Genomic DNA, 61287 nt, shown 5'->3' on the forward strand with positions numbered 1-61287 from the left:
GCTCTTAGGTCTCCATTCAGAACTGTTCAAATGATAAAAGTAATATAGAATTCTATGCTTGAGAAAGAACTTTTAGACGTGGTTACTAGGATTCTACTTTTGAAGTTTCTAATGCTTTTCATATGCTACTTAGTTTGTTATTTTGCATTTTTAACTGCAAATTTCCAAAACTGTCTGTCATATTATATATTTGTTTAATCATTTTTTTTCCAGAATTCATTATAAACTTGTTTGGTGATTTTGCAGTGGTAGCTGTTCTTTTGGTTTCTTCAACTAAGTGCTAGGTTGGTATTAGAATCTTAGAACTGCACAATTATTGGAAATTCAGGGCTGTTAAATGTACTGTGATAATCTCTTGAGACTATATCTCCAATTTTCATTGCTTAATTTAAGCAACCACTTCAAGGCATTTGTCACTGGGGATACATAAGTGCTTTCTGGATTAAAGTGAGCTTGTCTATAGATAGTTATAGTAATTTAGAGATTTGAAACCAAAACTAAAACTTCTCATTCCGTCTTCCATTGATTATGTGATGGGAGAAACCATCATAGATTTAACTATTAAGATTTTAGTGATTTGTGATTGTGGTTGTTGAACTAGAACTTATAGTAATTAAAAGTTATAGTAGTTTTTACTAAACTTGTATTTCCTTCTATTCATGATATAATTATTTTATATGAGATTATTATTGGTATTTTGTACATTTTAATTTAATAGGGTGGTGTCGATGAGGTTGAAGATCCTAGAAGTGCAGCAGTCATGGAATTAAGAGAAGAGACAGGAGTTAGTTCAGCAGAAGTTATTGCAGAGGTATGAAATTTGGACTTTCTTCCTTAAATTACCATTTTTTGGGATGCTTATAGACTTTGCTTAAGGAAAGTGTGTGACTACAGTAGAAATTGCTTAATAAAGCTATTGATGCTTTCTAGTGGAGATTTGAATTGAATATCCTATATGCTTAGGTTTTAAGAAACTGATCAGCTTTGATGGAGAACAATTAAAATAAGGAAGACATAACTAGTCCTGAACCAATCTTCATTGTCTGGAAAGTATCCGATTTGTTAACCTCCTTTTATTTTTCTTTTTTTGAAACTCCTCTGTATGGTATTACAACTGCTTTGATGACTGATCTCCTTCGATTTAGAACCTTCAATACCTTACACACACCCCCCACCCATCCAACACACACATCACAAAAGGGGAAAACTGAAATATTCTCCTCTTGCATACTCAACCAAGCATGTGGAAGGATATGGTTGCTTTTGGCTGAAACACAGAGAAAATTGTTTTTTTTTTTTTAATTAAAACTTAAAAAGGAAAGTGAGATATATTTCTGTTTAGCATCTTTAATTCTTGACACTATCTTGGCAAGGTATACTCAATTATCTATCCCATGGGTGTTTGTGCACCCTAGCTAACTTGGACGGCAAAAGATGACTCATGTAGCCAATTCCAATTAGTGAAGAACCTTCAATACCTTACACACACCCCCCACCCATCCAACACACACATCACAAAAGGGGAAAACTGAAATATTCTCCTCTTGCATACTCAACCAAGCATGTGGAAGGATATGGTTGCTTTTGGCTGAAACACAGAGAAAATTGTTTTTTTTTTTTTAATTAAAACTTAAAAAGGAAAGTGAGATATATTTCTGTTTAGCATCTTTAATTCTTGACACTATCTTGGCAAGGTATACTCAATTATCTATCCCATGGGTGTTTGTGCACCCTAGCTAACTTGGACGGCAAAAGATGACTCATGTAGCCAATTCCAATTAGTGGGGCTTAAGGTTTAGTTGTGTATTTCTGTGCTTGGGGAGTGTGAGATTGATCTAACATCTTTGAAAGAGCAATATAAAGATCAAAATTCTTCAAAAATATGGTCTAAGGGCCTAAGGAGCACACTCTTCTAGCCTACATTAGATATTATTGAGTTGTTTTTTGGGTGTTTCTTTCCATTAGAAAGTTGCTAGTTTAGTATAAATTAGTGTTATTTTTATTATTATTATTTTTTTAAAGTCTTGGGTGTTTTTTTATTTTCAGGTTTCAGGGTATGGGCAGAACTTTTCGTTGGTTGGGTCTTAGGGTTTAGGGTTACAAACCTACAAAAGCCTATTAGTCCAATACTAACCCAACTTACACAAAACAAGTGCTTAAAAATCAAAAAGATTCATATGTGTGGGGGAAAAAAGGATGCAAATCTAATTATATATTTTATTGTCACATCTTACTACTTAGTTTGTAACATACTATACTACCTAACCATTTTTCTTCCAAACATCAAAGTTTTGAAATTTCTGAAGATCATTAGCAGCCTTGATTTGACTAGCTAGTGATAATGGTCTTTTTGTGCATGAAGTTAATATTTTTTTGGTTTCAAAAAGTGCGTTTTAGCTTCTAAAAGCATGAACAAATGGGCACTTAATTATGAGTAACACTAAAGTACAAATTTACAATACGTACGTGTATTATATTATGAAATAAATTCAAATACATGATTGAATCAAATAGTATGACATAACAAATGTTGTCATCTTAAAAAATAATTAAATTCAACATAATCAAACAAATGGGCACTTAATTATGAGTAACACTAAAGTACAAATTTACAATACGTACGTGTATTATATTATGAAATAAATTCAAATACATGATTGAATCAAATAGTATGACATAACAAATGTTGTCATCTTAAAAAATAATTAAATTCAACATAATCATAAATTTAATTAAGAAACCTCACATTAAACAATACAATAGAAACGTTGTTATTTTTTTTAATTATTAAATTATACACACATATATTTAAATTTAATTAGATAGCCTACTTTTACATTGGACTTTTACTTTAATTAGTTGCCTAAAATAAAAACGTGAGCTTTTTCTAAATTTTAAATAAGGTAATGTTAAGAAAAAGCTTGCCTTATTTACTAAGGAACCAAAAAAAAAAAGGCTTATTTAAAATTTTCCAATTAATACCAACGGTTGGAAGGGCAACCTTATTTCCATTATAAATAGACACCACCACTCTTACTATGTAAATGGCCAATCAAAGATTAATTTTGTTACATATATGACAAGTTTCATGGAATTGTGCATCTTGCTTTAGTGTTTCATGGATAAGCTGTACACAATTTTGCCTATTAATGGGTCTTGGTCTTGTAGAAGTAAGAGATAGAGTTTTGTAGGGAGTGTTTTAGGAAGTGGCGCTATCAATACTCAATACCTAGTGGGATTAATGGCAAATAATAGCAATGACTATTTGAATAAGATGTGTAACTTAGTTGAAAATTGGATAAACACATATTTCTTTATGTTGCTAAATTTTTCTCTATTTTTTTTTTAGTCATCAAATTTAAGCTAAGACATTATTACTTTGAAATTGTTACATAAAATTGTAATCTCTCTATATTTTTTGTTTTTTACTTTAATCTTTGGTATACAGATTTCGAGGCTTTGAATTTGAAGCTCAATATATCTTTTAGATCATTGCTTAATAGCTGTAAAGCAGTGTCAAGGTATACAAAAGGATGGATTTGCTAAATAACTCATCTGATTCCCAGCACCAGTGAGTTCCTATATACTTTCCCCTCTAGATGTGAATCTACAATTTTGAGAAATCTTGGATAAAATCGTGAAAGCAGATGTTTAGGATTGTGACCATAGTTTAAGCCTATTACTAATAAAGGTTCAATAAAATTTAACAACTTGTGCAGGGACGCAGACTTCGACCTAAGTGACGACCTTCTACTCGCAGCATATCTAGGCGGGTGTGCATGCCTAGCTTACGTGGAGACATATATGACTAAAGTACCATTGCATACGAATATACAAACAGGCTTACAATGCGTACAGTATATATTAACTGGAAATGAGAAGAAATGTCGAAGAAATTTTAGAATGTCAAGCTATGTGTTTGGACAATTGTGTAATACACTGCGCCAGTATGAATATAACGGTACCAGAAGAGTTTGCGTGGAAGAGTCTCTAGCAATGACATTAATGGTACTTGGTCATGCTCATGGTAACAGAATGGTGTAAGAAAGATTTCAGCACTCGAGTGAGACAGTGCATCAACATGTGGGCACAGTAGTTAAATTGTTAGCCACCGTTATGGCACCGGACATTAGAAAGCCTGCTGATCGTACATTTCAGGACGTGCCAGAACATATTCAGCATTCAGATCGATATTGGCCACATTTCAAGGTACTTTGTGAATTTGGTATCTTGACTTGATTTTATTCAAATTATATTTATGGTTATACCACGTATTTCATTTCACATGGTATTTTTGTGACAATGATTAGGGTTGCATTGGTGCGATTGATGGGGTCCACGTCCTCGTGGTCGTACTAGAAGATGAGCAACTCCCGTACTATGGCAGGAAGGGGATCACCACTACAAATTGCATGTGCGCATGTGACTTTGACATGAAATTCACATTCGCATGTGTTGGATGGGAAGGGTCAGTGCATGACACGAGGATTTTTTTTAGCTGCCTCAATAATGAGAGTTACAACTTCCCAAAAGCTCCAGCTGGTTTGTAAATATGTAGTCTAATTATAGTATTAAAGTATCTATTAATGTAGTGAAAATGCTAATGTAATAAATGTGTTCATTTGCAGGAAAGTATTATTTGGTTGATTTAGGATACCCTATAAGGAAAGGGTTCCTTGCACCATATAAGGGGGAGAGGTACCACATTGGAGAATTTCGACCTTCTGAAGTGCTGCATCGTCCAGAGGAGAGATTTAATTATCTCCATTCATCACTCTGTTCAGTCATAGAACGAACTTTTGGAGTTTGGAAGAACAAATGGAAAATTTTGAGAAATATGCCATGCTTTAAGTTAGGCACTCAAAACTTGATCATTGTTGCTACAATGGCTCTTCACAATTTCGTTAGAGCACATGAGATAAACAATGATGCTCAATGTTTCAGATCTACAGAGGGCACATCTGGACGTATGAGAGAGGTCATTACGATGCCGTGGCTGAAACTTTCTTTGGAGAAACTGGGATTACAAATTTGGTTTTTTTTTTTTTTTTTTAAAAGCATTCCATTTCATCTCATACTCATGCATTGTGTTTTATTGATTTTAATGCTTTGAGGAGCTATTTTTTCAAAAAAATTGGTTTGAGTTTTTCAAAACTGGAATTTTTCTCAAAATACTGTGATCCGTTGCCTGTTTCGATCAATCCATTCTGTTTTTCGAACTATCGAAAATTTTAAAATTCCTTTTAAAAAAAATTTCGGAGTGATTCGATCGATCGAAAGTAATTTTCGATCAATCGAAAGTCGTGAATCAGCTTTTTAAAACAGTGTTCTTTGACTGATTCACTTACCTTTTCAAAAGTTTTTTTCAAACTTTCTTTTCTCTCTCCGACTTGGCAAGGATCTACAGCGAATTTTTGTTGTTTTCCTCCAATTTTTTTGTAATAATTCTCTTTCCTCAAGCCGATAAGTCTCTTTTGCCCCTCATTTTTGAGTTTACTTGCATATTTCATACATTTTTCATGCATTCTTTCTCTAATTTTCAGACCTTTCTAATTTTGGGATTTTTGATGTTTCAAGCCCAATTTTGTGCAATTGATCACTTGGTTTTTATGGGAACATGTTATAAACATGATTTTGATAGTTTAATTTGATCAATTTTGGGTTTTGTGAGAAATTGAAATTTCTAGGGTTTATGTTAGTTCCAAATTGGGGATTTTGTTCAATTAGGTTGAAGTTGATGAAATTGGCTTGTTGATTGGATGTAATTAGGCATTATAATCTCTATGTTGTGTTTTGTAATGCTTAATTCATCAATGTGCTTCAAAAATTTTCAAGTGGTTTTCAAATTTTTGGGGTTTTTTTGTTAGAAATTCTATGCTCAAGCCAATTTTGTGCAATTGAACTTAAAATTGAACTTTGTTTACTGCATTAGTACATGCATCATGACATTTTTAACTGTTCATGTATCATATAGTTTTTTTTGCTCTATATTGTTTTTTGTGCTAACTTGCAGTCTGCCTTTGGTTTTTATTGTTTCTCTTTTTGGTTTTCTCTTATGTCTCTGTCCTTTCCTTAGCATCATGCCTAGGAAAACTAGGGCTCGTAGGTCTGTCCCTACACCTACTCCTTTCCCTCCATCTTTTGACCGAGAGAAATTTCCTAGTGAGAAAAACGAGGAAATCTTTGAGAAGCTGAACCTTAGGCGTAAGATATGGTCTGAGCGGTCTGTCATTCTAGATGAGTTGGATCCTAACATTAGGGCAAACATAGAGCGTAAGGGCTGGTTACCCTTGGTGGATATTTTTAATCCTCCTCCACCTGCTACCTTGATTCGAGAGTTCTACTCGAACATCTCGATCCGCGTCTATGATTCCAACACTTTGGTAAAGAGTTGGATACGAGGCGTAGAGTACACCATTACTCCTACAATAGTGGCTGATGCTCTAGGGGTACCCTTGGTCTAGTACCCTATCTACCTTTATGATGAGTCTCCAGTTTTGAGTGATGTCATGTCTTACATCACTGGGTCATCTGTCCAGTGGGGTTCTAATCTTAGGATCACCACTGTTGAGCTTTTTGAGCTACACTATCTTTTCTTTAGGATAGCGTGTCACTATTTTTGGCCCATTTCTCATCTACACACCATTCCTTTCGAGAGGTGTGTATTTTTGTACGCTTTAGTTACTGATCCTCCTATCAGTTTTCCCCACTTGTTCCTTCGTTCTTTGAACGAAGTGTATAGGAGTTCATCTTCTGCTCATGCCCTTGTTCATCCTATTTTTATCTGTAGGATTCTTCTTTATCTTAATCATAGTGATTTCCCTTCCTCGGAGTCTGTGCATGTCATTGGTCCTATAAGTGTGTCTTTTCTTAGACAAAGGGCTGCTCACCTTCGAGCTGGCTCTAAACACCTTAGGTCTACACCTTCTGGGTCCGTACCTCCTCCCTCTTCTTCTACAGGTCCTACTAGTGAGGATGTTCCTGATCCTGATGCTGCTCTTCCTCCACCCCCATCGGATGACTTTGATATCCGTCGTACGTTGGAGACTGTCATGACCGTTTAGGCGGCTCATGGTCAACTTTTGGTGGACCTTTTTGACAAGATTCGTGCGTTGCAAGCTGATCTGGCGCATCTTCGTTCACCCTCTCCACCTCTTTTTGATGATGGATTGTGATTGCCCTTTGGCATTCCGTCACAAAAAGGGAGAGTAGAGTTTGTAGAGGAGTTTTGTAGTTAGGGAGATTTTTTATTTTGTGGAGTTGTTAGATTGTATTTAGGCGCTTCACCTTGTATATCATTTTTTTTTTTGGGATATTCATATTAGGGGGAGTAACATTAATTGATATACATGATTTCTTATTTGATTCTTGTTTCATTAGATTCACTATTTATTGATTTATATTCTATGAGTTATTCATTTGATATATGTCTTTATTATGTGTTGTGTGAATCATACAAGAATGTTATACCTATTTATATATTATTTTCTGTCACACATGCGTTTATGCATTTGTTGAGTATTTCAGGAATATACAGGTTGATTCAATTGAGCTGCTGTCTACACTTGCAACTGATGGATAGTAGTTAGGATTGAATTTTGGTTTTATGAGCATTATTTTTGTAAAGGGCTTTTTAATTGTAAACTTTGAGCTTATTGTTTGTGTTTTGTCACGGATTGCTAAAGGGGGAGTTTGTTAGGTTCTAAAGATTTAGGATTTTATGTATTTAGAACTCTAATTTGTATTATTGGTAAACCATGATCAAAACAGGTTGTTTAGTCTTGTCTAGACTTGCTCAAAGTTGGGTCTTTCATGTAAAGTTGGAATCGAGAGGCTGCAGATGCATTTGTGCATTTCGGCCTGGCTCGATCGATCGAAGGAAAGGCTCGATCGATCGAATCTCGGGCAGAATGCTTTTCTGCAGAATTTTCCAGCTCAGCCCTAACTCATTAAACGTTTTGGGTTTTCTGTTTTTACCCTAGGTATATAAAGAAAAACCCTAGCCACGTTTTTTGAGTTGCTCCAGTTGTATTGTTGCTCATACTTTTCTGTTTTGTGTAAATCTCTTGTGAGATCTAGAGGAGCTTTCCTTTACACAAAGTTTAGGGTTTTCAAGGTAGAGATTACTTTAACATCTTGATGATCAACTCGGTTGCTACCATTGAAGCTTAAAGAATATCAAGCGTGGGTGCTTGTAGCTGATTGGAGAATTCAAGAAAGAAGGAGTCCATGGATTCAGAGCTTGCACGTGGTCGTGTCAGTAAGTTCTACTGGTGGGTAGCATTAGGAAGTCAAGCAGGGAGCTTGTAAGTCCTTTTGTATGAACTTCGATTCTTTCATAGTGGATTCAGGTTTACCTTGAGGATAGCTAGGTCAAATCCTCCTCAGGTTTTTACCGTGTGGTTTCCTGGGTGATCATATCATTGTGTCTTTTATATTTCCGCTGCTTTATACTTTTAATATGATTGTATGTTTGTGATAACCTAGAATTGTTTAAATTGACTAAGTTAATCACTTGGCTAATTAACTAGGTTAATCTGATTGTTTTAAGGGGTCTAAAACCGTCCAAAATCTACAAATATTGAATCATGTTTCTTACAATTAATTACGAGAACACTTACTTGCATTGATCCCAAATATCTATTCCCTCACAAATCATAAGTGAGAACAATCTCGTCCACAAATCTGGAAAGAAATACTTCAACTTTTTCCCAACTTTCTCACCAGGTCTTTGTAACAATATAAACAAACTTCAATGTATAGTATTTATAAAGTGATAAACATGCATTAAAAAATGACAAAAAATATTATTATTAAAAATAGTCTAAATTATAGATCATTCCTTTATGATCATTCCATTTCATTCCCTTATAAACTCTCAAATTAAGCTTTATTACAACCCTTCCACACGCACCCAAATCAACTTGGACATCTCTTGGAAATTTGATAAGCATTCTATCTACTTTTGTCATAAGCAAACCAAAAAAAAAAATATTTGAAGAACTTCTCTCACTCTTACTCTCAGTGCCACATGTAATATTAATATATCATATGACTTCTACAAAAGAAATTGCTGAAAGAAAGTGAAAGGACAATCATATAATTTGCACTTGGTTAATAATAATAAAAAATTGGAAGAACTTCTCTCACTGTCACTGCCATCCGTAATATTAACCTACATATGACTTCTATAAAAGAAATTTGATAAAAGAAAGTTAAAGGGTAATCAACTAATATTCATTTAATAAAATAAAAAAAGATAGATAGGTTTATAAGAGTACATACACATTTCCCATCATCATTAATGTGTATAATGAAATTCCGAGATAAAACAATCTGGCTTGATGCAGTATTTGGGTAAAATCTGTACTTGAACACGTTCTTATATTCTTGATCTTTCTCAACTTTTGTTGCTATGTAATTAACTTCCCTCTTTTGGTCACTTTTGTACTCATACACCACCATATATTCTTGATCTTTCTCAAGTCTTTACGCTTTCTTAACTTCTTCATCTCTATATTGACGATCATATTTAGCTTTCCAATTTGACGATTTTTTCTCATAATTTAGCAACTGAAGTAATAATACTGGGAATTGCAATCTCTCTTGAGACGTCAACAATATTGGATGATTTCTCAAATGAATGAATTTGTACCTTTAAAAAGTAAAAGGTAAAAATTATCAGAAAAGAAATTGACTTAGACATTGAAAACATAATTTTATGCACATACGAAAAACTATTTGTTTCTACAAAAAATATTTCCCTTCAAAAAAGGTTTTCAACTAAAATTTTATTGATTTGATTTCAAGTGCAAGAAGAATTTTAGTTGATTTTGTTTGGTTGAACAATTTTACAACATGAAGATAAAAGATCACTATCTAAAAAAAAATGTATTACCATTTTCTAAGATTTTATTGGTGTTTTCAATTAATCCTAAAAATGTTTTTGTTGACTATGATTTTCAGTGTATTAAATATTGAAAAATAAGAAAACTATTTTTCAAGAAAATACTTTATATAAAGCCAAACAGGTTTGAATGTAAAGAGTACTTACATTGGCATTGTTTTCATACGAGAGTAGAAATCAATCAACTCCTTATTGTTAGGATCATTTCCCAATAAGCCTTCTAACAGATTTTGTAATTGGTCCCTTGGCTTACTCACTCCAAGTTCATTTGAGATTCTCATCAATTTGGCACGTCCATTTATAATGGCAATGTCCTGAATCTTTAGTTCTCCAGTATATGCTTGATTCACCAATTGATTAACAGCAGCAATAATGTCCCTTCAAATATGAAATTAAAAAAAAAAAAAAAAAAAAAAAAAAAAAAGCACAGATAATGGTTCAATTATGTTTGGTTGTAAATTTGTTTAATTCTTGCTCTCTTTACTATTAGAATATTAAATTCATAGTTTCTTAACCGTTTAAATTTTTAGGATTAATAGTAATTTATCATTTACTACATAAGGAGAAGACAAACATGTAGAACAAAATATTAGAATTGCCAATTTGGGATATTACTTCTTTTTCTTTGGTAGGATACATTGACATGTTTTTTGGTTAATGAGTGTAGTTTGGTATGTTTAAAAAGTAATAACTTTAATTGGTTACCTTCATTTTCTAGGCCATTAAGCTCAAGAACTCTGTAAACTCCATAGTTCCGTTTCCATCAGCGTCAACTTCGCTTATCATGTCCTGAAGCTCCTCCTCCGTTGGATTTTGATCCAATGACCGGATAACAGTTGCCAATTCCTCAACAGTAATGCAACCTACACAATCAAGTATTTGAGCACCATATAAATATGCTATTCCACTCATACATCTTCTTGAAAACATGTCTTATAGGTCTTTTTTATTGCTAAACAGAGAGATAACATGTTTTATAGATGTTGAAGCATAAGTGCATATCATAAATAAGGTAGAGCCACTAAACATAAGCATATATAAGAGGGAAATGCTCACCATCTCCATCTTTGTCAAACAGACAAAATGAATGGCACATCTTGCTTTTTGAGGCCAGCACCAACTGCTAAACCAGATGGACCAGCCCCAACTATAATAACCCACCAGGAAACAACAACAACAATCATATTAATGAAAACATTAGAATCTTTGCATTAAAGAAAAGATGAAACAGAGAGGCTGAATTATACCTTGTCCATAACCCAAAAGAAATAATCCCTTGATTTCCTACAAATCATATTCGGACAACAGATCTAGATCCCATAATTTCCATTTTCACAGAGGTAGTCTCATGAACCCAGCTTTCAAGCGCAAAACTAAAACCAAAAAAATTGATAGAGAAGGCTTCCCTTCTCTTCTCCTACGTTTGTTACAAATTTACAGCAAATAATTTAAAAAAAAAAAAATGAAGATCCAAAACCCAAACCCTCTTCTTGCAAAACAAATTAATATACATCAACGGCAAAAGCTTCAACTTTCAACCATAAATCGCTTGCATCCAAACATATACCATCAGAAATTAAAACAGAATCTATAAAATCATCGAAAATAAAGAGACAGAAAATCAAAATTAAGAATAAACACATACCGAAAAAATAAAAACTCATCTAACAGTAACATCTATATGAATCAGAACCCAGATTAGGCCAATCTGACCCACAAATTTCGTCTGGATGTTACCAAAAGAAAAAAAAAATTTCAGCTAACAAAGTATAAATTTCCACTGGATTAGCTTGATCTTGATACCTGAGAATTCTTTGGGATTGTGGGGAAGAAGGAATGGGGCAGGTGGGTGTAGGCTGTGAGTTGTGTGATCCCTGTTCTGAAGGAAGAGCACACGCCGGCGTCGGACTAGGCTTTTCTTCCTCGTGAATTTCTCACCGGCGCTCTTCGCCGGCGTCAGACCGACGTAGGTGTGGAACTCTGGTGGGCGTGGAACTCTCTTGGCACAGGCGCTAGCAAGGGTTCGGGTGAGGAGTGAATGGAGAAAGACAGGAAAAAAGAGATATTTTTGGTATTTATATGCTACAGTATATTCACCTCCGCTACAGTACCCGCGTTTAGTTACTTTAATCCGCGTTTTTCTAATTATTTGCTACAGTGTTTTGAGCAACAAGTTTTCAGTTTCAGCAAAAATAAGTGCTATCCAAACGGACCCAATAATTAAATATTCGAAGAGTTCTAATCATACTTATTTATTTATAAATAATAATGAGACGTGCTTCCATAATAACAGGAATAAGATATTTTCCAAACCAAATTCACAGGCTGTCCTTCTAAAAAAAAAAAAAAAAAAAATTCACAGGCTGTGATGTGTTCTTTATCAAATTAGGGGAAAAAATAAAAACAAAAACTTACATGGGACTCGACTTTCATAGAACAATTATCCATTCTTTTCACAGTTCCTTGGTGTTATTTCTGTGTTCCTCAGCTTCTCCATTCCGTTCTAGTTGAACATTCGATCACTCCTCGCTATCCTCTACTAATTGATCCCAATTACGCTTTCCATAATTACATTACATACTTTGTCTTCTTCAAAAATCAAAGAAAAAACAACAAGAAGCTATGAGTCTCTCAGCGACTTAACTATCATACAACCTTGCCAAAATTGAGAGCTTGAGTTTCTCTGTCCAACATTTTCACAAACACCATATATGGCTAAAGGGATTGCTAATTTTATCAGCTTCTGCTCAATCCCAGGAGTTAGAAATTCTACCACGCTTGCACCTGAGAAACCAAGCTTCATTCTTTCTCAATGCTCATTTCATGAGCTAGTGGGTGGGTGTGTTGGCTACGTGAATTACAAGTCTATCAGTGCCTTAAAAGTTACTAGGAGGGGCTTCCATACCAAACAGAGGAAATATTCAATGCCTGTTTCAAAATTCTCTCAGCATAAAGCTGTTAACTTTCAGGTAGGGAATCTAGTGAGTTTGGATTTCCAGCGTTTTTGCAGAGAAGGAAAAGTGGAAGCAGCCCTTGATGCTATGAATGAAATGGAGAAGAATGGAGTTTTTGTGGACTCACTAGACCTTATTGAATTGCTGCAAATTTGTGAGGATATGAAGTTGTTGGAAACTGGAAAAAGGGTCTATGAGTACACAATGAGGTCTCCATCAAAACCCCATATTGCTGCTTTTAATAAATTTGTAGAGATGTACTGTAAATTAGGTGATACAAGCTGTGCGAAAAGGGTGTTTGAGGAAATGCCGAAAAGAAACTTGGATTCTTGGAATAAGATGCTAGTGGGTCTGGCAGAAAATGGGGAAGGAGCAGAAGCTCTTAGGATATTTTCAATGATGAAGAAAGATGGAGTGAGGCCTGATGAATTTACTTTTGTTGGTGTTATTATGGCATGTCGATGCGTAGGGGCAGTGGAGGATGGGCAAGAACACTTTGTATCAATGAGCAGGGACTATGGAATTACTCCATCAATGGAGCATTATGTGGCTATTGTTGATCTTCTAGGAAAGTCAAAGAAGATAACTGAGGCAAAGGAGTTAATTGCAAATATGCCAATTGAACCAAGTTCCCGTGTTTGGGAGACACTGGAGAAGTACTCTAAAGCTGGACCTTCTGGTTTGAAACTTAGTAATAAAAAGAAAGTAATGGACATGCTGGTTTCAAATCAAAAGAAAGCAAGTCCAGAGAAGAGCAAGGCATTTAAAAAACTGAGGTCTTTAAGTAAGGAGGTGAAGGAAGCAGGCTATGTGCCTGAGTCTAGACATGTATTAGATGATCTTGACCATGAAGCAAAAGAGAAGACATTGTTATATCACAGTGAAAGGCTAGCCGTTGCTTTTGGGCTTATCAATACACCTCCTGGGACCACACTGAGGATCATGAAAAACCTCAGGATTTGTGTTGATTGTCACAATTTCATTAAGATCCTATCAAGTATTGAGAAGCGAGAGATTATCGTTAGAGACATTAAAAGGTTTCATCATTTCAAGGATGGAAAATGTTCCTGTAGGGATTATTGGTAATTAAGAACTGGGTTTTTTTAGAATCAATAGATTTCCTTAGGCTTGGTTGCTGTAGAGTTTGTTGACTTCCTTCTTAATGCGTGAAGTTTGGTTCTATATGTCATTTGATGACATAGTTGGCCTTCAGAAATAAAATCATGTTGTTCAACAGTTCAAGGGCATTCTCTGCAGAAATGCACTCCAAAGTAATATAGGGTTTTTTCTGAAATGATGAAGTTGCACACATTGTATGTTTAGATGGTATTGGCAATTTTCATACTTTTAAAACAAGTATACATTTATTGTGATGTGTACATGTGAATAGAAACACACATAATTTATGACAATCCAGTATGTGTTTTACAAGTGAATCTTGCATTATACTGCTTGAAAAATCTAGAAACCAGGTGTTGGGGAATAACCACAAGTGCACAACCACGAGAACATGAACGCATACACACCAAATTTCACTATTAAATTAATATTTTAAAAATTCTACATTGAATTATACATTTCCATTCTTCTTAACATGTACATCAATTTTTCTGTTAATAAGATATCTATCATTTGATCCATAGATTTGTGTTTTATGTATAAAACATAAAAATTTTGGAATTTAAATATTTGGTAAAGTAAATAGCTATTGATCTCTTAGCATTAGCATTAGAAAATTCCAATGCTACTCTATTTTAGAATTCTAAAAGGTCACTTTATCATTATACCATACCATTTTACAATACCTTTACATTTCAAATTTCTATTTTTCTCTTTTGCTCATTAAAATAATATAACTACATAATAAAATAGTATATCTCAAAATTATATATTCTCTCCCATCTCTCTCCTCTCTCTCATTTTCAGCTTTCTTCCAACTAAAATATTATTATTTTAGTGCAATTCTAAACATAGAATTGCACTGTAGCAAGTATTGCAAAAAAAATTTACAATACTGTTGTTTAGCATTCCCCAATGCAGATGGTTTTAGGGCTTAAAATTTCAAATTTTTCTTAGATTTAGTATAAGCATTCCCCAATACTAATGTTCTTATCATCTTGAAAATTTTGTAAAAATAGGAGGTATAAGAAGAAAATAAAATCCAAAAATGGATGCATATATTCAATAAAAAAAATCATTGAGCGGTGTAACTTTTGAAATATTTCATACAGTGCAACTTTAATAAAAGCACACTTGTAATTGTTAACGGTAAGTCCACTAACACCATGTCTTTTACATTTCCCACCCCCCATGTTTTTGGGTGGACGCGTATGAGTCATGTGAAGGGGCGTGAAAAAGTTAGCGCATGTAGCACCACTCAATTGTTTATTCTACTTTAATTGGGTTAAACGAATAAAACCTTTCTTTGTGTTTACCAATTTTGCAGATATTCTTCAAAAGCTCTAGTGTTTGAGTTTTGAACGTTAGAAAATATTTGCATCAAGGGTACATGCTTCATCATACAAACAAAATCAACAACCTTGTTAAATCTAGACAAGGTTGGCATGTACTTTTTTTTTTTTTTTTTTTAACTTCGATAGTTGGGAGATAAGAGATTTGAAACCTAAATATTTCCACTAAAAACGCTAGATGATGTTAGTTAAACTATAAAACTCTTAATAAAACTGGCGTATACTTAAAAAGAAAAACAGCCAGTAGTGTTGTTTCTATTTCATTAACTCATTCTCCCTTTTACAACACCCCACTGACCCCACCCCTCCCCCCCTTCAAAAAGACCAAACAACCAATTCAATAAAAACACTATCAGAGCATTATTGCATTTCAAGATACCAAAAACACTATCAAATATCAAAGCACAGACAGAGCTTATTTCCCAAAACCCAAAATGGCAGGCAAACATATAGTCTACTATATTAAAAGAAAAACTTACATTTTGAGGCAACCCCAAGTCGAAATTTTTGATTCCTCAATCCAATCTGACTTGTAGAAACCTTAAGAATAGTAAATAATAATGAAATGGAATAAATTCGAGAGTAGAGAGTGTGAGAGAGAGTAAATTTGAAATGAAAAGTTGGGGAGTTTGAGATTAAAGAAACAGTAGGTACTTACAAATTGATGAGAGACCGAACGATGAGTTGGTAACCCCATCTTTGGGGAGGGAAGCCCATGACAAACCGATTGCAGTTCCATTTTTTTTTTTTTCTTGGGTGGGGTTTAGGGTTTTAGCAGAGTGTGACCAGTTTTATCTGATTTTTTTTCAAGTTAAATGGCTTAACCCTTTTGTAAATAACAAATATGACTTGGAGCATGAAATATGAAGGGTTTATTTATGTATTTATTTATTTTTTAAAAGAGAAATAGTTTTTTTTTTAATCTTATTATATTAAATTTTAAAATTGAATGAAAAAATAGGAGAGAGAAAATGAGCTATTTATACAAGGAGGAAAATAATTCTTTGCTCTAAATCCTTTTTATAGGAAAATTTGGTGGTTTGCGTAAAAAAAAATAGGGTAAATTACATATTTGGTCCCTATTCTATACACCATATTTCAATTTGGTCCTCAACCTTTCAATTGTGTCAATTTGGTCCTTATCCTTTCAGTGTTATGTCAATTTAATCCTTACTATTATTTTTAGGATGAAAATTAATGACATAACAAATGGCCAAAATAAAATTTTTGTGTATTGTCGCATCAACGAAGTCTAATTTTTTTATTTTGGCCATTAGACGAGTCATTAATTTTCATCCTAAAAATAATATTAAGGACTAAATTGACACAACATTGAAAAGATAGGGACCAAATTGACACAATTCAAAGGTTAGGGACCAAATTGAAATATGGTGTATAGGATAGGGACTAAATACGTAGTTTACCCAAAAAAAATCATAAGGTAAATTTAATGTCAAATTAATTTTCCTCAAAAAATAATGTCAAATGATTTAAAATAAATCAATTATCATTTTTTTTTTTTGGGTAATAGAAGAAGATAAGAGCGTTCCATTTTTTAGCTTACGTTCCAATCCAAGGCAACCCTCCTCACCCTCCATTTTTTTACGTCCAACCTTTTAAAACTTCCTATTAAAAAACACAATAATTTATAGTAGAAATGACAGAATTTCTCTAGAGTTTGTTTTAATCAAAATAATAATATTAGGTAACATTTAATATTATTCTATTTAAAAATATAAATAAATAAATAAAATTCTTTTTTTATAAGCTCTGTTTCTGATTTTGAAAAAAAAAAAAAAAAAGAGACAAAGTTTGATAAATTAATTAGATAGTGACAATAAATCAAGTAATTATCTTCATTGTTCTCACAAAACTTGCTTCAGGCCTACTTATATAATGGATAGATTATTCGTTATCCAAATGGTACCAAGTGTTACACTATACAAAAACTTAAGTACTTAAAAATATAACTCAACATTTTGGTGAGACAAAAATTGGTATCGAACCCGACAAGAACCTCACATAGGAGGTGACTATACCATGGCTAAGCTGATGGACATACAAATCACATACTTTTAGCAAAAAGCTAGTTAACTTATTTCCAAACGAATATGTGGTTCAACCTAATGGTTTATGTTCACGGCTTACGGAGTCTATAGACCTGTCAAATTAATTCACATTCATCAACAAAATCATGATTTTGATTTTAAAAAAAGAAAAAGAAAAAAAAAAGANGTGTTTTTTCTATTTCATTAACTCATTCCCCCTTTTACAACCCCCCACTGACCCCACCCCCCCCCCCCTTCAAAAAAAAAAAAAAAAAAACCCCGAATCAACCCTAGTTACCCTACAATACATAGCCAACAGTTTAGATTCTACAACATGACTAACGAAGTAAGGATACAAAGTGTGAGATTGTACAGAACTAACATGAGCACAAAAAAATATATATAATAATAAAATAAAATAAAAAGAAGAAGTAAAAAGAAATACAGCATCCCATGCAAACATCAGTACTTCTCTGCTACGGGCCTAGAAGGAAAAAGCCTTAAAAGAAATGTCATCAACGACCACAGGCAGACCACACCAAGAACTTGGAAAGTCACTATCATGGCAAACAGGGCACCACTTCTTTCCAGCAATTCTGGAGAAGCAGGAAGGTCCTTCAATGTGAACATTAACCTCTCAATGAAATGAGAAGCTTTTGTCAGTTGATAAAGTCTATAGACCTGCCAAATCAATTCAAATTCATCAAAACCCTGATTTGGGCTACATAAAGAAGCATTTGAATCAACAGAAGTCATATACCTCGAAAATAATAGGAACTAAGGGCCAAGAAGAAGATCCTCGCTTCTCAAGACTCTTCTCAAATGCAAATTGAGCAACACAGCCGATTAGAAAAGGAAACACTGCAACCACGGCTGGCAGCCAATCATCGGCCAGGTTACATACGCAGCAAAGAGAGGGGCAATGACTTTGAAGCCCATTGTGAAGAAAGCGCATGTTAAATATCCTCTGAGACCTGTGATAAGACCCCACCTCTTTGGGCTAAATTGCAGATATGGCCTTTGAACACGGTCAGTGACAAGCAGGAATATTGCAAGACCAACGTAAAACAGGACCTCAAAAAATAAAGAAGTCACAATTTCTGCATAAAAATTGACATGGAAATGATTAGTGGGGAAAAAAAAGACTACATTTTAATCTACATTAACACAATGTTGAAAAAATGGAAGCACATCAGTTTTGAGCATGAAAAAGAAGCTCATTTTCACCAAAAGATCAAACTAAGGTTCAAAACAAAGAAACAAAGGAAGACTTTTGATTGACAGAATTGACAAACAATGGAATTTGTTCTTGAAAAAGTGTTCTATGCACACACAGATCCCAAAAAACTATTTCACAAGGCAGCTACTCATGCTTATTGCAGATAAACTGTATAACTACAGATCAACTAGGAAGAAAGTGAAATCAATAACATGACTTGTGAGAGCTGCAGGGTCTTCTAAATTCTACAAGTGAGATTGAAAAACATAATAAATTGGATTCCTCACTTTCATGGCATAACATTAGTAACTAATACCAAAATTTGTTTTCAAAATTTAAATCCTAGACTCATGATATACAAAATTCTGTAGCAATGGACTCTGCAACATCAGCAGCACTCAAAGCCTGCTTAGGTTCTAAGATTAAGCACCATCTTTAAGAAGATGAAGATGCTTTAGGCAAAAAGGAACAAACAAAATCTTCCATATTTTTTTTCTTTCAATTATTGTTTATTGGGAGGTAAATTTAAAAGAGGAAACAGGGGAGTAGGGAATTGATATGTTCTTTACACCAAACCCAGCACCCAAATATCACCAACTCCTAGTGCATTACATTCAATTATCGCTTAACCAGGCAAAAGGGAAAGCTGTCTTGCTAGAGGCACCTGTTCACAGCCTGACAATTTCATTTATCTGATTATTCATTTTCAAAACCCAGTCCCTAACATGCTTAAAACCAATTCTCACCACTGCATAACTAAAAGTTTTACAAGAAATTCATAAATACATAAAAGAGACTCACTACTAAAAAAAGGAGCCTTTGTACTCGAAAAAAAAAAAAAAAAAGAGACAAAGTTTGATAAATTAATTAGATAGTGACAATAAATCAAGTAATTATCTTCATTGTTCTCACAAAACTTGCTTCAGGCCTACTTATATAATGGATAGATTATTCGTTATCCAAATGGTACCAAGTGTTACACTATACAAAAACTTAAGTACTTAAAAATATAACTCAACATTTTGGTGAGACAAAAATTGGTATCGAACCCGACAAGAACCTCACATAGGAGGTGACTATACCATGGCTAAGCTGATGGACATACAAATCACATACTTTTAGCAAAAAGCTAGTTAACTTATTTCCAAACGAATATGTGGTTCAACCTAATGGTTTATGTTCACGGCTTACGGAGTCTATAGACCTGTCAAATTAATTCACATTCATCAACAAAATCATGATTTTGATTTTAAAAAAAGAAAAAGAAAAAAAAAAAGAGATAAAGTTTAATAAGTTAATTATATATTGACAATAAATCAAGTAATTATCTTCATTGTTCTCACAATACCAACTTTGGAAACTAGTACTATTATTAGTAATAGCCTAGTTTTATCAGATTCTTTTGGGTCTTGTCTTTTTAATTGGGTCAAGAGAGATTGTAATGCAGTTACTCACGTTGCTGCAAAGGTCTTCATCAATAGTGTTTAATCCTCTTGTTTCAATAAGCACAGCCTACGAGTTGTCCTCATGGATGCTTGTAAGGTAGACTGCCGTGTTCTTTTTTCTTGAATATATAATATTGACGTTTATCAAAAAGAAAAAAAAAGAAAAGAAAAAGGAACCAAGTGTGACACTGCACAAAAACTTAAGTAATTAAAAATAAAACCCAAACATTTTGGTAAGACAAAGACTGATATCGAATCCTGACAAGAACCTCATATAAAAGGTGACTATACTACAGCTAAGCTGATAAATGTACAAATCATATACTTTCAGTAAAAAACTAGTCAAGTTATTTCCAAACGAATAAGTGGTTCAATCTAATGACTTATGTTCACGGTTTACGGAGTCTATAGACCTGTCAAATTAATTCAAATCCATCAACAAAATCATGATTTTGGTTTTAAATAAGTGACATTTGAATAATTAGAAGCCCATGTACCTCGAAGGTTATATAGGAACCAAGGACCAACAAGATGATCCACGTTTGTAAAGTATGCTTTCAAATGCAAGTTGGGCAACACAATCAATCACAAAAGGAACCACATCGACCAGGATTGATAAGTCAAGCAATGGTGGCCCAAATAAGTACACAGCAAAAAGGACAATAATCTTGAGGCCCATTGTGAGAAAAGCATATACCGTTTACCCTTTGAGAGTTTGAGGCCTGTGATGAGATCCCACCTACGTACGAGGGCTTAAGTTGCAGATAAGGCCTTTGAACTAGTTCGGTTTACAAGCAGGGAATGTTGCGAGTCCAATGTAAAATAGGGCCTCAAAAGATAATGAAGTCACAATATCTGCACAACAATTGGGTTCAAAAATATTAGTGAAACTTTTCACCAATCTTTAAAAGAACAAAAAACAAAAAACAGACATGTCCACGTGCATATCTAACCAATAAAGCCAAGAGGTCATATGGGATATGAAAGAAATCATGTGATTAGTACAGTACATTGTAACCATCCCCAACAAAAATACGTAAAAGGTTGAGAATATTTGTTTGTATCATAGATAAGATATATAAACAAAGCACAAACCACCAATATAGTGCATAAAAAAATGGCACGCGATAATGAGGGCTTTCAGGAAAACATCAAACTCGATCTGATTCTGGTCCAAAAAATTTAGACTCTGGAAGGCCTTCGAGAAGTGTTGTACAACAGAAAGTGTTAATTCATCCAACAATGAAAAAGCACACAGAAAACTTTCACGATTTAGTCGAGAGAGAACGAACAAAATTATATAAAAAATCAATTAACAAGGGCATGCATCATATTAATACAATCAATTTAGGGTAATATCATGTTTGATACACTTGTTAATTGATCTATTTCATGGTCGTGATTAGTATTACAAATTTAAAAGTTTTTTGTCTCACATTATTTAATATACTATTTATAATGTTATATATAATAAGTAAAATTTTAATAAAGAACTATTATCAATAGTAGATGTTATAAGTTAAAATTCTATTAAAAATAAAAAGTAAAATTTTAACAATAATAAAATGTACACACTAGAGGGATCCTATTCCATATGTAGAGTTAGGGTCCGTTTGGATACCGTTTACGTTGCTGAAAACTAAAAATACGGTAGCAAAATCATTTTTAAATGTGTAAATAGTACTGTGAGACTCATTTTTAATGAAAATTTTGTTGAAAAAAGAGGTTTGTGGGTCCCGTGAACAGTGCACAGGACTTACTGAACAGTGCATAATCATGTGAAAATTGACTTCTTAAAAAAAAATAATAAAAATAAAAAAGCCAAAACGCCAATTGCTGGGGACCAGAAACGCAATCCAAACAAGTACTAAACCTTTAGTTCAATATAAGTACTTGCCATTCAATAATACAAAAAGTGTTCGAAGTTACAATGAAAATGTAAGAGCATTATTGCATTTCAATTATAAGAGCATTCGCAGCAGTGGAGCTATATTGCTATAATGCTATAATGCTAAAATTTAGCTCCACAAACACAAAACTCACGCTACAGCAGTGGTGGCAAATCTAAAAATTTTAAATGTTCAGCTACAGTGCACATCTATAAATAAATGTGCACTGTAGCTGAAGCAAAATAAATAAATAAATAAATAAAATAAAAAATTTATTCGGCCAGTTAAATAAAATAATAAAAAGTCTCTCTCATCTCTCATCTCTCTCAGTCACTCTCTCATCTCTCTGTCAAAACTCTCTCAAGCAAACCTCTCTTCCACCGCTGATCGCCTCACGCCGCCGATCGCCTCACGCAGCCTCACGCCTCATCTCATCTCATCTCACGCCGCCAATCGCTTGCTCATCAAGCCCCCGGTCTGAAGCTCATCGAAGCCGCCGATCTGAAACCCATGGAGCTCGCCGACCCATTCCTTCTGCCGACCCAACTCGCCGACGCTGTGCTTGTTTCTGATTGGTGATTTTTTATTTTGTTTGTGATTGGTGATTTTGTTTGGTCTGGGTTGAGGAAAAATATTGGAGATTTGGCTTTTTTTTTTTTTTTTTTTTTCCTGCTATGGAATGGTTGTGGTTGGTGCCGTGGAAGTTTTTGGGATGGTGGGATATATTATTTTATTGTAGTGTTTATATTATTTTATTGTGTTGAAAGCTAAAATAGATCAACTGCTGTAGCATGTGTGTAGGTAAAATAAATAAAGTAATTTTTGGTGGAGCTAAATTGCTATATTTTTAGCTCCACTGTTGCGAATGCTCTAATGGAGCAAAAAGGACATGCAAGGGCAAAATTGATCTTTCAAAGTGTTCAATTAAATAGCTTAAATTTATTGGCTTGAGAAATTAGTTGAATAAAGATACAAACTGTGAATTACTGATGTGGGGGACAAAAACTAGCATAGGATCCACTGAACAGTACATAATCATGTGAAAATTGACTTCTAAAAAAAAAAAAAAAGCCAAAACGCCAAATGCTGGGGACCAGAAACGCAATCCAAACAAGTACTAAACCTTTAGTTCAATATAAGTACTTGCCATTCAATAATACAAAAAGTGTTTGAAGTTACAATGAAAATGTAAGAGCATTATTGCATTTCAATTATAATGGAGCAAAAAGGACATGCAAGGGCAAATTTGATCTTTCAAAGTGTTCAATTGAATAGCTTAAATTTATTGGCTTGAGAAATTAGTTGAATAAAGATACAAACTGTGAATTACTAATTTGGGGGACAAAAACTGGCCCGTGGTGAGGTCCACGAATCGAAAGTGAAATGTCTGTCACAATTTATTTATAAATAAGCAACAGGAAAAAAACACTCCACAATGGGAAACTCAAACAGGATTTCTTAGATGACATATTTTTCATATCAAGCTACAATATTACAATAGGGAATTCTCTTATTCCCGAGGTATTACACACTCTTGCTTTCTTAGATAGCACATATTTTTATCTTCTCTCTCTCTTTTTTCTCTCTATTTTTTCATTTTCTTTTTCCTACGTCCCTTTTTCTTTTTATAGGCACATCTCTTACTCTTATCTCTACAACTATCCTATTGCCAACTACACTATCAGAGATATTTTTCTTTACTTTATCAGTTTCCTTCCCTGTCTTATCCTAGAGCTCTTACTTTTGAGGGTGTTGGTACTGTTCAAGCTGTCTTATATGCATTTAATGTGGCAGAGGTTAGGCGAGAACCCCTCATTAATGCGGTGGTAAAAATCTTCAATTTTCCTGTGTGTTCTAGAAGTTTCCTATGGTTATAGGCATCTTCTAGAAGCCACATGTGGATTACCCATGCACCATGGCTCAAGTAAGTTAGCTTCTTACCTTTTCCACCGGAATTGATTTCCCGTATCACTCTTCTCTTATGTAATACTTAGGATGACCCAGCTTCCTTTCTTCCATAGCTTATTACCCTCTAAGCCTTCCTTCCAATACAAATGCCATGCCCAATTCGTTCCTTGTGGCCCAATTACTTTTGGGGCTTAAGGCCAGGATGGGGACTCTTCCACTCCCCACAACTGACTTAAAAAAAAATTAAATTAAATGCCAATGGTGTCAGTTTAATATTACTTGTTCTTTAAAAGGAGAACCTAATTTAAATCCCTTTTTTTTATTATTTTAATTACTGAATTGTTAAGAAAATCAAACACATGGACCCTTACTTAGGCTTCATTAGTCAGAATTGATTTTTAGGTTTATTTAGTTTATGTACTATTACTTTGTTTCTTATAAAAAAAAAAAAAAGGTTTATGTACTATTTTTTATAACTTTTTTTTAGTATGATTATATATATCTGTCGAACTTATTTTTAAGTTCAACAAATTGGTATTAAAAAAAATGGCAAGATTTAAGTATAGTACTTAAATATTGTTTCTTATGTTTTACTTTTAAAATTCTGTCATGTGAATTTTTTTCTTATAAGATTGATGTGTATTTTTTAATTAAATAGCTATATAACTTTTCTCATGTGGGTTTATTTTATTTAATTATTTAGTTTATGTACTGTTAAGTTTTGTCCTAAATATAAATTCTCATATGATCATTTTTTTTTTTTTGGATATAAAAGAAAATAAGCTTTGACGTTTGAGAGCATGGGAAAAGTTTAAAATAAAAGCAGTGTTTGAGATTGAAACTTGATAGGTTGCGTGTCCATTTGGGTATCACATAATTTTCGATAACTTATTTATATAATGTTTATTAGAAGATATATTGTTTTTTTTAATATAATTTTTATGTTAAATATATGACAAATAGCTAAAACTAACTTTTGAAAAATAAATAACCTTTAGAAAAAAGCAAAAAAAAAAAGAAAAAAAAAAGCCTATTTAACTTTTTCCAAACATACACAAATCTCATTCCATCACAAACTAGGAGAAAGAAATTTTTTTTTTTTTTAATCATTCTTTCTCACATGGCTGTCATGGCATAAAAATATTAAATAACAATTTCAAATTATTACTTTATTCTCTAAATTAATCATTTTTTTAGTCATTCTTTCTCACATGGCATAAAAATATTAAATAAAAGGTTTAAATTATTACTTTAATCTCTAAATTAATCTCGTTCTAAAATACTGATTATGTCAATTTAGTTGTTGGATTCTAAAAATGACTCAATGTTATTTTGATCCCCAGTTGATGTCAAAGAGACTATTGCAATTATACAAAATTGTGTCTTTCTCAAACTTTGTTGTCTCGTAATAATAAGAATTAAAGCTGATTTCTTAAGGTAAAGTGGGGATAAGGATGAGATTGAATTGTTCTTAGACTTCAGGAGTTTCATAGATGAATTGAAATTCTAATATATGGTTCAAGGACCAAAAGCATGCATGGTTTACACACACACAAAACCCTTACATTTTTAAGAACTTCCAAACTTATATCTTTGATCCCTTACTCCAACCTGATTTGCAAAAACCTCGAGAATTAACAAATATAAATAACAAGTGTTTTAAGAGTTAAAATTAATTTTGAAGTGGAATTTAAGAGAAACTATTTACCGAGTGAAATTTGCGTACATGAGATTCCACGCAATGTGGGGATAATCCTGACTTCGGGTGGCCGAGAATCCCTCAAGAGACGGACTGCAACTTCATTTTGGGATTTGACTTCTGTCAAAGTTTGCTGAGTTCTTTCTGATCTTATAACAGCTAAAGCCTTTGTTCATAAAGTTCTTTTCTTCCATCGAAAAAAAAAGGGGGGGGGGGGGGGGGGGGGGGAATGTTTTTTTTTCTNTAAGTCAACACAGCGTTTAACACATTGACACTTTCGTCGACGAAGTATACTTTTTTTGTTTGGTATTTTGACAAGTTCTGCATTTCCATTTTCCAAAACACAGTCAAACCAATAGAATTTCCGCAATCTTGGCCATTTATTATCAAGCAAAAGTCATTTGTCACTTACGAAATCGATGTCAATTACCAAAAAATAAAAGGATTTTTTTTTTTTTTTTTTTTTTTTTTTTTTTTTTTTCATTCTGAAGCTTAAAAGATTTATGTCAATTTTTTATTTTCAAAAATACTAATTTATTTGTTTAAAGTAATTTTTCCTCTTACTTCTAATATATAAAAATAAAAAAGCAAATAAGCTTAAAGTATTGTTTGAGGATAAAATAAAAGCAGTGTTTGAGATTGAAACTTGATAGGTTGCGTGTCCATTTGGGTATCACATAATTTTCGATAACTTATTTATATAATGTTTATTAGAAGATATATTGTTTTTTTAATATAATTTTTATGTTAAATATATGACAAATAGCTAAAACTAACTTTTGAAAAATAAATAACCTTTAGAAAAAAGCAAAAAAAAAAAGAAAAAAAAAAGCCTATTTAACTTTTTCCAAACATACACAAATCTCATTCCATCACACTAGGAGAAAGAAATTTTTTTTTTTTTAATCATTCTTTCTCACATGGCTGTGGGTGGAAATGTTCTTTTTTCTAAAAATAAAAAATAAAAAAAATGGATTTACGTTGTTTCAAGTTTTATAGATATGCCCATACATTTAAACCATCAATCATGAATTTCGTTAAAATATTTAGCTAGGAAACAAGAATAAGCTTCTTTATAATACTTCAAGAAAAGTTTAATTTTACTTTTCCCTCTAAACTATGGGGTCAAGTTTAATCTCCCTAATAAACTATCAAATTGAGCAATCAATCATTAGGGTGATTGACAATAAACAGGATGCTTCATCTCTTTAATAATTTCTGTCAAATCAAAATTTTAATAAAAATCAACAAGTCAGAATGGAGAGGTCCACATAAACAATACTGTTTATGTGGAGCACCATCATTCACCAAGTGTCTTTTTAAAAAAAAAAAAAAAAAATCATTCACCAAGTGAAATTATTATATGTATTAGGGTGCACTATTTATGGTGCGATTGCCTGTCATGACCATTACTTAACAAAATTTTGATTTATCTATGTTTTTCACTTGTGGTCATGTCTTCTTTTTCTTTTCTTCTTCTTGGCTCCAATGGTGGTTGTTTGTTTTGGTAGTAGTTACTATTGTGTTATGTGTAGCACCTCACAAATGGGCTAAATCACAATATAAGATACAAGCAATTGTTTATTTATTTACAATTTTACAGACCAACATCTAAATTGAAATTTCGTTTAATAATATGATTTACAAGATAGATGGCTTTACAAATAAGCATTACATTCAAATTAAAATAATAATAATAATAATAATAATAATCATTATCTATTACAATTAGATAAGATTAATTCATTACGAACTAAATAATTTATCCTATCCTTATTTATTTACCTAATTTCTAATAAGAATGTAATCTTAAAATGATAAAAATAAACGTAAAATAGAGGCACATAATATATGGTTGGTTATGGGAGTAGAAGATTAGTTAAAGTTTGCAAGTTTTTTAGTATTTGAGTAGTTTAGATTTTCTAAATAATTGTGACCTACAATTAATGATTAACGATAAAATTTGTGTTATAACCTGTGGGAGGGTTAAGATTCGAACACAGAATAGTGCCCCATGGTCTCAACCTGAGGAGATGGAAGGGCCCATTTCCTCATTAGTTCTGACCCAGTACATAAATAAGAGCTCGAGAATTGAAGCCAAAGAGGCTAATTGCCCAAGGAGCCCAAAAAATGAGCATTCCTCGAGAGGCTTTGAGCAGGCCACTTGGACCAAAAGACAAAATGATGAAAAATGAGGTAGAAACATGCAAGTAAAGAAGAAGGGAAATATCCAAGTAAAGTACCCATCACACTTGCATTCAATACACTGCACCAACTCTGTTAGCCACATTAATGGTAAAATGACCCCTGAACAGTACCTTTACAGGTATCAGCACATTTTACCACCTCCAGCAAAACCCTGATAGGACAAACATGCAAAGAAAGATCAGTGGTTGTACAAATAGAGGGTTGTGATGTAATTTATATAGTTATATAAAAAAAAGGGAACACCCCCAAATTAGGGGATGAAAAACTTGAAAGAGAAAAATATTCTCTATGTATCATTACTCTGTAACCGAGACTTGAATATTATATGAACTAGAGATCCTCATACTAACTCGAGGAAGAATTAAACATTGAAATCTTCTTCCTTATAATTTACTTGTTGTTTTTCCAATAGACTTGAAATTAAACCATTAAAGCATACAAAAGTTGTTTCTCTACAAATTAGTTGTATTGGCCAATTTCATATCAACTCTCCATCCATTTGGGATTGGTAACTAATTTTGTTCACTTACACAACCATTAAGAAATTTGAACTATGTATTATTCTTATTTAATCTTTTTTTTTTTTTAAATGTTTCGGAATATTTATTGGAGAAAACGTTTTCTGAACAATATTTTAGGTGGAAATAAAATCCAGCCTTGGTAAGGTTACTGCAGCAAAACATTAATGAACACCAAAGGACGGTCCTCCAATTGAAGGTAGGTTCGTACAGCTTCAAATTGAGTCCATAAATTTCCAATCATTTTGGAATCACGTTGAGCATGAAGAAGATTTTGGAATCACTTACATTTGGAATCCAAAATCCAATATTCATGAAAACGATTTTCCGCCCCCACCACCATTGACAGCTCTATATCAGACAGAATGGTATTGAGCATGCATGGATGAAGAACTCAAAATCATCCACTTATAACTTTTTTTCTGCAAACGATTCCCATATTTTTCTGATTTCCACAGCCGGCCAAATCGAACTGGCGGCGTCCTCTTCTGAATTACTGCGTAGAAAAGTCACGTGTGTCATTAACGTGCAGTTTTTTTTGGCCGGTTGTTAGAACCACAAGAAGTTTCTCTTTTTCTTTGGAGGGGTCGGAAGAACCGAACTCATTACATAATTGATAATATATAGTAGTGGTGAATAGGAACGCGGTCGGAGAGTGGGATAAGGTACGGACATTTGACCTCGGCCTTTTGTTGACATTCAACTTCAAAGTTCAAACCCACAATCATTCATAATTAATGGTCATTGCTTATGTTTTTTTTTGGTTCGGATCAGGAATTACATAATAGTCTCCTATTAGTAATTTTCAACTCCGTCCTTAGTTTGGGCTTGACTAGGAATGAATGAAAAGTTTACCCACTTGCTGCATTAGGAATGAATGAAAGTGTGGAGGGTTTATCGGGGTGGATGGAGGATATTTCTTCCTACCATCATGATGTTCTTTTAGTCAATAATGACAATTTTTTTTTTTTTTTCAATAAAAGTTCCCAGTTTTCTTTCTCAAAAAAATAAAAACTTTATACCATATTTATATTTAATTAAAATTCAAACTTATTAATTCGTTTTAATTTAAGAACTTGGTTTGGGTCTAGTGCCTTGAGTGCATGGCGAACGCCATGTGTTCTCGTATGACTTGAATAATGCCATTGACATGTGACCTCTCCTCTTGTTATTTAAGGTCATGTCAGTCTGTATCCGGTGTGATAGCGACGCGTGATCAAAAGTGGATACGTGTCATTATTTTAATGGATTTAGTGTGAAAGTGTGAATTTGGATGATTTTATTTTTATGCACTATTTTTTTTATTGATTAATTTTATGCACCTATTTTATATCATATTTTATATTTAATTCAAACTTCAAACTTATGAAAACGTTGTTGTTGTTGTTTTTTTTTTTTTTTTTTTGTGTGGAGATATGAAATTTTTTTAATTTGAAGTTTTTGTCCATCTTCATTATTCGTCTATGTTTTCCTACACAATAACAAAATAAAGAATAATGAAAAATTCTTGATATTCTTATACATTTCTCTTTGGGATTGTTAATAAATCAATTTAGTAGCTAGTCGTTAATCATAGAGAATAGAGAGAAAGCTTGAATAGAGAGAAAACTTTGATCAGAGAGAGAAATTGTTTGCTTAAAGTGGAAAAATGAAAAATGAATCTTACATGCCAAAAATCGAAGTTGGTTATTTAGGTGAAATATATGTTTCTTTGGTATGTTGTAATAAATCATGTATTGGATTAATTATTCGTGTGGAATAACTATTCAATTATTTGGTTGCATATTTATTATAAATAATGATTATTTTTTGGAATAATTTTTCTTATATTGAGCAATAACTATTCCAAAAAGTGATGTAATAGCTAATAGTTATTCCTTAATAGGGGTGGTAACTTTTAAAATTAGGGATAAAACATTATTTTTATCCTTAAACTTTACCAAAATTACAAAAAATAAAAAGTTTGTCCCTAAATTTTGTAATGAGTTTTTTTTTTCCCAATAGTTTAGAGCCAAACAATAAAGACAAAAAATAAAAATTTTCAATATTTTAGGTATGAAAAAACATTTTTTTTTTAAGTTTAAGGACATTTAGTGAAACATTGTTGTGGGTCCCGTAGGCCTGGTAGCCTGGGCCCATCTTGCATCTGGCCCAAGGCCCATGCCGAGGAGGGATGATCGTCCGAGGCTGGTGTATGAAGACCTATGCCTTTTTGGACCCCGCCGAGGACATTCCTGTCCTCGGCATACTGAGGCTAATTTCAGGTGGGGCACAGGCCCAGAACAGGTTGTCACCTCCACACTGAATGCACTCACCTAACCCCCCCCTGGCCGCATTAATGGAGAGATAACCCCTTGACAAGGTAACCTTGATCATGGTGAACCATTCGAGTACTGATTAGGCCTCTGATGGGACGGACGGTCAGAGGGAAGGCCAATGGATAATCAACAGAAGGAAGAAGGGGATAGGAGGGAGAGAACTATATAAAAAAGGCGAGCAAAGCAGTTTAGGATGAGGAACCTCCTCGGACAAGCGCCGAGGAGCTACCCTTAGTTGTAAATTGGGTTCACTCCCCTTCAATGGTGGAAAGTGGCTTGTGTTCCGTTGCTAGTCTGTTAGGGCCTAACCCTTCGTCCCACTCTCTAGAAATGTATTGTTAGGGAACCTTTCTAAACTGAGTCTTTACAATTGTCAATAGTTTAGAGACGAAAAATAAACTTTTGGTAAAATTTAAGAACAAAAAACAAATTTATAGTAAAATTTAGGGATCAAAATAATATTTTAGCCTAAAATTAATATATTTATAAAAAATATAAACTTTCCATATGCACATAATAATCATAAATATAAAAATTCATCAAAAAAATTCTATCTCTAAAATTTTTAAAATGTTCATTTTAGGACAAATAATTGTATAAGTAAAATTTTTCATAAATTAATATAAATCTAATGTTATAACCAAATGTGAATAGATTTAATTTGATTTAATTTGATCCATTACATCTTTTATTATTAATAATAAAGATTATTATTCGGATTATAATTGCTACTCAAGTATATGAAACATGCCCCAAGTTTATCAACGACATTTTTTTTTTTTTTTGGTTTTTTTTTTGCATTGTTGTTGTCCAAAATAACGAAGCTCCACAGAAGCTTCAAATTGAAATAAGAAGTTTTATAAGTTTAACACGTTAATTGAGATTTTTATGAAATTTCCTCTTCTTAAGAGGAAAAAAAAAATTGAACCTCTTTTCATTATTTCTAAAAAGTAAAAGGTCAAACTTTACATCTTAGACTCCATTACTGACTGTCAACTGCTACGCACGTGTCAGAATATTAGACATGTCCTAAGACGGTGGTGTAATGTTCCTCTGCTACATTGTAGTTAGTAATTACCACGTGGTGGAAAACTTGGGCTAGGACTAGAATGATAAGTTAAAAAAATAAAAAGCCATCCTCCATTCGTTTTCCACTGCATATTTTTCATTTTGTTAAATAATAATAATTTTCCCATCAAAATAATAATAATAATAATAATAATTTTTTAATCGTTTGGGCCCTTTTTGGAAATGGTTGAATTTCCTTTTGAAGTAAACGAGGATAGATGATAATTATTGTTTTTTTTTTAATAAATAAAATATGATCATTATTCTTTTGGTACAATACATGAATACATACAGAAGAGTTATATAGCATTTTTCTTCAAATTAATGTGACAAACTGTTTCTCATAACCAAAACAAATTTTATTTTAATTTTGTTTATTTATAACGAAAACTCCACATCATTTAATATAAAATTCTTTTGAAATATATTTGAAAGGGATTTGTTTTTTTTTTTTTTTTTAAGAAAAAGATATTGTATTGAGTTATTAAATGAGTCACTACTTGGATAAGGCACTCAATTAGGTCACAATGTACGTTGTTCTTATATTTAAACTGCTCACGTGTAATGGAACTATGGAAGGATGAGATTCACAACCTTGACATTAAGTTGCATAACAAGCTCTACAAAACCAAGATTGGAATTAACTACTAGTATTATTTGTAATAATTACACAGAGATAGAAAAATCCATAAAGTACCTAATCACTTTTATCATAATTACAAACTTATGGGTAACCGACATTATCAAAGTTTTCAAAGAAACTAATTTCCCAAAGAAAATAGCGTAATGTATTGTGCAATTGTACTCAAACCTTGCACAAAAGTCCACAATAAAGTATCAAGAAAAGAACCTTTGGAAGACAAATCAAAGCTCAAATTAGGAAAGTTGGTTTTAGTTAGCTTAACTGGTAAAATTTTTTAAAGTTGAATAAGAGACTTAAAGTTCAATTTCTGCTCACAAAAAATCGATTGGTGACTTGATAATAAAAAATTATTATCAAAAGTAATCACCATAGGGAGAAAAAAAAAACAAAAAACAAAAACAAAAAAAAACCCAGATTAGGAATTATATTGGCTTGTCTACAACTACACCAACTCCTTGCTGTGGATGGCAAAACAGAAGCATATACGCTGACAATTTCCAAAGAAAAGGAAAAATCAAAGATGATGCATATGGGTCTCTAAAATAAAAGTGGGATATAGCTCATCATGAGAGAGACATTTAAAAGTGGAAAACTCATCCAATCAACTTAAGGAAAAAAAATTTCTCTAAAAACTTAAGCAAAAAAAGTAAATTTTATACCAAAAAAACAAAAACAAAAACAAAAACAAAAACAAAAACAAAGTATTACATATATTGCACACCTTTCACGACTCTCGTCGATGCGAGTTTTTAGACCCCACACCAATTCCCACTCAATATCCACTATAAATATATAGCCTCACCCTTCCCCACAAACCACTACCTATAGCTCTTTAAAAAACCCTCTTTATTGAGACCTTCCTCTCAACTAGTCTCTGCATCAAAACGACATAGTCAAGACCCATAAATCCTTGGTAACACTTTAGCCTTAGATTTCTCTCAAAGGGAAAGAAAAAAAAGAAAAAAGAAAAAAAGGAAAAACCCAGTAGTTAAGATGGCATCCACTTGTTTAGCTTTTCCTTCTCTGCAACCAAAGTTTCAATCTTCAAGAAAATCATCAAAGCCCTCCACGCGTCGATTTATTGTCCGTCCGATCACTGCCTCTGTGTCCGAAAAGCCATCTGTGTCGGTTCCACCGGCCACGGTGGTGGCACAACCTGAACCCACCAAACTTCCGATCAAAAAAATCCCAGGAAACTATGGTCTCCCTTTTGTCGGTCCAATCAGAGATCGATTTGATTATTTCTATAACCAAGGCCGTGATGAATATTTCAAGTCTCGAGTCCAGAAGTACCAGTCCACGGTGTTCAGAGCCAACATGCCACCGGGTCCTCTCATCGCTTCCAACCCAAACGTCGTCGTTTTGCTCGACGGGAAAAGCTTTCCCGTGTTGTTCGACGTGACAAAGGTCGAAAAGAAAGACCTTTTCACTGGTACTTTCATGCCCTCCACAGAACTCACCGGTGGTTACAGAGTCCTCTCTTATCTCGACCCATCAGAGCCAAACCACGGCAAGCTCAAGCGCCTCTTGTTCTTTCACCTCAAGGCTCGTCGAGACCATATTATCCCTGAGTTTCATTCGAGCTACACCGAGCTCTTTGAGGGCCTCGAGAATGAACTCGCTACAAAAGGAAAAGCTGCTTTTGGAGAGCCAAGTGACTTGGCTGCGTTTAACTTTTTGGCTCGATCTCTGTATGGGACTAACCCAGTTGATACCAAGCTTGGACTCGATGCGCCAAAGATGATCGCCAAGTGGCTTTTCGTGCAGCTTAGCCCACTGTTCAGTCTCGGTCTTCCAAAGCATCTCGATGATCTTCTTCTTCGCACAGCTCGTCTCCCTCCAGCTTTGGTCAAAGCTGATTATCAAAAGCTATACGATTTCTTCTACGCGTCCTCAGGGTTCGTTCTCGACGAGGCTGAAAGGATAGGCATTTCGAGAGAAGAAGCTTGCCATAACTTGCTCTTTGCAACCTGCTTCAACTCTTATGGAGGCATGAGATTCCTTTTCCCAAACATGGTCAAGTGGATTGGTCGAGCTGGGGTCAAACTCCACACCCAGTTAGCCGAAGAGATCAGATCAGTCATCCGATCCAACGGTGGGAATATCACGATGGCCGCGATGGAACAGATGCCGTTGATGAAATCAGTTGTGTACGAATCTCTCAGGATCGAACCACCAGTTGCTCTACAATACGGGAAAGCCAAGAAAGACTTTGTCATCGAGAGCCACGACGCTGCTTTTCGAGTCAAGGAAGGTGAAATGATATTTGGGTACCAGCCATTTGCGACCAAGGACCCGAAAATATTCGAGAGGGCTGAAGAGTTTGTGGCGGATCGATTTGTGGGCGAGGAAGGTGAGAAATTGTTGAAGCACGTGCTGTGGTCGAATGGGCCAGAGTCTGAGAGCCCAAGTATTGGGAACAAACAGTGTGCTGGAAAGGACCTGGTGATCTTGGTGTCTCGACTTTTGGTGGTCGAGTTGTTCCTTCGATACGATTCGATCGAGATTGAGGTGGATTCAACGCCGTTGGGGGCTGCTCTCACCGTAACGTCTCTCAAAAAGGCCAGCTTTTGATCACTGATCATGCCTGGTTCGACTTCTTTTTGAAGGGTACTTTCGGAATGGACAGTTGGGTTGAGTTATTCTTAGTCGGTAATCTCGGACCCACTAGAAAACTTTTTCCAGGACTATTTTTTATGTTCACTAGAAGAAAAAAAAACAAAGGGTTAACAGTCTTTTTAACTCTTTATGTCTACAATGTATATGTAATTTTTAGATTGAATTTTGCGTGACGTATAAAGTTAACTGGTTTTATATATGCCTTTTATATTTCATCACATCAAAGTGTTTATCAAAAAAGTATGTAATTTTTAGATTGAACTTTGCGTGACATATAAAGTTAACTGGTTTTATATATGCCTATTATAATTCATCACATCAAAGTGCTTATAAAAAAAAAATGTGTTTAGTGATATTGTCGGTTGTTCTTGATAAGAGTTTTTGTTTGTTCTTGATAAGAGTTTTTGTTTTTTGTTTTTTGTTTTTTTTTTTTTTTTAGGGAAATCTTGATAATAATCAAAACTCTCGCGCATGCGGTGTTGTTTCCCATTTACTAGTACTTTCTTTTGCTCCATTTGAGAGATATAGGACAATGAGATATTCGTAGAATGCGTTTTGTTCCCTAGGACCACTACGATATGCATTACCCATTAAAATGCAAAATAGATTTTACACTATTCGCTAAACATTCACACACACACGCGCACAAAAACACCCACATCCGGTGAGCTAGAAGGCCTAAAATGCAAAAGATTTTGCATGTTGCTAGAGTAGCAACATGCAAATAGTTTTTTTCTCCTATTTATTACTCTCTTTTCGTGTCTCGCTTATTTCCACTTTTCTCTTACTTTAACATTATTATTTTAAAATAATGCATTGTAAAATAAAGAAAAAGATATATGGTGTATTGTAAAATTTTTTATATAAATAAATAAACTAATTTTTTAGTAAGGTAAAAATACTTCTTTTATTTGTTTACATAAACAGATGAGAATGATCTTTACAAAAGAAGAACTATTTCTGTGTTATCAAAAAAAAGAAAAAAAGAAGAACTATTTCTGTAAATGCTGTGAATTGCTCCCTGAGGGTGAGGGATATATATATATATATATATTTGCTGAATAGGGTGAGGGATATTTCAGGTTTTAACTTCAAGCACAAGTGCATCACCTGAGCCTGTGTATGCTGTAGACACGAGAGAGAGAGAGAGAGAGAGAGAGAGATAGTGACACACTTGATTATGAGGAAAGTTTTAAGGGTGCATATTAAATAATTTTTAGATGGCAGCCTCGTGCGCTTCCTGGATAAATATAAAAGAAACCCCAAAAGTTAACAAAGTAAAAAAAGCAAACTAAAAAGAAAAAGTCATCATCAAAGTTGGTGCCTCAAATGCTGATCTGTAATACAATGCACGTGCAAATTCTGAGTTGTATCATGGACGGTGAAATTTAGTTTTTTAAATGTCATTAATATAGAAAAAAAAAATCTATGATCACAATTTTTTATGTCACAACTTTGCCATTATTTTAATGTGATAAGCTAAGTAAGTTGTGTGAAAAAAATAGCAGTTGAACTATATGAAATGATCGATAGGCAACTAATAAGTTTGTCGCATTAAAGTTTGGCAAAGCTGTGATCTTAGAATAATCCTTACTATAGTTTATGTGTCTAAGATGGAAACATTGAAACATACTATGTGTGAGTTTGGATTGCATTCCAAACTCATCACGTTTAGCGTTTGCGTTCAGCAACTGGGTCTCGTGCATTGTTCATGGAACTTAGCTGTATGGAAAAGCACAAATTATTCATCATTTAAAAACTGTTCATGGGACCACGAACACTATTCATTATTTAAAATTTATTTTGCTACAATATTTTCAATAATAAGTTTTTAGTTTTCAACAATAAGTGATATGCAAACAAACCATATATGTTAAATATATCAAAGGTATTCTAGTGGTTCTTTTGGAGGAGAGAGTCTTACATGTTTCCGAAACATGCATCCTCTCTCTCACAAGGAGGTGAACCCCACATGTGTGGGGTCCACCTCCTTGTGAGAGAGACGATGCATGTGGGGTCCACCTCCTTGTGAGAGAGAGGATGCATGCTCTGAAAACATAATGGATTTTCTCCTTTTGGAGACATATGGGTGGTGAACTCAATAGATTTGAAAGACGTGTCATAATGATAGTTGAAGACATTAGAGACATTAAAGGTCTTAAGTTTCATCCACCACACTATTGATTAATGATATTTTCAAGGTGTCTCGTGAAAAAAAAATGACACTGCCCCCTCACAAAATTTTCATATTAAAAAAAAAAAGGTACAATTTTAATGAAGGGTTACAATGTACTAGCAAATAGTGAGCTTTATGGAGGGTGAATTTTTAAAATGTCATTGATATAGTTTATGGGTCTATAAGGAAATAATGAAATATATATGTTAGAGATCAATGACCTATTTTACTCAAGTTTAAATATGTTTATTTAGTTATTTATATATTACATAGTTATAACAATGGATGAGAGTGATCTAATCTTATGTATAGTGCAAATGAAATAATTTTTAATCCAATTTGTAAATCGGAGTATTCTAACCTATATTTTGTTTGTTGTTGGTTAGCAATTTTGTTGACTATAAATATTTATAAATAGGATAAACATATGCTACTATATCATTAGATATAAAACCACAAATAGGATTAAAAGATTTATTTAGTAATTTGGTTGACTATAAATTGTGATAAAACTATATCCAAACACAAAAAATAATTTCATTTGAAACTATAAGATATATGGTACACTGTATGAATAATTTGAAATCAAATAATAATAAATTATTTAGTTATTGTTATCCAAACATTTATGGTAAAATTGTATAAATACATTAAACTTTTTAACATAATTTATTTTAAGTGAAACTAACCGAAGTTTAAAAATAAAAAAAATTAAATACTACCATGATTAACCTCAATTATCAGAAGTTTATGGATTTTAAAACCAATATAATTATTTGTTTAAAATAATAATATAATTGATAAAAACTTGGGCATAATTTATTTTAAGTGAAACTAACTGAAGTTTAAAAATAAAAAAAAATTAAATACTACCATGATTAACCTCAATTATCAAAAGTTTATGGATTTTAAAACCAATATAATTATTTGTTTAAAATAATAATATAATTGATAAAAACTTGGGCTTACAAGATGTGCATTTATCATGTAACTTAAAGTAATTATTTTTATCTACTTAATTGTTCATTTTTTTTATTATATTAATATTTTATTTAATTTATATATAATTTTTTATTTTTTTTTTTTTTTTTTGAGTAACAGTCTACCGTGCTTTAGTGAGCTTCCTTCTTTCCTAATATTCACTCCCGTGGATTTGGATTTGTCAATTGGCAGGGGACCAAAGTTCCTGATTATTGTAAATTAACAATCTGTATTATGATATAATGCAAAAGTACATAGATAATTATTAAACTTATTTTTACAATTTATTATCTCTATGAGTGTACGGACTAGAAGTTTAATACTAGAGAAAACTGATAGTTTATCTGAGATTCAATCATCGCATACACTAAAAACCGATTAATGTCTTGATCTAATAGTTGACACCATAAATTGAAATCCTCTAAAAAATAAAAATAAAAATCTTTGAGGGGTGAAGTTGTGGCAATAATATATTAGTTAAAGACAACTCTTTAATAACTTGTATTAATTTCTTTGGGAATAAAGTTTCTCTCCAAACTCCTCATATATTTCTTTTTTCGATATAAATTTTGAAAATCTAATTGTTTAATTTTATGTTCTTTATGTTCTTAACATGCATGTCAAATTTCGTTTAAATTGGATATTATTTACTATTTGATCAATTAACTTATTTTTTATATACACTTTAGATTACAAAAACTTGAAATTATAGCATTTATTTGATGACATAGCAATTAATTTTTGATTTTCTTAAAATTTTGTAAGCATTAAGAATGTAATAAAAACATGTAATCTAACGGTTAGATTTTCAAAATTCACACTCAATATAAATATATATGATGAGTTTGTAGGGTTTTTCTCCAAATTAGTTTGGAGAGAAACTTTGTTCTTTCTTTGGTCAGTGTTAGATTACCATTAAAAAGCAGAAAGAAAGTGAGCAAAAACCTATCGAGTGGGTGTATGGCTACCCTTCAGCATATTCGCATCCAAGACAAAAAAAAAAAGGTTCATCAAATGATTCTTTCAATATAAGTACGTTTTCGATGCTAAAGGTTCAAGTTTAAAATCAAGTATCATGAAGCTCTGTCACTGTCTATCTTGGATTTTGAAAATCAAGTATAAGTATAATATGTTTGATGCGAAATGAAAGTTGAAGATGATAAACTATGAATACATTGGGAAAATAATTCTATTAAAAAACGAATCAACGATCTAGATAAACTGTTCGATAATATTATATGGGAGTTCTGTATTACTAAATGATGTAACTGGAACATGTGCAACAAAAAACAAAAAAAAAATAAATAAATAAAATAAAAACTCGTTTTTTTATTTATTTTATTTTTTGGTAATCTCAAATCTGTGATTTTCATTCAAATAACGTGAACAGAGAGACTTATTCAAAATTTCAAATAATGTGAACAGAGAGACAATCAACCTTATAGTCAAGATTCCAGAACTCTTGGAAGATTGTCTTTATTGAAACAGAGACTCTTTAGAACTAAAAAAGAATGTTACATCTACATGAGAAACAGAATTACACTCTCTCTTCAGTCTTGACCCAACAAAAGCAGCAATTTACAAAAGAAACCTTAAAACTTAAATATACTACTGATCACATTTGCTAGTAGACCAGTAAATGGAAAAACTCAACAACACATTAATACACATCTGCCGTGATGCACTTTAAAAGTATCCTTGGCCAATTTTCCATTAAAAAGGGAAGAAAAAAAAGTATACTGGACCAAGTTTAAGCTATAGTAATTACACGCTTGACACTGCTTAAGTTGCACCGATTTTTTTTTTGTCAATTAATCTGAAGAAATAAGATTAATAGATGAAGGGTTTACATGCATAAGTCGCAAGTTAATTATTTTAAAATGAATAGTTTGATTTATAAAATAAAGTTTTAGTTGTGCATCTATTGATTATATTTCCTCTTAAAATATGGTGCAATGACAATGTGGCACCCTAAACTTTAAAATTGAGCAATGCTCCTCCTTAATTATTGGTAGTAAATAAATAAATAAATATATATATATATATATGTAGGGTTGGTATTTGTGGCCCAAGCCCAAAACAATTAATTTGTAGAGTATGGGTGAAAGAGCTAGGTTAAGTATTGGATTGATAACAATAGATCACAACTTTCAAACACAAGCCAACATGAATTTATACGTAAAATCTGAAAATCCGAAGAGCTATACTATTGTTTATCTGATGAACAAAAGTCTTAGGGTTACAATTAAGCTTTCTTTTTCTCTCCTTCTTCCTCCCTTCTTGTTAGGAGCTTCCTTCCTTTATATAGTCACCCTTCTCCTCATCTCCATCGTCCACTTGTTCCTCATCCATGAGTTTGCTTGAGTACATGTCACGTCAAGCATCTTTTTTTAGCTCTGTGTGAGTGACGGTAGGTTAGGATGCACTGTTCAGGGGTCTTCTCCACATAAATGCGGCCAGAAAAGTTATTGCAGTGCATTAAATACGGTGGTAGCAGCTTTCCCCTTAGATATTTCTCCATCCTTATCGTTCCATAGTATACTCAGAGCTTATCTTGATCAGGTGGAGTCCTCGGAAGGTCATTTTGGCCTTTCACACATTCAATTGATTTATAATATTGCGTCAGAGGATTACAACCTCTTCGGACAGGAGATATCCTCTTCAGATTGTGATAATTCTTCCTTCTGAGGGTCCCACTTCCAGATGGGCCCTGCCTTTTCCATCTTCTTCTTCTCGGTCGCAAAATAGCCCTCCTATGGGCCTTCGGCCCATTACCTTGGGCTGGGCCTTTTTCCCCCCACAATATATATATTTACTTTTACCCCATGTCATTAGAATTTTTGTTAAATTTAATAGAAATGTTAAAATTTTGATAATTAGGAATTAGGAATAAAAATAATTTGATTTTTTCCAAGATACTAATTAGTTTTTGGTGTAGGTGGGGATTGAACCTCAGATCTCTTATACAACCATCAAAGACTTTACCAGTTGAGCTAACTGGAACCCACAGTTGTGATACTTATTTCTAATAGTTAAAACTTAAAAGTACAATGGCTACTTAAGTTATCTAATATATAGGGTTAGGGCGGGGGTTACATCACAACTGGGTCAAATTAAAAAGGGTCGTACAATTTGCACTAAAATTAATAATTATGCTAGTATACTACATAATTGGACACACCTTTGTATCACAACTTGTCACATGGTGAATTGTGATTAATAAAAACGTGTCTCCACGTGGCCCACTAACATATCTTTGCCAGTCACAACTTGCTATGTGGCGAGTTGTAGTACAAAATTGTATCTAATTATATGATAGTAGCACAATTCTAAAATTAATAACACTCATGACTCATGACGCATGAACCACTTGCCACCGACTGTATATATCCTTAATTAACTAATTATTATTTGGCGAAACCTTTGTACTAATTTATTTTAAAGTCAACATCAAATATATATATATATATATATTTTAAAGTCAAATAAATTAAAGCTAATACAGAATGACACTTCATTTCTTTTTTCTCTGATAAATGACATTTCATCTATCGAAAAACTCTTGTACTACAAATTATTATACAACTTTTTTTTGTCACAATTATGATATAACTGAGTGTGAACAGTAAAAAAAAAAACGAGTTTATGTGTAAGTAATAGACCATTATTTATCACTTATAGTCTGTCACATCACAATTAGGACAAAAAATTATTAAAATAGTTTGTAACCATTCTCAAATAACTTCTCTATTACACTCTTTTATTGTCAAATGAAAGCACTTGAAAGTGCTTAGAAAGGTGAAAGTGATGGTGTTTAACTTGATTTGGTCTTTGGAAGACTTTTGACAAAGTTGCATTGTTGAAGGCACCTGCCACCTACTTTAATGGTTAAGATCTTAAGGTGTAATTTACTTTTCCACATGCGAAAATATCCGACTTTTTGTTCAGAAGGACAAAATAAGCCCATTTACCAAGAGGAATTATGAATTTTTGTTTGGAAGACCGAATTATTGTATTGGTATACTAGTCAAAACATACACCACATGTTTTTGCTACCCCACAAACCCCCCCCCCCCCCCCCCCCCGGCGCGTGGGGGGGGGGGGGGTACACGCACATATAATCTAATACCATAGCTATAGCAGTCCTAATTTTAAATATATTACATAAAAATTATTAAATTTGATGTATATATAATTACTTGATTAAAAAAAAAAAAAAAAAAAACTTGTCTTTTGTTAAACTATGAGTATATAAAATTTGTCTGGTTCAATATTAGACATGTAAAAGAAAATCAAAATAAAGAACTTATTATCTCTTATAAAAGTTATGCTTGATGATAATTTTTCTTATAATAAAATTTATTTATTATCATGCATCTCTAAAGTGAAAAAAAAAAAAAAAAAAAAAAACCTATTTTTTTCAATACAAATGATCAATTTATGTACCAAAGTGCATAAAAAATGTACAATGGAACAATGAAATCTTCAAAATCACGATTGATCAATCCAAACTTTAGCAAATATAAGGAAACAAATTACAATAAAAATGAAATCACGAAAAAAAGAGAGAGAGAAACTTAGCTCTGTAAGCACTAAACCAATCACTCAATTTTTGATTAAGAAGATCATTGGACATAATTTGGGGAGGGGACTCCTATTTTTGTAGGCCAAATCTTTTGGTGCTTAATGATTATACATACTATAAATAAAATAAATAAAAAAACTTCAAGATGAGGCAAAATTATATAATTAGACGGTTTTATGAGATACTTATACCCTAAGGCACAAGATAGTTCGTCTCTGCATTTAGCTATACTTGACAATGTTACTTCTTTTCATTTTTTTCTCAAAAATATATGACTGTTTGTCAAACATTATTCTCTCTCTCTCTCTCTCTCTCTCTCTCTCTCTCTCTCTCTCTCTCTCTCAAATTTAAATTCAAAGATCTTGTTTCTTAAAAAAAAAAGGTAACAAAAAAAAAAAAAATCAAATATCTTATAAAGTGATATGCAATCGCTATATAAGATAAAACCCTGTAAATAAATTAACACAATTGAAGCACCAAGAGATTTTGCTGTTTGCAAACACAAAAATATGAAGTATGAACTTCAACAAAAATTTCTTCATTAAAATCAAATGAAAGAATGTAATAAATTAATTAAATATTATTTGTATTGGCAAATTGAAAATCAGATGCATGGATGTTTATAAAAAAAAATTTTCAACTTTTAATATTTTGACTTTTGTTAGTAGGTCAAGTATGAAATTCTTAAAGTAGTCTGCCTTTTTCGACTTGTCCAATATTGTTCGATGATTAGGGATTGAGCCACTATATTTGAACTTCGTCCAGAAAGAATTTGAATGGGGCTTATTGAACTTATGAAAATATGACCAGAAATTTATTTATTTATTGTGATTAAAACAAGATGTATTTTTCTAAATAATCCGTACTTGATTTAATTTATTTTTTAGGGAAAAAAACACAAAATCTTCCTATTGTTTCCATTAAAATGTGGACCCTTTTGACATTATGAAAATCTTATGGGTAAACCGTTAATTAGGTAACACTTATGCATTTGGAATTTTTTCAGTGTAACACAAAAGTACAAAACCCTTTGTGATATTGTTTTATATGAAATGCAACTCTAGATATGGATACATTATTACATGAGTAACCCATAGTTTATTTTAACAAATATTTAATGGATTACATATAAAACAATATCACGAGAGGGTTAAGTGTTATATTTAAAATTTTGAGAATTCCATTTTATTTTGATAAACCACAATAGATTACATATAAAATAATATCACAAAATCTTCCTATTCCTTCCTTTATTATTTTGAATTCATTCTCAATAACTTATTGTAAATTTCAATTTTCTTTTATCTCATTTTCAAGGAGGGGCAATGGATGATGTTAATATGAAGAATGATTTCTTCTAGAATCACAAATTTTTGTGCCACAACTTTTACTAGGACTTTGACGAGCTAGAGTGTGAGTTGCTATTTATCATTTTCACCCACCACTTTTTCTTTATGGGTCCGGTTAATGTGTGCCCTAAGGGCACACATTAACTGTACATATAAAGGAATACTTTATTAGGTTTATTTTGCTTTTTCACAAGCCAACAGTGACACTTATGGGAACAAGAGAAAAACATCTAACAAATTATATTTTTCCAAAAAGACTAAACTACCCTTCACTCATTTCTCCTCCTCCTCAAAAGTTGAAACACAAGTTACACCACTGAAACAAGTTCACAACACTCTACCACCAAACAACCTCTTACAAAAATTCTCATTACAAAAAAATCCTCTTACAAAAATCACACCTCATACAAATTTCAGATGTTACTAGAACAAAACCAGAACATATAATCAATAAAAAAAAATTATGACTTAAATATTTTTAAAAAAGAAATCGATATGGGTTTTAAATACTTGTGAATCTCGGCGCTGGAAATGTTCAAAGTTGAACAACTATTGTTGCCGACGACAGGAGGGGCCTTGAAATGGGTGCGTCAGCTAGGTGTGGTTCATGATCGAGTGTTCCTTGAAACCATCCCCATTTCATGCTTGAGTTCTCTTTGATTTCAGTGGTCTCTGTTTGTTGAGGAAATGAAAGAAAGAAAGAAAAAAATATAGAGTAAGAGATGGGATCTGAGAGAAAATGAGGGAAAGAAAGAAAAAAAAATGTAGTGAAACTGAAAGAGAAGAGACATTTACCATTGAAGACTAAGGCTTCTACCTTTTTTCGTCAAAAAAAGACCAAGACTTTCTTCCCTTGTAGCGGTGTAGCAGTTGAAAGGAAGACAAAATTTATGAAACAAGTTCTACCGGTTACACCACAATTTCTGAAAAAAAAAATGTTGTCCTCATGTGGATACGTGGTCAAAAAAGAGCCACATAACAAATTTTTTTTTTTTTTTTTTTCGCAAAGGCCTACACAATATATAAAGTGAATAAATTTTTTTTTTTTGGTTAAAAGGAAGTGCATAAAACATACAAGAGTTATCCCACACTAGAGGTGAGACTAGCACTATCAGTTCTATTAATATACATACCAGCCAAGTCTGAGTTAACTAAACACAAAACAGTAGTACTTGGCGGATAATTAAATACAACAAAAGCATCATCCATTAAACATCCCCATCTTGCAAGCGCATCAGTACAATGATTTCCTTCCCTATAAACATGCTTCACTTGAACCCGAGGAAACCTTCTCAATAAGTACCTGCAGTCACACAGTAAAGGAGAATATGGTTTAACAGCATCCACATTAGAGCTAATAAGATCAACCACCACCCTTGCATCTAACTCCACAATCAAATTTTGAATTCTTTCACTCAAAGCCAACTTCAACCCGTCCCTTAAAGCCCAAAATTCTGCTGTGACACTAGTGTCAAAACCAATGGATCTTGCAAAACCCTTGACCCAATGTCCACTGCTATCCCTGATCAGTCCCCCACCCCCTGCTTTGCCTAGGTTCCCACCTGAAGCGCCATCCGTATTAAGTTTGAACCACCCTTCAGGTGGTTTGGACCAGCTCACTTGGATTAAGCTTCTTTACCATCCCCATTTCATGCTTGAGTTCTCTTTGATTTCAGTGGTCTCTGTTTGTTGAGGAAATGAAAGAAAGAAAGAAAAAAATATAGAGTAAGAGATGGGATCTGAGAGAAAATGAGGGAAAGAAAGAAAAAAAAAATGTAGTGAAACTGAAAGAGAAGAGACATTTACCATTGAAGACTAAGACTTCTACCTTTTTTCGTCAAAAAAAGACCAAGACTTTCTTCCCTTGTAGCGGTGTAGCAGTTGAAAGGAAGACAAAATTTATGAAACAAGTTCTACTGGTTACACCACAATTTCTGGAAAAAAAAATGTTGTCCTCATGTGGATACGTGGTCAAAAAAGAGCCACATAACAAAAAAAAATTTTTTTTCGCAAAGGCCTACACAGTATATAAAGTGAATAATTTTCTTTCTTTTTTTGGTTAAAAGGAAGTGCATAAAACATACAAGAGTTATCCCACACTAGAGGTGAGACTAGCACTAACAGTTCTATTAATATACATACCAGCCAAGTCTGAGTTAACTAAACACAAAACAGTAGTACTTGGCAGATAATTAAATACAACAAAAGCATCATCCATTAAACATCCCCATCTTGCAAGCGCATCAGCACAACGATTTCCTTCCCTATAAACATGCTTCACTTGAACCCGAGGAAACCTTCTCAATAAGTACCTGCAGTCACACAGTAAAGGAGAATACGGTTTAACAGCATCCACATTAGAGCTAATAAGATCAACCACCACCCTTGCATCTAACTCCACAATCAAATTTTGAATTCTTTCACTCAAAGCCAACTTCAACCCGTCCCTTAAAGCCCAAAATTCTGCTGTGACACTAGTGGCAAAACCAATGGATCTTGCAAAACCCTTGACCCAATGTCCACTGCTATCCCTGATCAGTCCCCCATTGCCTAGGTTCCCACCTGAAGTGCCATCCGTATTAAGTTTGAACCACCCTTCAGGTGGTTTGGACCAACTCACTTGGATTAAGCTTCTTTGATTAACCTTTCTCACCTTTCCAACACAAAAGAAAAAATCCACAGCTTGGCTTAGACAGTGACTATGAAGATTCATATTGAGTGGAATGTTTTCAAACACAACACTATTACGGTGTTTCCATAAGAACTAAACAGCAAAAGGAAAAACCATACTCCAAACCATTATCTAAGTTTAATGATTAAATAATGCTACCAATGGAACTTTTTATAAGTGTTTGTGAAATTATTTAAGTATTTATATTACAATTAATTATTTTAATTATAATGAAATTTATTGTGAAATTTATTATAAGTATCAATTGTGTCTATTATTCACATCACCTTATTTTTTGCGATGCGGTTTAGAGTTTTGCCAGAACCATAAACGCACTGCACCTTATTTTTGTAGTCACATGTGTGATACTTTGTATAAGATGCATTTTGAAGTCGGTATATTTTTCAAATTTTGGGCATTTCCTACCCATCCCAAAACTAATTTTTTCCATTTTTTTGGGCCAAGTTTTAAATTATTTAACTAGTTTTTCTTTATTTTGGGTTGGCTTTTCTAGTCAACACTTGCTAGGGTTATTAAACTTTTTTTTTTTTTGGAAAACTAGGGTTATTAAACTATTAATAATATATTTAATATTAAAAATAAATAAATATATTAATATATAGAGAGTGTGCGGTGCGGTGCAGTTTGTGCGGTTTTCTTATTATAAAACCGCAAACCACACTGCACCATGCAGTGGGGTGCGGTGCAGTATACTGTTACATGTGGTGTGGTGCGGTTATGCTATTTTGTGAGCGGTTTTTGTGGTTTATGCGGTTTTGTGAACACCCCTACGTATAACATTATTTTGTGACACTTAATTGAAAAGTATAAATGAAGAGGCTACTGATGTAAACAATATACATCTTCAAGAGGTAAAATCAAAATTTTAAAATTCTAGGAAAAATAGAGATCACATCAATAAAATCTTTAAATTTTAAGTTTTTATTGAGTGTGAATTTTGAAAAATACACATTCGCACTACATTTTCTTCTTATAACTTCTATGCTTGAAACATTTCAAGATGATATGAGGTCAATAAGTATCATGACAATAAAATCTTGTTTCATGCAACAATGACCAATTTCTTTTGAGTCCGCAATTTCTATTTGTATATGTGATGGCACGAGCTTGAGTCATTGCTTTTTTTTTTTTTTTCTTGGTCTTGTACCACTAGCCTTATCATAGTAAGTATGTGAGAGGCCCCACCCTCAGTCCACCAACTTTTTGTTGGGACAAACTTGCGTGAATTGGTGGGGTTGTGTTGGTGCGCTGTTATATTTCCCAATAGATTTAGGGTCTTACATGGAGTTGACATTTATTTTATTTAAATAGTAAAAATAATAAAATCCAAAATGAAAGAAATACAAATATTTTATTGATTAGTAGTGGGTTAGAGGCGTTAGAAATTTAGTGTCCTAAGACAATTAAACATAAATAGTGATTTTTAAAATTATTTTAAGTTTAAAAATAGTACCTCGCTATTTTGTGTTTCAAATGTTGTAAGAAGACCAGTTTGCTTTGGATTGAAAAAGTGTCATGATACATGATATGATATGGGACATTAGATTTCAATTTTAGTGAAACACTATTATTTCCATGGCAAAATTTTCTATTTTTTCAAGAATGCATGATATTCATTGGCTTAGTATTGTCAAAATGATAATATAACACCGACAAAAATAAAAAGTTGACAAACATTATATTGGTGATTTTTTAAGCAAAAGACCTAACATTTCAAATAAAATATTGGGTTCAATCTCATATCTATTAAAGTACAATTTTTCATTTTCTTTGCACCATTTGAGGAAGTTGGGTTTTCCTTCTCCTTCTCCTTCTCCGGACATGTAGAGATGTTATGGCCAACATGCTTACAAAACCCACAAGTTCTCTTTTGCTTTCCCAATTCTTGTTCACCTTTCATTCTTCTTTGCTTTGGGCGACCTTTCGTCTTTGAGAGCGGAGAACAACGAACAAAACAATCTCCATTAATAGCATCAGTAGCATTAGCATTAACATCAACCATATTTTCCTTGTCCACTAAATTTTCATCACTTTACACTATCAATTCTTTTCCACTTAATGATGTTTCGCGACACCAACATGGTGGAAGATACAAAGATGGAATTCGGTAACAATCTTTGTGAATGAATACACTAAGTATGTGACGACAAAGTATACCCCAAAATTCAAAATTCTTGCAACTACAACTAGTCATCTCACCATCCCATAAGACCAAGTGCTTTTGACTAGTTTTTTCTTCATAATATTGCAATACAAATTCAATACCGTTTTCTTGAAGCACCGAATATTGTGTGGCTCTTCCAAAATCCTCTTGAAAATTTTTGAAAGCATAGGGTGTCAACACACTATGTGCTTGTTCTTCTATCGGTGACAATGTTCTTAAAGAAGAACCTCTATATTTCTCCAACATTGTATCATGTGATTGTGTTTGCTCAATATCTTCAATGGCAAGGTCAACCTAAAATTACAAATTGTAGATAATTTAAAGACACATAAAGACTACAAATATTAACAAATAAAAAAATAAACCAAATTCTACAATAAAAGAAAGCAACGATAAATAATGACTTACATGTTCAATAAATTGCATCAAGTTTATGTGGGAACTAACAAATCGTTTGATAAATGCATTTATACTTTTGGATTTTCTGGTTGTTGTCATTCCCCCAAAAAAATAGCCACGAAGGTAACATGGTACCCAAAAATGCTTGATTTGATATAAACCACTTACATGCTTGTTAGTAAGCATGTCATATTTTGCCATTACTTGAGAGCATTGATGCTCAAATTCTTCACATGAGTCTAACTTATATAGCTTGTAGAAATCTGTGCACCAATTTGAATATTGACTATGAAGAATTGCCGTAAATGAACCACTAAATTTAGCAGTAATGTGCCATATACAAAAAGCATGTTTTGTGGATGGCAATTCTTTTGATATTGTCTTTGTAATCCATGGATCTTGATCTGTTAAAATTGCCTTAGGTGACTTTTTCATTAAATTTGCAAAAGTCTATAAATCAAATACAAAGTTATTAGCACATGAAAAAAATATAGTAGGATATATACTATTAAACTACTAATTAATCAAATAAAATCGAAAAATAATTGCACAACCTTACAAGATAATTAAATAATTTATGTACCTTCATTAACCATTGAAATGCACTAGTTGTTTCATTTCGAAGAAGTGCACAACCAAAGAGAGTTTTCTTTCCATGATTATTGGTACCAATAAAAATACCAAAAGGCATGTCATATGCATTTAGTTTGTAAGTAATATAAAAAACAAGCACATCTCCATATTTTTGGTACCAATCGAAACAAGGAGTAGGCGCCCAAAAAATATGCTCCAACCTACTCTCTTCATCAGTTGTATATGCATATTGAAATTTAGAATTCTTTTCCTTAGCAACTTTGTACAATTGTAAGAGACCTATAACATCATTCATTGCATGCATCATTCTCATTTTCACATAAAGGTTATGGATATCTCTTTTAAAAAATGGAAGATCTCCATGCTTCACACCTTTCTCAAGCTCCATAACACGTATTATTTGCCTAACCGAAAGTCCACCATTTTTCAATAAGAGAATGCGATCTTTATCTTCTTTAGTGATGACTCGATTGGCCAGAAGAAATCTCACTTCCGAAGGGGACAACAATTCATGATTGTGATCTATAACAAACTTAGTGACATGCCATTCTTGTGGAAAAATGTCAAATGACTTTCGTAATGTGATTCTTAGATGAGCTTCGCATCCACATCTTGTAGATATCCTATTTCGTTGCTTCTTAGACGAATCCACTCTTTTTAATTGTTGTCTACCTTTTCGGTGACAAAAGAAATCACGTCTTACATTTTCTCCATTTTTTGTGACAAAATGACCTTTTCGAATTGTAAAACCATATCGATTTGCATAATTTTTATAGAAAATGAAAGCCTCTTCTTCACTAAGAAAACATTGACCAACAAAAGGTTCAAACTCATTTTCTATTGAATTAATATTTTCATTTTCTTTAATAACTCCTATTTCTTCCATTGGATATTCATTCCAAACCACTAATTCCTCCCCACAAATGTCATTATTTTCTCCATCATTTGGAAGCTCATTTAAGTAAACACAATTCCTTGAAACACTTTGATAAATCTCACTTGCAATTACAATATCATTCATTTGTTCTATGTTGTAACAAGGAAAAAAAAAATCAACATCATATTTAATTATAAATAAAATATAAACTATAAATAAAATAAAATAGAAAAAAATAGTATACCTTCTTGAGGTAATTCGTTTAAGTCAAAACAACTCATTGGAACTAATTGATGAATCTCACTTGCAACAAAATTCTCATCCATTGATTCTACAATAATTTAACAAAAATGATAAATAAATATTGACATCATATTTCAATATATTTGAAAAATAAATTAAGAACAAAAGAAATATATGTACCCTATTTTTGTTGAACATTGAACTCTTCTTTTAGTTTTTTCTAGGCTAAAATGTAAAACTGATCCTCTAAGTTTCAGCTTTTGTCATTTCAGTTCTCTAAGTTTTAGTTTTGTCATTTCAATTATCTAAGTTTTAGTTTTGTCAATTCAGTCCTCCGTTATCCTTCAGTTAAGTGCTGCCGTTAACTAATCCAAAACAACATCGTTTTTGTTTTTGTTTTTTTTTTTTTTTAAAATACTAAAATACTTTAATTAACCAAAAAAAAAAAAAACAAATGGGAATGACCCTTACTCTATCCCAACCCAAAAGAAGAAGCTAAAAACGCCGAGAAGCTTCACTGTATTCATGTAGTAGCTTTATTTAATTGTCTCACACCGGTCCTCGTTGGGTATAAATAGAAAGGGCTCAAAAATTGAAGGAAATGATCGATCAGAACCTCTCGGGACTCGGACCTCACAGATCTGTCGGAGAGTTCAGATCCGGCAGATTTTTCACTGGAGAACAAAATCTCATGGAAAGCTACGGCGACGACGATGAGTATCGTTCGCCAGAAAAGCGCAAGGAGTCCAAATCGAGCAGGCTCGGAAACTCAACAGGAGACGAAGAAGACGAAGGCGGAGAAGAAGAGGTAGAGATTCGAGTGGTGATTGGTGAAGTACGAGGAGTTGCCGGAATATCTGAGAGACAATGAGTACATATTGGACTATTACCGGTGCGAGTGGCCGCTCAAAGACGCGTTCCTCAGCGTCTTCTCCTGGCACAATGAAACCCTCAACATAAGGACGTACGTGAGACCGATTCTCAACCTTCTCTTCTTATCCGTACATGTATTAGTGATGTTTTTGATTTTTAGAGCCAGGGGAACGTCGTCGTTCTCGTTAGATTTTTTTTTTTTTTTTTTGTAATTAAAGTATTTTAGTAAAATTAAGAAAAAAAAAAAAAACCAAAACGACATCGTAACGACAACACTTAATTAAAGGGTAACGGAAGACTGAATTGATAAAATTTGAAACTTAAAAAACTGAAATGACAAAACTGAAATTTAGAAGATTGAAATGACAAAAGCTAAAGTTTAGAGGGTCAATTTTGTATTTTAACCTTTTTTCTATGATATTGTAAAGTGGAGGAGAGGGAAAAATAAATATTGATAAAGTAAGTATTTGTGGGAGATGAAATAGAAAATGGAGAGAAAGTAGTATTGGTAAAGTAAGTTGTAAAAAGAGCATTTTTGTCATGTTAAAAAAATTGAGGTTAGAGGACAAATCTGGCTGGTTGGAGGATAGATCCGGCTTGTTAAAAAAATTGGATGCCATATTTGTCATTTTGCTTGTACAGCTTATTTCAACTTCCTATGCATAAAGCCACCCACTATCATTGGCTTACGGCACACGGTAACAAAAGCCTTTCTTTATTCATCACAGTCAGCCATATCAAGTGACAAAAGCTATGATACAAAAGCTTTGTCCACATATTTCTCATGAAATAATTACATACAACCATTCTCTAATCCCTATAATAACTTTGTGTTTCCATCCAAAAAGGAAAAAGAAAAAAAAGAAGAAGATAACTTTGTGTTGGTGCGGTCCGTACTTGTTTTATTTAGTGTGTGCTGTCCATGATGAGTGTGCCAATTGGGTCCACTGGGTTTATGGGCTTCGTAACAGAGACCAAATTTTATTTGATCTTTTTTGGATTCTTATGTATGTCTGAACTCTGAAATTGTACCAATAGGGGCATCATGGGTTAATCGTTAATGGGTTTCAACAACCATATTTCCATCTCTGAAGAGCTCAACGTTTACCTAGAATAGTCTCAGTCCACAGCCTTATATTGAGCATTGACAACTTCAAATTTTCAAAAAATTTAAGATAGAAAGAAACACAGTTTTCATCTTTGAAATTAACTTAAATTTTTATTTTATTAATTCTGAAAGATATAATATCCATCAATTCATTTATATGCTATTAAAGAATTGCCTTTATGACAAATGAAGTGTTGATTTGAACTGAAATGACTTGAATAAATTTAACTATAGATGGATGGAACGATGAAATTGATACATTTTAACTTATTAGGGATGAAATTGTAAAATTTTAAAATTAAAGAATGAAAATTGAACTTCAGACTAAATTTCAAAGATAAAAGATGCATTTTAACCTAATTTTAAGCTCTACAAATAGAATTTACTTATAATAGAACTTATAAACACGTGCTTGACAACACTTGTAGTTTATGGGATACCTTCCAGTGTTTGCAATAAAGAAGTTTAGGGTTCAACTTTAAATCCTCTTTCCCTCGTTAGTCGTTATAACTATTGAATTTATTAAAAAAAAGAAGATGATATTCATTCTAGTAAACTAATTTCTCTCAAAAATTGTCATTTTTTTTTTCTTTTATCTCATTTAAATAGAAAGCAAGCATTGGTGCAATGACAACTTCCTTCCACCAAAAATGACATACAAATTGATTAAACTAAAAATTGATAATAAATTATATTTAAGCCAAAAAAGTAATTTATTTCTTATCATTTATCTAATCAAATTCATCTAAGTCAATGTTATCATAATGTTCATCATCTTGCAAAACTATTTCTTCATTGACATTTTCTTCATCAGGTTCAAATTGTTACTTTCTCTTCTTGTTTTTCTATTTAATAACTTCTTCTTTATATCTCTTATTGGCATTCTAGCTTCTTAGAGTTATAAGAAAAACGGCAAAAATAAAATGAAAATAATTATATTGTTATTAATATATTATTCAGAACATATAAAAAAAAAATTGCAAATATGAAAGTGAAATCAAGTGTGTGGTCCAAATTTTGTAGGGAAAAATAAATAAATAAATAAACCTCATGGTCATGTTATTTTATTGGGCCAATCAAGTAACATAAAAAATTTGTGTTGAAAACAAATTGAACAACTTGTTGAAGTTAAATCAAAATACAAGTTTTAACAAATTAAAAAACTCAATTTAAATCCATATGTTTATGTATTATCCGATACGATACAATTTATAAAAATATGCATGTCTATTATACGATTCATGAGCATAATTGATGCATATCTATATATGATATGAAACTTTTTTTACTCAATACAGTATATATCATATGTGTATCGCATATTGTATGATACTGACAACTATACTTGTAATCATGACAAAAAAATGCTAAGCATGTGAGGCCAAAATGGCCAAATACCATCCTTTTGCAAAATATTTTGCAATATACCATTATTTGTGAAATATTTAGCAATCTACCATCTTTTTGAAACTCAAGTTTGTGAAACTTGAGTTTGTCGTGTAACTCAAGTTTCATAAACTTGAGTTCTTTGAAAAAAATAGTCTTCAAACTTGCCAAAAAATTTGATAGAACCATTAAAAATTTTCAAAATTTTTCCATAGAACTCAAATTCATTAAACTCGAGTAGCGCAAACTAGAGTATCCAAAAAGTGGTAAATCCCTACATATTTTCAAAACAGTGGTAGATTAATATATATTTTAGTAAACAATGCTATTGTGCCATTTTGGCCAAGCATGTGACATGAAATTGCATTTTGAAGATGAGATTTTATTAAATTATGAGATTGCATCTTCAAGATGCGATTTCACTTAAACTAAATTGTTGATACAAATATCAATAAAGATTCAGATAATATTTCTTCTTTTATTCCAAAATTTTTTATTAAAATTTTAAAATTTGTGAATTAAATCATTGTTTATATATGTATATGAAAAAAAATAGGTAAATTTATGATTTTTCATGTGAGCCGAATACCAGAAACAAACAATTTCCCCTAATATATTTAAAGTAAAGATTATTTTCCTAAAAATAACAATTTTAACATAATAATTTGTTTGTAATAATATTGCTGATCCCATATGACATATTACAGAGACTGGCAGAGTCAAGATTCGTGATAAAATCGTAGTAAAATTGATGACTCATGACTCATGACTCATGACTCATGATTACTGGTTAGAACAATGAATGTAGATGAAATTATGACAGAACGAAAAGAAAAACAAAGGAAAAGAACAGCTTAATTAAGGAGCAATTAATTGGTCAATAAGAATTAAGAAGTCTCTGTATTCATGTCTCCTTGTCTTTCTTACCAAATTCAAAAGTCTCTCACTTCATCCAAAAAAAAGAAAAAAAAAAAATCTCTGTCTCTGTCTCTCACATTAGGTGTATACTTGATTTCGTGACACTACAGAAATGTGCGAAAAGGACCAAAGATATAAGGTGTGAAAAGAAGTGTGAAACCTGAACTAAATCGACCTCTTTATCTCTCTCTCCATTGACAGATTTTAGTCTAATACAATTGTCTTTTTCATATTTCGCTTTCCAAATACATTTCAATCAATTTCAAACCCAACACAAAAGCGAGTAATTTTGTTCAAGAAGCTAGACTCTTTAGCTCTCCTCCTCAAAAAACAAATGTCACACTCCACATGTCATTCTTAGAGCACAACTTCAATATTTCAAGAACTCCAATCCTAACACACAAACATAAACTTGTGTCCCTGAAATCCACTTTTCTTTGTCCAAAACCAAAAACTCTTCCATGAACATAACAAAAGTCCCAATTCTAATCCTTTTGCCAATCCTGCTCTTCCCACTACTACTCACATCCCAAGCTTCCATTCACTACTGCAATCGAACATGTGGCTCCAAAACTCTTCAATACCCATTTGGGTTCTCTCCAGGCTGCGATATAAGCCTAAGCTGCACCAACAGCGCCATCTATATAGGCGAATTCCCAGTCCAAACCATAGACTCCGAAAACATAATGATCACCATAGCTGCTCAATGCAACCGTTCCATTCAAACCCTTCGCCAGCTCTACAGTCCCAACTACGCACCCACGTTTCGAAACGCGATTCTCTTGCAAAAATGTTCAGCACCCATTTCACCTTGTGTGATTCCAGCCACGCTCGTTCAAACCCACTTCGAGTCTCCGAGTTGTGATGCTGATACCAATAATAATAGCACTATTAACAACTCGATCAGTAGTAGCAACTACAACATAAGCTGCTATACAGAAAGCCAACAACGTAGTTTTATCGATTTTGAAAACGTGACCAACAGGAATTGCTCGTATTTTGTGTCGTCGATATTTCTCGAGTCTTTGAACAACTCGACATCCTCGGTGTCTTTGGAGGTTCAGATTGTTCAGCTTGGTTGGTGGCTCGAGGGGAATTGCCAGTGTTCTGAGTACGCTAATTGTACCTCGTCTGTGCAGCTACCGGAAACTGGACGGAACGGTTCTAGGTGCAAGTGCAAAGATGGATTTGAAGGCGATGGATATCTGGCTGGTTCCGATTGCCGCAAAGGTCTGTTCCGGTTACTTCAAAATTTTGTTTTTGATTTTTAATTGTGTTGGTTTGTTATTATAATATTTCTTAGAATTACTTAGTTGATCAACTACTAAAACACTAATAGATTTTTTTAGCAACTATTAGATAAAAACACTAATTAATTTTTTGAATAAAAAACTTTACTAGTTAAAAAAACTAAAACTTACAAAAATGTTTTTTTTTATAATTGTTGAGGTCTTATCATCACTAACCGTTAATCACTTTGAAATTTGTAAAATTTGTTGTGAAAAATATTGTATTCTTACCCTTGTTAATTGAATTTAATTATCATTAAAAAAAATTAATATTGTTTATGTTGTATTGAGCACTATGATGATCCTCAATTACAACATTTTTGAAACTGTCCTTCACCTAATCTTTTTTTTTTTTTTTAAATAGATAGTTGGGCCGTTGGGGGATGTTGAGTGTTAGAGTATGCTTGAGCATAACTTTCATTATTAGTAGTAATAATTTGGCCCTATTATTATTATTATTATTTATCTATCTTTTTAAGGGAATAATTTAGCTCCTGAAATTAAGGTCACAGCTTTGATTGAGTCGAGAAATGTAATATCGTGATTTGATTTGACTTTTCTCGGTGTAGCACTAGGCTGTAGGTACGATCCTTCTATAAATTTTATTAATTTGGACTCTGAGGAAGTAACAGAATATTAAAATGCTAAAAATAGTAGGGAAAAAAATCCATAAAATTTAATATGTCTAATTGAGTTTTCAATTTCATATTCAATTTTAGGCAAATGCCACCGAAGGAAAGCTTATGATAAACTAAATGAAACAGGCATAGTGTTAGTAATTGATTACCAATTTAAACTTTTTTGGCTAAGCAGCAAACCGAAATTCTCTGGGTGCCGTGATGAATGATAACAATGTTAACTTTATGGAACAAAAGTAATTTATTGGTGAGTGGTGACCCAAGTAGGACCCGTAAATGGTTGAGCCATGGTCCTTAAAATCGATTCTACTCAACTTATGGGACCGGTCCATCATTTGAGGGACGGTTGTCAAGTCAAACTAATCAAGTAGCCCCCCAAAAAAAGGTAGCCCAAGTGGCTGATTTTCATTAATCATTTGGTCGAGGACCCGACTAATTTTTCTTTTAACACTTTTTTTTAAACAAAAATCTTTTTGTCTGCTATAAGCAAGGGAATGATAATAGTGATGGTCATGTATAGGAATGGGTGGTTATACCTAATGCACATCTTGATGGATCCTTTATGCATTGTTTTGGTGACTTTGTTGCATCTTGATATTTTGTTTGTCTTCTTAGGATATGTGCTTGGATTGTGAGAAACTTGTAGAAAGTTAGAAACACCAAAGAGAATACGGCACCTCTTAGTCCAAAGCCAATATTTGAGACCCAAGTATAAATTAATACAGAGTTGATAAGGGATGTCGATAAATAGATTTCATAATTGGTGTGAGAAAGGAACACTTTTGTCAAACTTTTGATCTAATGGTGTGGTATATATCCGAAGTTGAAAATGATTTTAGTTAGGTGCGTTTTTTGTCAAACTTGAAGAAAATTTTCAATCAGAAGAAGTATCAACTATCTTACAATAGTTTAATGAAATAAAGGAAAAGAGTTATTCAACAAAAAATAAAATGAATTTAGTTGTTGTTTACATCATTTACAGTTTGTGCATAAACTATATGTTAAACCGGGGCCAACTTGTATAAGTTTCTTAATAGAACGTCTCACACAACATGCATCACTATTCTACACCACAATTTTAATAAAGAATTGTTGGAACTTGGAACTAATTTCTAAAGTCGAAAGGCTAACAACTACATTATATGTCTTAATCAAAGATGCTCTCCAAAAGTTTCATAATTTAGATAGCAATTATCTATCCGAATTTATACTACAGTAATTGTCAACTTACTAATTGTGTCTGATTTTTGCTACATAAACAGTTTCTTCAGTGTGCAACCCAGAAAAGTACATGTCTGGCAAATGTGGAGGAACAACTAGAGTGGCTGTGTTAATTGGAGGTAATTGGTCTTTTCACTAATTGGGGAACAATACCATAATGTTGCTGTTTGACCACTTCACATGAACTTGAATTTGAGACACAACTGGTTGGTGTAAGTTACTACTTGTGATTGGAGTTGAGATGAACTAAGAGTTCCAAGTTCTTTCAGTCTAATAATTATTTTGAGGACTTCTTCTGAAGTTATGTTAATGGAGAATAGAAAAATGATTACTCTAGCACTTGAATTGCAGAGCAAATGTTGCAAATTGGAACCCCCTGCATGACTCTTCTGAGTCTTCATTCTCCAGCTTATAATTCTTGGCAGGATTAATACTTGTATATTTCCAGTCCCCAATCTCTTTCAATTGCCGTGTACAAATTGACTTGCATGCCTTTTAGCAGCATTAGAAGCCTAGTTTTTCTAATGGCCATGGCAGTGTTTTCAAATAAGTCCTATTTCTTTTAGCCTCAATTGGCTATCAAACAAAAAAAAAAATGTTGTTTAGATAATTTTGTTCTAGGAGTAAGCATTTGTATAAGCTAACAATGGAACATTGAATTTTCACGAACAATTTCGCATTCCAATGTTCAATTCTCCTTTCTCAGGCCTTGCTGCTGGAGCTTCTTTAATGATCACTCTGGGTCTAATTTGCTGTTTTGTTCGGCGGCGCTCCAAATCAAAAGCCAGACACAGTGCAAAACGCCGTCTATCTGAAGCTACTGGAAACTGCAGCATTCCAATCTATGACTACAAAGAAATACAAAAGGCAACAAACAGCTTCTCAGAGAAACAAAGGCTGGGAACTGGAGCCTATGGAACAGTTTATGCAGGAAAACTCCACAGTGATGAGTGGGTTGCCATCAAAAGGATCAGACATAAAGATACTGACAGCATTGAGCAAGTCATGAATGAGATCAAGCTCCTTTCATCAGTCAGCCACCCGAATCTAGTCCGCCTCTTAGGTTGCTCTATCGAATATGGTGAGCAGATCCTAGTTTATGAATTCATGCCCAATGGAACTTTATGTCAGCATTTACAAAGAGAGAGAGGAGATGGACTTTCCTGGCAAGTTCGCCTTACCATTGCTACTGAAACTGCTCAGGCCATTGCCCATCTTCACTCTGCTATTAAGCCTCCAATATACCATAGAGACATCAAGTCAAGCAACATACTCCTGGATAAAAATTTCCAGTCCAAAGTTGCAGACTTTGGTCTTTCTAGACTTGGTTTGACTGAAACATCTCACATTTCAACCGCCCCACAAGGGACTCCAGGATACCTTGATCCTCAATACCATCAGTGCTTTCATCTGTCTGATAAAAGTGATGTTTATAGCTTTGGTGTAGTTCTTGTTGAGATCATTTCAGCATTGAAAGTAGTGGACTTCACGCGGCCTCAAGATGAGGTGAACTTGGCTGCTCTTGCTATTGACAGGATAGGAAAGGGACATTTAGATGAGATGATAGACCCATTCCTGGAGCCACATAGGGATGCTTGGACTCTTTCGTCAGTGCATAAGGTGGCCGAGCTAGCATTCAGATGCCTTGCATTTCACAGAGACATGAGGCCATCAATGATGGAAGTGGCTGCTGAATTAGAAAGAATCACTCTTAGTAGATGGGAAACTTCAGAAGAAAAATATAGTACAGCTTCATCATCAGAGGCATCTTCTTGCTCTTCTTCATCTAACATAAGTGAAAAACCTCTAAGCGTGATGATTAAGAAAGCTGGATTGGAGAGTGGAGAACTGTTTGTGTTGCAGACACAAGTTGGTAGCATTAACTCAATGGAAAGGGTAAGGGATAATTCACCAATTTCTGTGCAGGACCCATGGTTAAGTGAACAGAGCTCACCTTCATCAAGCAGTTTGCTAAATAATGTAATTCAGTGACATTAGAGTTTTTTCTTTTTTTCTTTTTCGGGTGCTTAGTTTCATCTTATCTCCTGTCGATACAGCCAATATATATAGTTTTCCAGTATTACAGTTTTGTCAATTCCTCATCATTGTACACTAGTAAGTATATGCTTGTGGACAGTGCTTAAAGAGTTATGTAGTGTTTTTCTCGTTTTTACTTTTTTTATTTTTTGTATTCGTCACTATATAGGGTTATGTATGATTGTATATGGCTATGCTATTAAGTAGAAGCTGACAATTCTCTTCTTCTTCTTTTTTCCTTTTTTTTTTTTTTTTTTTTCTGTAATTAAAAAAAATGCATAGTGGTTGCCCAATGCAACACAAAGGAAGATGAGCGTCAACGCGCTCACTAGTGGGGATTAAGGAGACTCAAATCCAAGACCTAAGTCTTGTTGACCCTAGGCTTGACCACTAGACCACATGCCACATTGGTAAAAATTGACAATTCTCACATACTCAATAAAGCAGACTATATTTACATGGGAATGTTTTCCATTATCTTTTTCATTTTTCATGTTGTTTTATAGGGAAAAGGCACAAATGACATTGTAGAGATAAAATAATTGACAAAAAGGAATATCTTAATTGAAAAATATTAAGGCGAAAATATTTTTTTTGTAATGGGGAGACAAAAATAATTTTTTTCCTTCATTTTACCTTTTTATTCTCTATTTGATGAGTGCACTCTTTACTAGTAAAATTTTGGTTTCTCCTTCTTTTAACTTTTTTTAAGATAAGAAATAGTAGAAAGAAGGGGGAAATTTAGTGCACAAAACTTTTATTTTTCTAAAGTTTAGTAAAGGTGATTGGTAACATTCTTACCATTTATTTTAGAGGCTGATTCCTAGACTTGAACTTGTGACC

The 61287-nt window shown here is 33.0% G+C and overlaps 4 protein-coding genes, 2 long non-coding RNA genes and 1 pseudogene across 6 annotated transcripts in view; 5 read left to right on the forward strand and 2 right to left on the reverse strand.

The window, feature by feature from the left end:
• LOC136066955 (uncharacterized) overlaps positions 1–811 on the forward strand; it is a 1254-nt gene extending 443 nt beyond the window's left edge. The window contains exons 1-2 of the long non-coding RNA XR_010628475.1: positions 1–284; positions 719–811. The exon at positions 1–284 is cut by the window's left edge and continues 443 nt beyond it. This is a non-coding gene — a long non-coding RNA (uncharacterized LOC136066955). The remainder of the gene's footprint in view (positions 285–718) is intronic.
• Positions 812–3461: 2650 nt separating this feature from the next.
• LOC112031735 (uncharacterized) lies at positions 3462–5213 on the forward strand. Its single transcript, XR_010628476.1, has 4 exons — positions 3462–3571; positions 3720–4209; positions 4311–4542; positions 4629–5213. It is a non-coding gene; the product is annotated as an uncharacterized LOC112031735 (long non-coding RNA).
• Positions 5214–12202: 6989 nt separating this feature from the next.
• Positions 12203–14108, forward strand: LOC111997906 (pentatricopeptide repeat-containing protein At2g15690, mitochondrial). The gene has a single exon (XM_024030041.2). It carries the CDS (start codon positions 12619–12621, stop codon positions 13945–13947), a length of 1329 nt encoding a protein of 442 aa, XP_023885809.2. The 5' UTR covers positions 12203–12618; the 3' UTR covers positions 13948–14108.
• Positions 14109–17666: 3558 nt separating this feature from the next.
• LOC111997979 (uncharacterized) lies at positions 17667–18532 on the reverse strand (the record flags this gene model as incomplete). Its single annotated transcript, XM_065772033.1, is given in 3 exon segments — positions 17667–18061; positions 18141–18259; positions 18262–18532. Coding segments are annotated over 3 exon segments (609 nt in total), but the record flags the coding sequence as incomplete, so codon positions are not given.
• Positions 18533–33093: 14561 nt separating this feature from the next.
• On the forward strand, positions 33094–35111 carry LOC111997777 (allene oxide synthase 1, chloroplastic). The gene has a single exon (XM_024029924.2). It carries the CDS (start codon positions 33289–33291, stop codon positions 34867–34869), a length of 1581 nt encoding a protein of 526 aa, XP_023885692.2. The 5' UTR covers positions 33094–33288; the 3' UTR covers positions 34870–35111.
• Positions 35112–45085: 9974 nt separating this feature from the next.
• LOC111997781 (protein FAR1-RELATED SEQUENCE 11-like) lies at positions 45086–50875 on the reverse strand (annotated as a pseudogene).
• A 4559-nt stretch (positions 50876–55434) lies between these two features.
• Positions 55435–60589, forward strand: LOC111997761 (wall-associated receptor kinase-like 14). Its single transcript, XM_024029909.2, has 3 exons — positions 55435–56489; positions 58449–58526; positions 59114–60589. Exons 1-3 carry the CDS (start codon positions 55721–55723, stop codon positions 60397–60399), a joined length of 2133 nt encoding a protein of 710 aa, XP_023885677.1. The 5' UTR covers positions 55435–55720; the 3' UTR covers positions 60400–60589.
• Positions 60590–61287: the final 698 nt, after the last annotated feature.

This window comes from Quercus suber, unplaced genomic scaffold (assembly GCF_002906115.3).
Source record: "Quercus suber isolate HL8 unplaced genomic scaffold, Cork oak 2.0 scaffold_52, whole genome shotgun sequence".
Lineage (NCBI taxonomy): Eukaryota > Viridiplantae > Streptophyta > Magnoliopsida > Fagales > Fagaceae > Quercus > Quercus suber.

Bases quoted from the DNA above. Each gene is read 5' to 3' on its own strand.
- LOC111997906 (XM_024030041.2), top strand. From the start codon at position 12,619: ATGGCTAAAGGGATTGCTAATTTTATCAGCTTCTGCTCAATCCCAGGA.
- LOC111997777 (XM_024029924.2), top strand. From the start codon at position 33,289: ATGGCATCCACTTGTTTAGCTTTTCCTTCTCTGCAACCAAAGTTTCAA.
- LOC111997761 (XM_024029909.2), top strand. From the start codon at position 55,721: ATGAACATAACAAAAGTCCCAATTCTAATCCTTTTGCCAATCCTGCTC. The intron at 56,490-58,448 runs GTCTGTTCCGGT...CTACATAAACAG, and splicing joins TGGTTCCGATTGCCGCAAAG to TTTCTTCAGTGTGCAACCCA. The intron at 58,527-59,113 runs GTAATTGGTCTT...CTCCTTTCTCAG, and splicing joins AGTGGCTGTGTTAATTGGAG to GCCTTGCTGCTGGAGCTTCT.